The sequence below is a fragment of the Lissotriton helveticus genome, chromosome 1_1, assembly GCF_964261635.1.
Source record: "Lissotriton helveticus chromosome 1_1, aLisHel1.1, whole genome shotgun sequence".
NCBI lineage: Eukaryota > Metazoa > Chordata > Amphibia > Caudata > Salamandridae > Lissotriton > Lissotriton helveticus.
This window is the reverse complement of record NC_136057.1, coordinates 202089868-202161956: the sequence shown is the minus strand read 5'-3', so window position 1 is coordinate 202161956 and position 72089 is coordinate 202089868.

Genomic DNA, 72089 nt, shown 5'->3' with positions numbered 1-72089 from the left:
CAGCAGTATCGACCACGAGCACAGCCCGATAGGACACAGCCGCGCTCTGACAACTTTGATTACAGATCTTCACTTGGGTATAATCAGTGCGCATATTGTAGGAAAGAGGGACACCTAAAATATGATTGTCTTGCCTTACGGGACCGTCTGAATGGTGTGTCGACACGTGGAAACCGTGGTGGTGGTCCTCAACAGGCACCACGTGGTAGAGGTCGTGGTTCATTCCACAATCAGATTGATCGTCATCAAAATCAATCGGATGCAAATAATTATTTTGACCAGCGAAATGCGGGGTCAGTTCGATCTGCACAGTATAATGTGGATGATTATTACATAGAGCATGAGACTGTTGTAAATGACAATTACTAGGACAGCCAACGACAAAGAGAGGGAGTAGTGTCAGTTCCGGTCGATCAGAGTGGGCCTTACGTTGCAGTGGCTACATCGGGTGTAGTTGAGCCTTTTCTGTTAGACACTGGTGCGACAAAAAGTTCCATCATGCATTCAAAACTCCCTGGCGCACCTTTGTCTGGCTTAACGAACGTTTCCGTTGGATTCTCTGGCGCCCCTGTTAGTAACCCAGTCTCTAATCCTTTGCCTCTTATGATTGGACCTCGTGAGCTAACGGCTCCACTGATTCTATCTACAGGTTGTGGTGAAAATCTTTTGGGTCTGGATTTGTTGAAACGATTATATGCAACATTGTATTGTTCCCCCGAAGGAGTGGAGCTTACATTAGGACGGAGAGTGATCTCTCCCATGTATTTGTCGGTTGATAAATTCCCACCGGAATTGAGTTCCCTCCCTGCGTCCTTATGGGCCACAGGTCCTAATGATGTAGGCCTGTTAGACATTCCACCCTATGTGATTCAATTGAAACCAAATGCGCGATTACCGCGTTTACCACAATATCGTATTTCTCTTGAGGGCGAACGAGCGCTGTTAGCAATCGTTCATGATCTCATTGGAAAGGGTGTTGTTGAAGAAACTCGTGGAAATGTGTGTAATAGCCCTGTATTGCCAATTCTGAAACGAACTGACCCAACTAAACCTCCTGTATATCGTTTCGTTATAGATTTAAGAGAGGTGAACAAAATAGTGGTTCCACAATTTCCCGTGGTCCCTGACATTACGGCTTTACTAACAATGATTCCGGCATCTGCCTCCTGGTTCACAGTAATCGATCTAAAGAATGCTTTCTTTAGCATCCCGATTGCCGAGGAAAGCAGAGACCTATTCGGATTCTCATTAGGTGGTCGCAGTTTCAGGCTAAAACGCGCTCCACAGGGCTACTGTGAGAGTCCATCAATCTACAGCCAAGCACTTAAAGGTCAGCTTGATGCCTTTGTTTTACCTAAAGGTGCAGCTTTGATTCAATACGTGGACGATCTTTTAGTGGCAGCTGATACGGAAGCTATTTGCAAAACGGCTACAGTATCATTGTTACACTATCTACATAACTTACACCACAAGGTATCGCCTTCAAAGCTACAGTATTGTTGTCAAGAAGTTACCTATCTAGGTCACTTATTGTCAAGAGAAGGGAGAAGGTTGACCCCAGAGAGAATTGCAGCGATTTCCCGAATGACTGTGCCAAAAACCCAGAGAGATGTTCGCGCCTTTTTAGGTATTACGTCCTATTGCAGACAATGGATTCCAAATTTTTCATTGTTGGCGAAACCATTGATAGCCCTTACGTGCAAGGATGTTTCATCCCCAGTACCTTGGTCTGAAGAATGTCAGAAAAGTTTTTCGGAATTGCGTAATGCGTTGTGTTCGGCTCCTGTGTTGGGTACTCCTGACTACAGTAAGCCGTTTACACTACACGTTCACGAGAGGGATGGTTGTGCGTTGAGTGTTCTGACACAACCTTTTGGTGGTAAGCAACGCCCATGTGCCTATTTTTCTTCGACTTTAGACCCAGTAGCTAGAGCCTTGCTGAGTTGTTTAAGGGCAACAGCGGCAGCTGCGGCGTCCATTCGACAGTCCGCAGGTTTAGTTATGGATAATATGCTCACGGTAATGGTTCCGCATGCAGTTGACACTCTATTAAATCGAACGAAAACTCAACACCTGACGAGCGCAAGATTGTCTGGATATGAGTTGACGTTGCTGGCCAGTCACATACGGATAAAACGATGTAATGTGTTGAATCCAGCAACATTGCTGCCAATCGACACAGAATCAAGTGGTGAAGCAGTACATGACTGCTATCTCAGAACTGAAGAGGAAACTAAGGGTCGTATTGACCTAAAAGATACTCCATTGACAGATCCCGATGGTACTTTGTATGTGGATGGTTCCTGTTTTAAGTTACCGAACGGTGATGTGACGACTGCGTATGCTGTAGTTACATTGAGAACGATTGTGGAAAGCGCAAGATTAAGTCAGAATTCGGCTCAGGCTGCCGAGTTAATCGCTTTGACGAGAGCGTGTGTGTTGTCTAAAGATAAACGGGTGAATGTGTTTACAGATAGTCAGTATGCGTTTGGTGTGGCACATAGTTTTGGACGACTGTGGAGAGAGAGAGGATTCCTTACGTCACATGGCACGAAGATTCAACATGGACAGCTTGTAAATGATCTTTTAGATGCACTCACATTGCCTAAACAGGTGGCCATAGTCAAATGTAGTGCACATCAGAAAGTAACAGATGATGTGGGTCGTGGAAATGCGTTTGCGGATGAAACGGCTAAAGAGACGGCTAAAGATTTGACAAACAGAATGTATGTTACGAGCTCAGTAAGATGGCCAACAGAGACTGGTATGTGTGAAGACACATTTGAAAGTGTGAAAGGAATACAGAATGAAGCCACTGAGACGGAAAGGACAAAATGGAGAGAGAGTACGGGAAGATTGGATGAGAATGGATGTTGGGTTGATCTATCAGAGAAGCAAAGATGGATGCTACCGGATGCGTATGTGCTCGCTGTTGTTACAATAGCTCATGGTATGGCGCACATCAACACGAAAGGCATATGCAAGTTGTTGTCTCATGTATGGAAGAATGATGGGATTACTAAGTGCGCCGAGAGAGTGGTTAAGAATTGTATGGTGTGTTTGATGCACAATCCTGGTAAGGGCACCCCCACTCCACCTGGCCATTTTGCCCCTCCTACGTACCCTTTCGAAGTTATCCAGTTGGACTTTATCCACATGGAGAGATGTAATAACTTGAAGTATGTGTTGGTTGTGGTGTGTGCATTTTCTAGGTGGATTGAGGCCTACCCCCTTAAGGATAATACGGCTTTATCCACGGCAAAAATTTTGCTCAAAGAGTATTTTTCCCGCTACGGAATGCCTCGGGTTGTATGGTCGGACAACGGAAGTGAGTTTGTTGGGAGTGTGATGAAGAGTGTGTGTCGCGGTTTAGGGATTGTACAAAAATTTCATAGTGCAAACCATCCACAATCAGCAGGATTGGTGGAAGGATATAATGGCACTTTAAAACTGAAATTGGCTAAAATTCAGGCAACAACTGGTTTATCATGGCCCGACGCTTTGCCTCTGGCTCTCCTGTCGACCAGGGCAACTGTACACTCTCGAGTAGGGCTCAGCCCATATGAGATTGTGTTCGGCCGTCCTGCTAATGTATGGGGAGTTCCAAGACCAAAGGAATTTGACAGAATTGAATACCCTATGTTGATTGATTATCTCTATGATCTGACTGCTAAATTGAGTTTGATTCACCAACAGGTCTTTGAGTCTCTGCCATCACAAACAGAGGGTCCTGGTCATCGACTTCAACCAGGGGACTGGGTCCTTGTTAGAAACTACGGACGAAAACGAAACCTAGAACCAAGATTTGTGGGCCCGTTTCAAGTACAGCTGGCTACGAGGACGGCGGTTCGATTACACGGACGTCGGAACTGGGTACATGCTACCCACACGAAGCGAGTCCCGCTTCCTCTGCCGTCGGACATCTGGATGAGAAGAGGTCTTTCTTCTTCTGAGACCGACACTCCACCACATTTCGTTCCATTCAGCGAAGCTCGGCTTGTATCTGACACTGTTGCTAACTCCTCCCAAACAATTTCCTCCACGTCAACCTTGGAAAACTTGACTGTTGAACAATCGCCTGAACAATTGAACACTCCTTTGCCGTCCAATCCGTTATTTGAAGATCAGACTCGCTCTGGAAGTAGCCGATATTTTCTTCGTCCACGAACAAGCCATAAATAAAAAGATTTTTTTTGTTTCTAGGTTCTACATTGCTCTGAAAACAGTGGACATTATATATTGTGTATCTTTTTCTTTTCCTTACAGCCAAGAACATTATTTAGTTAGAACCTACCATCCAGGTTGACCGTAAGGCCGTGCGGGTGCTTCCTTCTGTTTAGCAGCTATCGACACAAGGTTGGTTTCTATTATCAATTTCTGGGAACTCCTGGGAATTGATAACCGCTACTCAGAACGAAGTACGTCAAGAACGTCGCGGACGGTCGTTAGGGGATGGAATCATCATTGTCTGAGCTGTCGAAAAGAGAGAAAATGTTGGCGCAAAGATCTGCATTGCATAAGATGTTTCGTACAAAATGGTTTTTTCTACAGGTTTTCATATTGTTTCTGACTGTATCTATGTTACTGGTGGGGGGAGTATATTATGGGTCCCAATTCTTATTGCCTTCCACTACACCTACTCTTCCATCTCATGATCTAAATTTCGTTTCAACTGTTTCTCCACATTCCTTTTATCCTCTGCCTCAACACGAACAAGTCAGACGTGCGGAATTCAGAAACAACTCTTTTATCCAACTCCTGCATCAGCATCAGTTAGTGGTAAACACTACCAACTGTTGGGTGTGTGGATTAATGCCACATACCATGGATAAGGGTATTCCGTACTTAGTTCTGCCTTATAGTGCACAAGGGTCAGCTCGAGCATTACAAACTATGTTTCGTAGCGCACTAGATTCCTACCCCCATCGAGAACCGCGCTCAGCAAACTCTGGTCCTGGCCCGTACCACAAGACTCTGGCGAGAGCTATTGCAGACTTAGATAGAGATATTTTTGACGCATCGCTCATCCCAGAGGAAGAGGTGCGAGCATATAAGGAACTAAGTGAAGCTGAGTACAGCTTATCAGTGGGTGAGAGACAGCTTAAAAGCTCGCCACCAATATGGATTGTACCTCACCTTGGTAATTTCTGCTTGAAAGGTCTTGGTCGAAATCCGAGAGCTCAGTTTGGGGAGAGTGCTTGTACTGAGACGTATGTCTTACCGACGCTCTCTTCCCCTGTCTTCCTGCCTGCCAAGGGTACCTACTTTGTATGTTATGATCGAGCCTATACGTGGTTACCTCATGACTTCTCGGGTACCTGCTATATTGCAAATCTTTTGCCTCCGACTTTCACTGTGGCCTCTGATTATCACAGAAATAGAATTGTAAGAAGTGTGGTTAGCAAAGAAGATACTTCCGGACAAGAAGCGGGAGACTTCTTTAAGGGTTTCCTACCGTTCTGGGGACCGATGGTTAATAGCAGGAACCTGAGGCAGTTAACTCGTGTAGTAGAATCAACTGCCAACATAACTGCAAATGCCCTTGGTAATTTGACAACCGAGCTCCAAGCGGATAGACTGATGACGTTGCAGAACCGTATGGTTCTAGATATCATTCTAGCAGATAGAGGTGGGGTTTGTACTGTCATCCATTCGAGCTGCTGCATATTCATACCTGATAACGCTCCAACAGTTTATCAAGCCATCTCTAAGTTGCACAAAATTTCGGAGTCCATACACGTGGACGAAGGAAATTGGACGCTTCTGGGATGGTTTTGGGGTCTGATATCGACTTGGGGTTGGAAGATTCTGATGATCATAGGGGTTGTTGTGACATTTCTGTTCTCATGTTGTCTTTGTGTGCAATGTGGTCCTGCCTTATGTGGCCTTTGTGCTACGACGTGTATAAGACAGCCTGTTGTCACCAAAGAGGCATTGAAGGATAGAATAATGTATCAACAACATCTGAGTGATCTGATGAGTATCGAAATCGATTATGATTCCGACTAGTGCTTGCCTACATGAGGGCAAAAGGACCGTCTGAGGTTCCGTAAAAATTATTACGATGTTCTGGGCATTGCCGAATATAGACGAGTTTGGTATCTACGAACCGCAAATGACGAGTTCAGCAAGTGTGCGAATTTTCGCTACACTACCTGCCAGGGTTCGTCTAATATTACATGTTCTTCATCTGAACCCTTGGGTTCCATTTTAGATACGGCATCCATTTTGTTTCTTGCCCTCACGTAGTCAGCGAGCAGGTAACTGTTCGCCCCTTGACCCTCTAGTTCCCAAGCCTTGCGGAAGACGCATCTTCCTTTCATGCGTCTTTATGGCCGGAGGAATGGCACAGCAAAGGCAGATGGCACAGCTTGAGGGTAATCTGGTTGTACCGGTCTATTGTGACAGCCTTGCAGGCGATGGATCCAATTCTTTTGATCCTACGATCATGCTTCCGATATTACCCCCACACTCTTTTCTCAACACGTGTCTGACTTCCTTGCAGCTGCTCTTGACTCTTCTTCTTTGTCATTTACAACTCTAATGGGTGTGCTTAATGGTGGGAAGATGTACTTTTACAGTTGGGAACCGGCATGGCTATTGTAATTATGTTCCGGGATTCTGAACACATGAAAGCGACCTTTTTGAAGTTTACTGTGGGAACCGGATTGTAATCTTTTGTCCACATGTTATGCAATGGCAACATTCTGTATAAAAGAGAGCAACCTACAGATACAATTTGAAGCAGACTCTCAGAACCTACACACTGTTGTACTTCTTGTGACTTTTGCCTCCCTGCAGTAATAAACGCTGATCTTTGACGCCGAAGGAAGTGTCCCGTGTCTCTGTAGTTTGTGCGCCGAAACAGGTATCCCATGAAGGTTATAGGTGTTGTTCCCTGGCACCGCTGGTACTGATAAAAGTCCAGTCCTTCAAGTTCCTTAACGATGATGAAAAGTTCCATGATGTTGTTGGCGCTGGTTTTAGTGCGGCTAAGGCTGTCTTCTTTGTTGCCCTCAGCAGGTGGTGGTAGAGGTTGAAGGCAGGCCTTGAAAGGTGCCCTGTTGGAGATGTCCTTGCTGACGTGCCAGATCCTCACTACCTGTTCACTGTCTTGTTTCACTGTTCTGAGCTCTTGGGTGTACTAGCTGGCCTTTATTGAGGATTTTCTCTGGATGTTGCTCTTGATGGGGACGATGCTATCGGCACAATTGATGATACAGACATTGAAGTTCTTCACTCCCTTTTCAAAGTTGGTGGCGTTAGAAAGGTTGGAATTGTTCAGGCCTCCGTCCAGCTGGTCTCTGGGATTTTGTTGGGGGGGTGGTCGTCTTGGGGTGGCGGTGCAGGAGCTGAGGATACTAAAGTGGAAAATGAAGGGAATGTGTCCTTGTGTGTTCTGTGACGTGGCTGTATTTGATGCGGTTGCTGGAGGTGAAAATGGAGTCCAGCATATGCCCTGCAGTGTATATAGGGTCGTGGATGATCTGGGCCGTTCCAAAGCCGATCATACTGTCGAAGAGGTGTGCAGTGTTGTTGTCGGTGGGGTCGTAAATGTGGAAACTTAGGTCGCCGAGGAAGATGTAGTTATTGGAATCTAAGGCTAGGGGGGGCGATGAAGTCTGCAATACTCTTATAGAAGCCGAGTGCGGGCCCTGGGGGTCGGTATGCGAGGGTGCCTCTCATGGTTGTCTTATCCTCTGTGTGGAGCTTGAAGTTGAGATGCTCCATGGTGGTGGTGTTGTCAGGGGTGGTGCTATACACTATGGTCTCTTTGTGGATGATGGCTGTTCCTCTTCCTGGATTGCCGGTGCAGTCTAGGAGGGTGATTTTATATCCATCTGGGATTGCTGTGGCAATGTCTGGGGCAGATGTGGGGTTGAGCCCCAGGCTCCCCCTTTGGGTCCTCAGGTTTCATTGTCGCTGTCTTCATCCGGTCCGTCGCGCAGGAGACTGTGGATCATTATTCGGCATGCCATGGTCAATGCCTCCTTCTTCCCTACTACAAGGCCATTTCTGGAAAACAGAAGAACATCTTTAAAGCAGCACAGGAGCCTCCAGCAGTCTTGGAGGTTCCCAAGTTCATATGGGTCCCTGGGACATCACCAAGTGTGCAGTGATGCATGCTGTTGGTATCCATGTACCACGTCGCTTAAGAAGTCTCCCAGCCCCAGTGCTCTTAGTGTCCGGTCCATGAACTCATGGGAAACTCGGTCAAACCCCATTTCCTGATACAGGCTGAGCTAGTGTATCAAACAACAAAAGAGTGTCGTCAGGAGCAAATATCGTTAAGCACAGTATTTGAGACAGTTGGTAATCAACCTAAAGGTTCACATTGGGAGTCGTTTAGGCATTTTTCAGGAAGCCCTCACTCACCACCCTGGGTGGTTACATGCTTCATCATCGGGCCCACCAGGAGAAGCCGAATGCCTCCCTGGTGTGCTACAACGCCAGGTTACTGCGGAGCAGGTTTTTTGTGAGAGTGATGTGAAAAATACGTGAATTAAAAAATGCTACAAAGCTGAACCAGAAAAAAAACTTTATTCTGTGGTCAGCCAGGCATTGATTAAAAGTATGTGTTGGGAAATCTACCAACTAATGTGTTTTTGGTATTTCCACTTAGGGTGGGGTCGACATGTTTCTGCCCATTTAAGTGTAGATTTTACAGGGCTTTCATCAGGACCATGTTATAGTGTACCTCGGTGGTGTGGGCACGCTAAGGCCCACCCGTGCCAGAGGACGTGAAAGTTAAAATTCGGTGTAAAATTTGTGCAAAAAGAAACAAACCAGAAAAAAGTGTGTTCCTTCAGAGTTTGAGGAACCTGTGGTCTGAAAAGGAATGACAAACACACATTGAAGACAAAAAACAAGACATTAATATGGTAGGATTGGAGCATCTTTTGAAATGACTGATCTCAGTACACTGAGCTTGGGCTAGTCAATATGCGTGCCCCTGGTGATAAATAATATTATATTAGTGCCTATAGCATTACTCTGGGATGCAGGCAGTCTAAGGGCATGCATTCAGACAGGGGGAGTGATCGTTGCTTGTTCAGGAAAGGTGAATTTATATCACTCGTGGTTCAACGATCAATGTGCCCAAATGCGGGGCTGGTGATCGTGGCAATACAGTATAACATCAATTGAACGTTTAAAATAAGTTGAGGAGTTCTCACTTGTTAATTAAAAGATCCACACCCCATGGGTCTCAGGAGGGGGGTGGAGGCGACAATGGCACACCCTAGTAAAGGATACAAGAGGTATGATGCACAATAAGAACGAGGAACAAAGGTTACAGGTTACTTAGCTGAGCGCTGCTCTAGTGGATGATCTTACGCCCGCAAAGCCAAACACCCGCTCGGCACCTAGCGATTCCTTCAACTGGACCCCGTGGATGGGGATCCGGAAGCCGATCGGTGGTTATGAGGCGTGTTCGTGGTGCTATGGGCGTGGTTTGGGCCCGTGAATGCGAGGCAAGGCCAGCGTCAGATGACGCTTGTGTGTAGGCCTCCAATCGTCTGTTGAATCGGAAGGGAGGCTTGGTTCCGTTAGTGCGAGGAGAGTCACGCGTCAGATGACGTTAGTGTTTAAACGTCCAAGCAAAACAAGGGGTCAAAGCGAGGCTTGGGAAGCAAGCTCTTGCAGGGTTGTTAAGGTGACTGCTGTGTTTAGACGTGGGTAGGGCCGGTTACCCAGATATAGCGCATCGGCCATATGTGAGGTAGGGGCCTATTGTTGAATTTAGACGGTACTCAGATATCTCCCAGATGCTAGGGGGGTGGGAGGGAGAAAGGGGACATTTTATAGGATTAATATGTGTCCCTTATTGGTTTGTTGATCAGTACACTGAATGAAGGGAAATTGCTGCTGAATGGATGAAGGAAAATTACTGCGGAATACCCAGGGTCCAGAAAAACCATCTGGATGAAGGTTTTTGATCTCCTTACAGTCTTAGAACCTGGTTAGGGGGTCAAATGGTTAGGGGGTCAAATGCAGAGCTGTTAACGTTTTAGCACTGAAGACCAAGGAATTTGGTCGTTCAGGCCGTTGGTGTGCGTTCCCAATCTATACACCCAGCGCTGTTCTTTTTCGAAAAGAATACTAGCCGTATTCCTTTCTGTGGTAATTTGTTCAATTATAGTCCAGCGAAGATCATTCGGTGTATGATTTTCTTGAAGGAAATGTTCGCTCAATTTTGTGGTTATCTTGTGGCACCTGATGTTACTACGGTGCTCGCAAATTCGCTGTTTCACCTTGCGTGTTGTCATTCCTACGTATCTCTTAAGGCATGGACATGTTATAAGATAAACTACATTCATGGAATTGCAGTTGGTGTGTGTCCTTTGTGTCCATATTTTGCCTGGTTTTAGTGAGAGTTGTTTGATGTGTGTTTTCAGGTGACACACACTGCAATTAGAGCAAGGAAAATGACCAGTTACTGGGGCAAGGCCCCAGGCCTCGGTGACAGACCGCACATTGAACGTGTTTTGTACATTTAGTTTTGGACGTGTATGTACCAAGGAGTCTTTTAGGCTTGTTCCTTTTTTAAAAGAGAAGAGTGGTTTCTCCCAGGTCTTTCTATTGCTTGTTATAATCTGCCAATGTTTGTTCACAGATTTTTTCATGGCATCTGAGATGGAACTGTATGTAGTCACACACGTAAGGGGTATGCCAGACACTTCTTTGGCAGTGTCCTCCAGAAGTGCTTCCCGGGGTGGTTTCTTGCGCGTTTATTTCCTTTATCCAAGATCTTGTTTGGGTAACCGCGTGATTTGAGTCTCTCAGTAAGGTCTGCAGCTTGAGTTTTATAGTCCTTGATATCACTGCAGTTTCTCCTTATTCTAAGGTACTGGCCGTAGGGCAGATTCTCCCTCAGAGGCCTGGGGTGAAAGCTGGAGAATTCCAACAGATTGTTTTTGGCTGTAGGTTTGTAGTGTGTTTTTGTAGTGAAACCAGTTCCGTTTACTGTGATGATCACATCTAAGAACACTACAGTCTCTTTACTGAAATGGTTGGTAAATTTCAAGTAAGGGTCTTGAGTTTTGATCCAGGTCAAGAATTGTTTAAGTTTGGACTCATCATCCTTCCAAATAAGAAGGATATCGTCAATGTACCTCTTCCATAATCCTATGGAGGATTGGTAGGGATTGTTGCTGGGCAGAACATACTTCATTTCGAAGTCGTGGACATAAAGTCCAGCGACACTAGGAGCAAAAGTACTGCCCATAGACGTACCTGTACTTTGTAGGTAGAGTTGCCCTTGGTATTCAAAATAATTTTCCTTCAGTGCCATTGTTGCACATTGGACTATAAATTCTTTGGGTGTTTTATAGTTCCACTCGATTGAATCTAGCGCTCTTTCCATAACTCTGAGAGTGTCGTCCTGGGGAATGCTCGTATAGAGACTCTCGATGTCAAGTGTGACCAGGATGATTGAGTCTTCTGTAAAGGTGACTTGTCCAAGTAATTGAAGTAGGTTTTTTGTGTCCTTAAGATACGTGGATGTGCTCTGTACCAAGGGTTTTAGGTAATGATCGCAGAAGGTGGAGAGAGGTTCTAGAACTGAACCGATGCCCGAGACTATCGGTCGCCCTGGAGGTGGATTGACATTTTTATGTATCTTGGGCAGGGTATAGAAATATGGAATTGTTTTTCCACCTGCCCTAAGGAAGTCCGCCTCATGTTTAGAGATCTGATCATTGTCTTCTGCATCCTTGACTAGGTTATGGATGCGAGCTTTTAATTCTGGTGTCGGGTCTGTAGTCAGAGGGGTATAGTTAGTTCTGTTATCCAGTAATGCACGACATGCATGGTCATAGTCTAAGGTGTTTTGGATTACTATGCCACCCCCCTTGTCTGCTGGCTTAATTGTTATTTCTTTGTCATTTTTTAATTTTTCTAATGCTTGAAATTCTTGGGCAGAGAAATTCTTGAAAGGAGTCGGTGAAGGCAGACATTCCATGTCATTATAAACCGCCTGTTCAAAGGCAGTTATTTCCGCCGGAATAGTATGTGGGGGTGGGACAAAAGTAGATTTTAATCTTAGATTGGTGTCACACTCAGAAGACTCAGTGGTAGAGTCTGTTCTGGCCTCAAAGAAAGCCTTCAACTTCCGTTTTCTGAAAAATTCAGACAACTCACCTCACAGTAGAGCTTAAATTTGTCTGGTCTGGCAGTGGGGACAAAGCCCAGACCTTTCTCTAGGACCTTCTCTTCCACTGCACTCAGGGTTTTACTCGAGAGGTTTGTTATTAGGCTTAGTGGCCGCTCGTGCCCGGCGTCGCTGTTTTGCTGCGAGTGTGGTCGCCCACTCGATCCTCCATTTGCCAGGTGACTTGGGTGTTTTGGTTGTTCCCTCTTCTCCTTCCCCTTCCTCGCCCGCCCCTTTCTAAAAAAGGCTGGTGTTGGTTTTGGGGGAGTTTGGTTGCATATAGGGATTCCATCCCATTAGAGGAAAAGGTGGTTGTGGGAACATAAAGGGAGATGGGCCATTACCTGGTGCGTCATATGGTGGCCAACCAGTTTGTTGGGTGTGATAGTAGGGTCAGCCCCTTCCACCTCTTCGCCCTCTCTGTTTGTTGCCATTGTTACTGGAATTGCTACTGTTTGAAGAATTACTATCAGTGTCATCCGACTTGTTTGAATCCCGCCGAGATGGGGTGTAATCAGGTTCTGAATATGGATAAACAGTTTTGAACTCAAATTTCTTGAGGTCTTTCTGGGATTTTGTAATTTTGGACTGCATGAGAGAGTCTTTATATTCAGCCAGATCCTTATTGATTTCTTCCAGTTTTTTCTTATAGCCAGTGATCGTTGTTTTGAAATGCGTTTCGGTCTGTTGGATTTCAACCATTATTGCTTCGGATAGACGTAGGGCTGTTTTGATAATTAACACAAGCCAGTCGCGAGTGCAATGCCAGGCTATCATTGCCCATTCCTTGCGGAAGGTGGCATCATTTAGAAATATGCGTGGAGCATTAGTTACAAGAAGTCCCTTTGGTGCAGTGTTGGTAGATAAGTATTGTTTCAGAATTGTGCCATGTAGAATGGTTCGTATTCGATCCCGTTTTTGTTCCGTTAATTTTTCCCATTCAGCAGTGTGGGAGATTGCTTGTGATATTCCTGGGTCCGCAAAGAGATTTGTATCAACTAGTAGTGCATCCACCACTTCTGGAGGACACTGCCAAAGAAGTGTCTGGCATACCCCTTACGTGTGTGACTACATACAGTTCCATCTCAGATGCCATGAAAAAATCTGTGAACAAACATTGGCATATTATAACAAGCAATAGAAAGACCTGGGAGAAACCACTCTTCTCTTTTAAAAAAGGAACAAGCCTAAAAGACTCCTTGGTACATACACGTCCAAAACTAAATGTACAAAACACGTTCAATGTGCGGTCTGTCACCGAGGCCTGGGGCCTTGCCCCAGTAACTGGTCATTTTCCTTGCTCTAATTGCAGTGTGTGTCACCTGACAACACACACCAAACAACTCTCACTAGAACCAGGCAAAATATGGACACAAAGGACACACACCAACTGCAATTCCATGAATGTAGTTTATCTTATAACATGTCCATGCCTTAAGAGATACGTAGGAATGACAACACGCAAGGTGAAACAGCGAATTTGCGAGCACCGTAGTAACATCAGGTGCTGCAAGATAACAACAAAATTGAGCGAACATTTCCTTCAAGAAAATCATACACCGAATGATCTTCGCTGGACTATAATTGAACAAATTACCACAGAAAGGAATACGGCTAGTATTCTTTTCGAAAAAAAACAGCGCTGGGTGTATAGATTGGGAACGCACACCAACGGCCTGAACGGCCAAATACCTTGGTCTTCAGTGCTAAAACGTCAACAGCTCTGCATTTGACCCCCTAACCATTTGACCCCCTAACCAGGTTCTAAGACTGTAACGAGATCAAAAACCTTCATCCAGATGGTTTTTCTGGACCCTGGGTATTCCGCAGTAATTTTCCTTCATCCATTCAGCAGCAATTTCCCTTCATTCAGTGTACTGATCAACAAACCAATAAGGGACACATATTAATCCTATAAAATGTCCCCTTTCTCCCGCCCACCCCCCTAGCATCTGGGAGATATCTGAGTACCGTCTAAATTCAACAATAGGCCCCTACCTCACATATGGCCGATGCGCTATATCTGGGTAACCGGCCCTACCCACGTCTAAACACAGCAGTCACCTTAACAACCCTGCAAGAGCTTGCTTCCCAAGCCTCGCTTTGCCCCCTTGTTTTGCTTGGACGTTGAGACACTAACGTCATCTGACGCGTGACTCTCCTCGCACTAACGGAACCAAGCCTCCCTTCCGATTCAACAGACGATTGGAGGCCTGCACGCAAGCGTCATCTGACGCTTGCCTTGCCTCACACTCACGGGCCCAAACCATGCCCATAGCACCACGAACACGCCTCATAACCACCGATCGGCTTCCGGATCCCCATCCACGGGGTCCAGTTGAAGGAATCGCTAGGTGCCGAGCGGGTGTTTGGCTTTGCGGGCGTAAGATCATCCACTAGAGCAGCGCTCAGCTAAGTAACCTGTAACCTTTGTTCCTCGTTCTTATTGTGCATCATACCTCTTGTATCCTTTACTAGGGTGTGCCATTGTCGCCTCCACCCCCCTCCTGAGACCCATGGGGTGTGGATCTTTTAATTAACAAGTGAGAACTCCTCAACTTATTTTAAACGTTCAATTGATGTTATACTGTATTGCCACGATCACCAGCCCCGCATTTGGGCACATTGATCGTTGAACCACGAGTGATATAAATTCACCTTTCCTGAACAAGCAACGATCACTCCCCCTGTCTGAATACATGCCCTTAGACTGCCTGCATCCCAGAGTAATGCTATAGGCACTAATATAATATTATTTATCACCAGGGGCACGCATATTGACTAGCCCAAGCACAGTAAATGTAAATGTAAATGTATTGGACTTGTAAAGCGCACGGCTGCCCGTAGTGGAGATTAAGCAAGCTATTGCCTAGAGTCGCAGAGTTTGACCCCATGAGTTGAGTAGGCACCAGAGCGAGAATTGTCGAGTCCGTGGAATTTTTGAGCCGTAGACCCGCCGAGGCGGGGAATCGAACTCTGGTCCACGGTCGATCTCAGCTTCCGGGTCTGCCGCCTCTAACCACTGAGCCACGCTTCTCCACTGTACTGAGATCAGTCATTGCAAAAAATGCTCCAGTCCTACCATATTAATGTCTTGTTTTTTTGTCTTCAATGTGTGTTTGTCATTCCTTTTCAGACCACAGGTTCCTCAAACTCTGAAGGAACACACTTTTTTCTGGTTTGTTTCTTTTTGCACAAATTTTACACCGAATTTTAACTTTCACGCCCTCTGGCACGGGTGGGCCTTAGCGCGCCCACACCACCGAGGTACACGATAACATGGTCCTGATGAAAGCCCTGTAAAATCTACACTTAAATGGGCAGAAACATGTCGACCCCACCCTAAGTGGAAATACCCAACACATTAGTTGGTAGATTTCCCAACACATACTTTTAATGAATGCCTGGCTGACCACAGAATAAAGTTTTTTTCTGGTACAGCTTTGTAGCATTTTTTAATTCACGTATTTTTCACATCACTCTCACAAAAAACCTGCTCCGCAGTAACCTGGCATTGTAGCACACCAGGGAGGCATTCGGCTTCTCCTGGTGGGCCCGATGATGAAGCATGTCACCACCCAGGGTGATGAGTGAGGGCTTCCTGAAAAATCCCTAAACGACTCCCAATGTGAACCTTTAGGTTGATTACCAACTGTCTCAAATACTGTGCTTAACGATATTTGCTCCTGACGTCACTATTTTGTTGTTTGATACAATTATTTGGGGGATTGAGAGTGTCCTGTCTCTTCCCTCTCTCTCAAGTTGTTCTACTCACAGGCTGAGCAAGGCCATCAGAACCTTATGGCTCTTGACGTACTTGATCGGGACCTGGACCAGGCCCAGACAGTCTACGATTTGCTGACCCAGTATCCCACAAGACTGGTCATGGCAAACAATTTTTGCTATCACTTTCTTAAAGTGGTTGGCCGTCACCTTCGCGAGAATCTTGTAGTCCACATTGAGGAGAGGCCTCCTCATTGAGGGCCTCCAGATCGTGAGGTCTTTTTACTTTCCCTTCTCTTTGTACAAGAGTGTTATCTTACCCTCTTGCAGGGATTGTGGCATACTGCCCTTGCCCACCATTTCCTCGTAGAGGTCCTCAAAGTCCAGCCTGATCAGGTCCCACAGCTCTTCATAAGCTGTCATGTCCAGGCCTCTTGCCCCTCTTAGAGGTCGCGGCGGCCAGGTGTAGCTCTTCCAGGGTGAAGGGCGCGTTCAGGCCCTCTCTCTCTTCCGAACCCAGTATCTTTGAGATGCCCCCCATGCTCGCTGTGACAACTCTCATGACTTGCTCTTTCTCACTTTGGAGGTGCAGGTGGCCATAATGTCAGGAGGAAAAGTGAAGCAGGTTGAACAGAATTCAGGTTGAAGAGGACTCCCAAGTGGTTCACTTCCTACTGACAGGCAAGCCCAAAAAGGAGTCATGTTGCCGTGGTAGCCCAAAAACCACACTGAGAGGTAGCCCCAAAAAACGAAATTGGTGAAAACAGACAATAACCCAACCTTGGGCAACACTGGCAAGGGGAGATCAACTCCAACAGCACCAGACCAGCACCCAGCAGAGCGCTCCCTGATCCAAGGCATGCATTTAGGGACTGCTCGGGCCTAACATGCAGCCGCCATCTTCTCAGTGGGATACAAGCACAAAGGGGATCTATGCGCAAAGACCCGCAGGTAGGCTGCTCCCACCTTGCTGAGAGGAGTCCTCCCCCAGAGCATTTGCTCAGACCCAGCCCTGGGATCGTAAGGTTGCAGGCAGCCTGGGGTTCCATCGTAGCCTGGTAAATTACCTTGTTGGGTTCAGCAAAGAATCTGCCGCTACTCTTTGTGCATGCACGGGCCTCAATGCACTCCTGAGGACAGTTGCCAGTTGGAAGGTGCCCCTCCCTGCACAAAAATATTCTCCCCACGACCAGGTATCCTTGCACCATGGTGCAAGGGTGCCTGCGCCAGAGCATGGCTGCAGTTGTGCGGCAGCAGCACGGGGGAGCACAGAGATGCGACATATTCTTGTAAATATGTTGCATCCCTGTGCTTCTGAAGTACCGCAGCGTAGCACAGCTAAACGGCTTGCGGTGCCACGCTGCGGCACTTCCTTGTATATCTGCCCCCTAGTATTGTACACCAACATCATTATTTTTGCATGTTTAATGCGTTTCTAATATTGTTTAATTTGCTTAAAATACCTTTCAGGTATCTGTGGCACACTCTGCCTCCCTCACCCTAACATTGATCCCTTGTTGTATTCTCAGTGATGATCTATCGTTGACGGTATCTTTTCTCTACAAAACGATTCTGTTTGCCTACAACGATGGTTCCCTGTGCAGACAATGGGGCAGATTTATGTTGGGAATGCGCCACGTTTGCGTCATGCAACTGCGGCGTAAACGTGGCGCATCCCTATGACCCATTTACAACGTGACGCATCTAGGCAGAGGTGTCACGTTGTAAAGCCCAGCGCCACTTGTGGGCGTTCCGGCGCAGGGTGGGCGTTCTGGGGCAGGTGCGCCTCGCAAAAGTGGCTAAGTGAAATCTATAAGATTATACTCAGTCACTTTCAGGCCAATGCTGCGTCAAACCCCTGCGCCTGCTTGAAGCAGGCGTAGGTCTTGACGCAGCATTGTAAATATGGGGCACCCCCGAGCCTTGCTGGAGCTGCTTCGCGCTTGCGACGCAACTCCAGCAATGCGCCACTTTTACGGCACAGATGCGTCACGCATCTGTGCCGTTTTTTGCCCCATGGTGCGCCGCATTGTAAATGCGGCGCACCATGGGTGGCGGAGCAGCGGCGCAAAATAACTGGCGCATCCCTGGGGATGCGCCAGTTATCATAAATCTGCCCTAAGGTGTTTACACATCAATGCTGTTATTATTTATTGCTTCCTCACTGTCTTCTGCCTACCCTAAGATAATATCTGGTTTGGCTGCTTGAATTTATGTACGCAAAAACCTGGCATCTTACGCTGACATCACTATTTTGCGCGTTTAAAGTATTCTTCAGCTCTTATTGTTTAATTTTCTGATAAGATTTTGCAGGCATCACTATTTTTCGCGTTTAAAGTGTTCCTCTGCACTTACTGTTAGAGATGTTTTAAGGCATGGGAAAAGTGGGCTGTGGGCCAGGGCCCCAGCATTTCAGAAGCCCCCTGATAGAGCCAACTCTGTTCTGCAAAGAGTCTTGCCCCGATATCCTTGAATATTTCTGAGATGGGGTTTTAAATACTGTTTTCCATTGCTTTATTTTTCATGTGGGTGATGTGTGAGAGTCTGTTGCAGACACGTTGGGGCATATTACCAACAACTAGCAATATTTATCGCTAAATGGGCTTTGCGAGTTTTTTTTTATCGTCAAACATCGCCAGATAATATCGCAGAGATAACGTGCTATTAGCAACGTTTATCTCTAAAGCGATAAAATATCTGGCGATAGCGGCGAAATGCGTGAATATCGCTGAGAATACAGCGATATTCACGCATTAACGCCAATAGGGTCTTAGCCATGTTATCCACCTCCCATTGGATATAATGGCTAAGAACTGGTCTGAGCAGGCGTTAGCTTTTGGAGATATTCACGCTTAGCGCGAATATTTCCATCGCCACGCCTGCGTTGATAATAGGCGATAGTGATGTTAGCGACTGTTTTTAGTCGCTAACTGGTTGGGGACGCCCACTTTGCATGTCATTAGCGATTAATATCGCTGACATGCAAAGCGGGCCCCAAACCGCTCGCTATCACCTAAAAGCTGTCGCTGAATGATGTTAGCGACAGCTTGCTAATAGGGCGATGAAATTATTTCCACTTAGCGGACGAAAACGGCTGCTAAAGCGGCGATAATTTCATTTTGCCCGCCTTGATAATATGGCCAGTTATTTTTATGTTTCATGCAAAAGCCATTAAAGATAGTTCCTTTTAAATCAAAACAGGACCTCACTAGTGAAAAATGGGAGGGTGTCAGAGAGATTATTTACAGAAATATTAGTGAGCTGCTGCTGTGTTACAATATTGAAACCTTCTACCTTCAAAAAGGAAAGATTTATGGCTCAATCCTTCTCTGGTAATGCTGCCAGAATCTGGAACTCACTTTATCCATCCCTTCGAACCACCAAGGGGCATATTAACAGGGGCTTTATCTCCGCTTTTTTGGCTTAAAAAGCCAAAAGGCAGAGATAAAACTATTGCCCGATTTATAAGAGGGGGCTAACATGCAAAATCACATGTTAGCACCCTTTTTCCCGATGCCTCCCTTTGCATCTCTAATGAGATGCAAAGTGGGCGTCACTGGGCGTACCACGGATGGACTACCTTGTAAAATATCGCTGATGTTCATATTGCGATATTTACAAAGCAGCCCACAGGATTTTAGCACACGTTAGATTTTGGCGAAAATAGTGGTTTTCACAAAAACTAACATCTGCTAAAATCCTGACTTACCTATGCTTAACATAGGGGGTAGATTATGCTGATACGACCACAGGGTTTTATCAGCAAGATTATTGCCGTTTTGCACGGAACATCGCTGGAAAACCAGCGATGTTCCCTGAAAATCAGTGATTTCCCCGCTATCACTGGATTTCTTATCGCCATTGTGAGAAGCGTTGTTGATACAGCGCTATCACGGCAATGAAATCCAGCGATAGGATAAACATCGCTAAACGTGCTTAGCGATGTTTGTCTCTAATCGTTGATATGCCCCCACCTCTTTCCGGACCTTCAAAACAGATCTTAAATCTCCCCTCCTCCAAAGCCTACTTCCTGGAATAATTCAACCCATTTCTTGACCATTGCGACCATCTAGCATTCACATGAGGTCAACTTTTTAAATATGTATTTTACTCTTGTTTCAACCTAACACTGACACCTTTCATGTTTTTTACAATATAAATATGCAACGTGTTAGCATTGTTACTGCAAATATGTAACTTTTTAGCATGATCATCCTGTCTTGTATACCTGTAACTGTATATATGTAACTTGTTAGCGCGTTTAGTCTATCTTGTGTACCTTTTGTATCTTACATGGGGCATATTACCAAGGGTGGCGATAGGCAATTATCGCCGGTTTAGTGGCCGGTTTCGGCCTCTAAGCGGTGATATACCTATCGCTCTATTAGCAAGTTGTCGCTAACTGATGTTAGCGACAGCTTTTAGGCGATAGCGAGCGGTTTGGGGCCCGCTTTTCATGTCAGCGATATTTATCGCTAATGACATGCAAAGTGGGCGTACCCAACCTGTTAGCGACTGAAAGCAGTCACTAACGTCGCTATCGCCTATTAGCAGGGCAGGCGTAGCGATGGAAATATTCCCGCTATCGCCAAAAACTAACGCCTGCTCAGACCAGTTCTTAGCCATGTTATCCAATGGGAGGTGGATAACATGGCTAACAGCATTTCGTCGCTAATGCGTGAATATCGCTGTATTCTCAGCGATATTCACGCATTTCGCTGCTATCGCTGGATATTTTAGCAAATGGAGAAAAATGTTGCTAATAGCATGTTTTCTCCGCTAACATATCCAGCGATAGGCAGCGATAAAAAATGTGTCGCTAAGCCTATTTAGCGATACATCTGGTAACACAGTGGAATACTACACCCTTGTGGTGTGTGCTCTACAGGGATATCTTGTGACCGAGGGCCCTATTCACAGAATGAACTTAAGACTCAATCCTAAACTTACTACTATTTTGGTATTCACAAAATGCACTTACTACTTTTGGCATTCACAGAATGAACTTACTACTTTTGGTATTCACAGAAGTTAGGATTTTGTCTTAAGTCAGTCTTAAGTTTGTCTTAAGACAAACTTAAGACAAAATCCTAACTTCTGTGAATACCAAAAGTAGTAAGTTCATTCTGTGAATGCCAAAAGTAGTAAGTGCATTCTGTGAATACCAAAATAGTAGTAAGTTTAGGATTGAGTCTTACGTTCATTCTGTGAATCGGGCCCCGAGTGCGGTACGGCATCCTTGTGCTTCTTTCTCTACAGGGACATCTAGTGACAGCGTGCAGTACTGCGCTCTTATGGTGTGTTTCCTACAGGGTCATCTAGTGAGAGAGTGAGGTACTGCGCCTTTGTTGTGTGTTCTCTATACTGACCTCTTGTGACAGTGTGCGGTACTGCACCCTTGTGTGCGTGCACTACAGGGCCTTCTAGTGACTTCAAGTGGTTCTGCACCATCTTGTTTCTTTCACTACAAGCACTTCTAGTGACGGGATGCAGTATTGCACCCTTGTGCTTCTCTCGCTCTGTCTCTCTCTCTCTCTCTCTCTCTCTCTCTCTCTCTAGCTCTCTCTCTCTCTGCAGGGACATCCAGTGACGAAGCGGGTATTGCACCCTGAGGTGTGTGCTCTACAGGACATCTAGTGACAGAGTGCGATACAGCACCCTTGTGTGTCGGGGCTACAGGGACATCTAGTGACCGAGTGCGATATTGCAATATGGTGCAAAGGAGTGCGGGTGCCTGTTTGTGCACCGGTACTAGGGTGAGAACAGTAGTGTGTCATATCTCTGTAAATATAGTGCTCTCATGCTCTCTCCTCGCTCAGCATTCAGCACAGTGTTTTTGGCTGCTGTGCTGTGTTGCATAAGAATGTAGTCATTCTGGGCCTAAGAGATCTTGAAGATGGCACCTGTCATTAAAATCGAGTAAATGGTGAAGCATAAGCATTGCTGGAGATGTTTTAAAACTGTTTGAGGAACGTGAGGTCCAGATAATATCTACCAAGATTCATACAATGCAAGAGCTAATGTCATTGGATACATCTGTTTTTCATAAGTACACATGTCCATTCTGATGAAGCAAAGCTTCGCATATTTTGCGACTTGCCGTATTCATGAACATCGTTTATGTGTAACATAGTAATAATTTGTACGTCTTACTAACGTTTATTTTATGTTTAAACAAGGTCTATGAAGCTTGCCTATGTGTATTTCTAATGCATTTAATCCGTGTCCTTAAAATATGGCCGCCGCTTGTATTTAGTTACTGCGCATGCGTCAGCCACACTCACGTGTCCTGACGTGTCTGCAGGTTTGGAGGGAAATTTATGCGCATGCGTAATACATAGCTTTGCCTGTAACGTGGTACTGCTCGTGCCACTGCTCATGTGTTCGTATATATGTAGCTAACATTTAGACTGCATAAGTATAATTCTTAGTGATAAGTTGAAAGTACAAAACCAATGATGTTTTTTTCATAATGTTATTTCTATGTATTAATTTGTTCTCGCTTACTTTTCATGTATTGCGGGGAATGGGGCGCGAACCGGTTGGGAGCCATGTTGAAGGTCTCTTCTGCGCATGATCGTGGAGCACAGAAAGGTGGCAACTTTGGACAGTGGAACTCAGCCAGCTGGCAGCCACAGTCAAGATGCGCCTGGGAAAGCCACCTCTGCGCTACGAGAACGGAGAATGTTGCTCCTCATATGATACATTGTGTGTTGCGCTACTGTTTGCCGTGCAGTTTCTCATGGGAACCCCAATCTTGCTAGGTGGTACCCAGAGATGTAAATTAGGCATCCAAATAGTGTGTTTTGATTGGTGTGTTACCCAAATCCTATCTTAGGACCAATCCAAATTGAGGGTTTCTGACACTTTGCAACATTGGGGGGTGGTACACTTGCCCCAAAACAGTATAACTACCCTGGGTTCACCTAGGGAATTGTCCGACTTGTCTGGTTTAGCTGACCTGTCACTGACCCAACGCACTCAATAGGTGACTGAGGATACAGAGAGCTGCGGAGCACTCTGTCCGAAATTGACCATAGACTAAGGTTTTACTGAACCTTAAAGTGCTGGCGAAGCACTTTGCTGGGAGTTCGCTGACCCAATCGGGGTCTTGATCGATAGCTGCAGAGAGGGTGGAGCGCAGGCGTTGCTTCCAAACTGCGGGTGCAGTCCTGTCCTGAGCGGTCCTGTCCTGAGGGTTTGCTGTCCTGTCCTGAGGGTCCTATTCCTGATTCCTAATCCGAGGGTATCCTGTCCTGTCCTGGGTGTCCATTCTGCACCTGCTGTCCTTTGAGGGGTATCCTTCCTTGAGGGTTTCTTGTCCTTAACTGACCCTTGGCCAGGGTTTGGTTTCCACACCAGTCTAGGTAAATATTGCTCTGAAATTTTTGAAACTTGCACCTTTCTATTTTTCTATCTTTTGCTTTAATAAAGAGACACCTTTGCACATGTTGATTTTTCCATGCTTTTGCCGCAACTATTGAAACGTAAAGTCAATTGCATATTTTCTTAAATGTTCCCATGTTACCCTACCTGTTAGAAATCATATTTTGCATTGCAGTTTGTCATTTTCTGATGTGGTCTAGAACGGCCTTACTTAAATTGTCTAAAGAACTTTTGCCCTAAATGCATAGCGTTTCCTGTTGCATCTCATATTAGCATTTCAATGATTACCCTGACTTTATTTCTCTATAGTTATGTACTTTTCATTATCCTGGTTATTGATTGCCTTATTCTTGTAAATCTCATGCTAGAAGCAAACGAACTTTAGATAAAGATTTTAAAACTTCCAGTTGTCCGTGGTCATTTACAAATAGTATTGAATGTAATTTGAGGTTGTATATTTGCTGCCTTTCCTTTACAGCTAGCTCCCTGGTCCGTTGTGGTCATAGGTACCCGTGTCGGTGGATGGTAAGTCGGGTACACTGAGTAATAACAGTAGGGAATTCACACAAATTGGTAGCAGCCCGTGAAGTCGCCCGGTCAATGTATATTGTGAATTGAAAATATATGGGCCCGAAGCCGGAAACGGCGAAATTATTGGCTGGGTGACCTCGCGCGCTCTATCAGTTTTTCTGGTAGCGCAGAGGATGGTTAGGGACTAGTTGAAGGTTAGGCAGGATTAGTTAGGCTAGTTAAGTCGGTAGCTGCTAGTACATTGATGCTGCTATAAGAGCGGCTGTTCCGAGGGATCTGATCATTCCCTTGTGAATACGCGGCTTTGGAATTCATGAATTGTTTTATCATTGTTATTCTTGTTCTTATATTATTATATGTACTAATCCATGCATTTGTAAACCGTCTCGTTTTATGTTGTCCGAACTCCCCGGGGAATTGAAAGGGCAAGTGGTGAATAGAATCCATTGTCCTGAGGTCGCAGGCTTAAGGAAAGTTAGGTGCAGGTTAGGATAACCGGGAAGCACTAACTAGGGTTTTTCTGAATACATGTATGAATAAATGTCAGTAACGAGGTTCATTGGCAAAATTCCCATAGTGGCGTAACCTAGTAAGGGTCACATCGGAAGAGTAGCAGGTTCATCGGAGCTTGGGTGAAAGCAGAGGGGTCCGCTGGGAAACCTTAGACTCAGATATATCCCGGAGAAGTGGATGAGTTTAGGGGAATAACAGGTTCACCGATGCTAGAGTGAAGGGTAGGCAGAAGAGATCTACCCGCAGCGCGTGAAAAGTAAATGGAAGTAGTTTACTTGCAGTAAAACAACGCTATCCTGTCTAGACACTTGAGCACTGTGGCGAATGTGTATTCTTTGTTAAATAACCAAGCACTGAGCACTTTAGAAAGAAAGAAAGTTTCCGTTACCTTGTGAAGGGAGGGAGTCAGCCGCGAAGCGTCTCTGACGTCACTCCGTGCCGCGCTGGGATTGGTAGAAGCAGCGGGCGGGTAGCGGGGCTGGAATTGTAAAGGAGGGGTGAAGCGCCGGAGCGTGAGGACAGTCTCACGAAGGGGCCGCGCACCCATTGGCCGAAATTATTTGAACGCGTGCACCTCATTGGTTGCACGGAATTGCAAGACGCGTTCTGATTGGAGGTGAATTTGTAAACAGAATTAAGCGTAGAAATTGTATGTGGCACTCGTATTGTCCAGAGACTAGACCCGATCCAAGAAACCAAGGGTTTGAAAGGGATCAGTGGAAAGCCAATAGATACGATATTATGTACGGAGCTAAGAGAAAGATGTCCCTTGTAAATAGGGTAAAGAATTATTTCAAAACAGACAAACCGATTAAATCTAGAGAGGGCGTTATTGTCCCACCACCGAATACTCCCGCCTCGTACATGATGTTTGATCGAGGGTACAATACCTGTGTGTGGTTGGAGAATTGGGTGAAGTACACAAAAGATGACGGAATATTGGCTTTTCCGTTAGACGGTACTTTCAATGGTAGGATTTTATTTAATTTAAGAACCCGAATGAATGAATTGCATCCCAGACCAAGACTGACGCAGTATGAGGCATTAGAGGAATGGGAGATTGAGGCTTTCGAAAGAGAGAAACCCCGAATGGACAAGGGTCTGACCAAGTGGTACCCAAGGCTGAAACAAGAGACTAGGGACAAAAAGATGAAACAGTGGAGGCAGAGCATGATTGTTGAGGGTCTGTTTCCCATGATGCCAGCAGGTAACCCTTCTGTGGGAGAGAAAAGGACAGAAAAGAGTAAGCATTGGGGAGCCCTTGGGGAGTCAGACGATGAATTGTTAGATGACATCTTTACGAGGAGTCCGCCCCCTTATAATGAGGGAGCCCGACCTTCCAGTGCAGGAGAAAATCCCCAGCGTCCATCTATTAAAGAGGAGGACAGATCCCTAAGTAGGGGGGGAGGTGGGCAGGTACTGCCCTATTTTGAGAATCCCGGACCCGCGGAGGTACGAGATATATATCCTAGAATGCCCGTGAGCCCGGAAGAAAAATATTCCCGTGAAAGAACGTTTTTCCCCAGACCTCTTTATGAGAACGAAGAGAAACAATCAAGTTCAGGAATGCCTTTTTTACAGCCTCCATATGGGGAAAAGCGCAGGTCATTTGGCACAGGAACTTTGTTCCCAAAACCAAATTATGGTGGAGGACCAAGTGAAACGCATCCTACTGCCCCAAGTTTTACCCCTCACCTAACCCCACAGATAATACCTGACCAAACATTAGGAAGAGCATTAGATGAAAGGGAGCAAGAGGCCATAGCTAGACAGAGGACAGAAATAATTCAGAAGATCTCCCAGTTAAATGCCAGTCCTGAAGCTTTGACTATTCCGGTAACAATCGGACCAGTAGTTCCATTGTACGGGAATAATCAAGGAAGTCTAAACCCTCCAGTTATGAACCCAGTAATGGCCCCGCCGAGGCAAGAGCCCCTACTGATAGACGATCAGTCCAGTGAGTGCGAGTCCGAAGTTGTGTTCCTGGACCTGCCAAATAAACAGACCGGGAAGGGAGTGCCGAAGCGGCAAAATCCTTTTAATACGAAAGAAATTAAGTTAGAATCAACGTCAGGTACTAGGAGCGTCTCTCTGGTAACTCCGGAAGAAATTGAAAACTGGAGTCGTGAATTAGAAAAACAGACCCCGCAAACGAAACATTTAGACCTCTACAAACTGAGAGTAGAAATAGAGGAATTAATGGCAGGAAATGTGGGATTAGACAGATTAAATACTTACTCGGAAGAAGAGTTGCTGTTTATGTGTAAAAGCCTTACCAGAAGTACAAGAGTGCTCCATGAGAAACTGACAGACACCGCAGCTAGTATGGGGGTAGATATTTCAAGATCCAAGCCCTTGCAGAAACCATACCGAGCAGAATTCTCAGACAAGGATATAGAGAACTTGAATGTATCAGGGAAAAAGTTGCAGATTAAAGAGTTGCTCGCAATTTTGCAAAAATGGGGAGACGTAGACAGGTGGAAAACAAGGTGGGCACGAAAGAAAGATGAGGCCCGATCCAGACAAGCCACCCCTGAGTTCCCTTTGAGAGAAGTAGACAAGCCCGAACGGTTATGCCCCATGCGCGAAGTACCAGGTGGGAGGTATGTGCACGTTCCATGGTCCAGACAGGATATTGTGTCCTTTACTAACGATTTCCCGAAATTCCGCGAAAAGCCCGTGGACTGGTACCGGCAGGTGGAAAGGTTCGTAAAGGTGCAAAAATGCCTGTGGAAAGACCTGGATGGGTTTTTCGATATTGTGGTCCCGGTAGATCTATGGACCGAGTGTAAAATAGCCATAGCCTGGCCTAGTGAGGAGTACCCGAGGGACTCTAACACAGGGGAACCGTCTATTGAAGTAATGAAAACATATGATCAAGTAATTCAGCATTTGAAAAATAAGGTGCCAGCAAAGGAAACTGATTGGACCAGGATAGATAGAACAACGCAGGAGAGAGACGAGACAGTGCACTCCTATTATGAAAGGCTGTTGCAGGTGTTTAAAACATACAGTGGTATAGATAACATCGAGATGAAGGACATGACGCATTTCATTTACAGGTTTGTAAACGGTTTAAGGCCTGAAATTTGTCAGTGGATAAAAGATAACAAATCTGTTGGCAGTCCAAAAAGATAGACGAGGTCCTGCGGTACGCAAAGTACTGCGAGGACGAGATGGCAGAAAAGAAAAAGGCTCTCAAGGAAAAGGTCATGTGGGCTCAGGTGAAGCTCGCAGAACAGCAGGAAAAACAGTTGAGTAACATGGTCAAAACAACTCAGAACCAAGGTCCTGGGGGTGGGGGAGGAGGTAAGCCCCGGCCCAAAATGAGCAGGGAAGAGGCTATGAAGAAATTTCCCTGTCACCAGTGCGGAGAAATTGGACACTGGCGTAACGAGTGTCCTTATTTGCCTGACGATAACCCCAAAACGCCTGATTTAACTCCACAGACGCAGAAAGAAAGACCAAGAAAGACTCAACCACAGGTAAAACGGTTCAGGTGCCCCGAGCTCCAAAGCAAGTACATAGGGGGAAAGCGACAGAGGGTGATGAGATAGAAGTTTGGGAAAGCGGTGAGAACAGAAATGCAGCAACTTCGCAGTATTTACTAAACGATACCTTCCTTTGTGATGACCAGTACTGACGGGGCCTGAGAGGGGAGGACGAGGAGTGCGTACTTGGCGCCTCCTTGCCGGTAGACCAGTCCGGACCATACATTGAAGGAAAGGTTGACGGAAATGATGTCACTTTTCTGTTGGACACTGGCGCTACCCGTTCTACTGTGAGAACAGTGGACGTTCCAAACCTACCCCTCTCGGGAGAAGCCATCCAAGTAGTGGGTGTATCTAATCAATTGATTAGTACTCCTGTTACCAAGCCCATGGAGATCTCAATTGGAAACTTTAAGGAAATGCATAGATTTGTCGTTTGCGACACCAGTCCAGTAAACTTACTGGGACATGATTTGCTGTGCAAAATGAACTGTACCATCTTTTGCACACCAAAGGGTGTTGAAATTCAGACCCCAGATGAAGACGGCATTTATAAATTAATGTTACTCAGACCTGACTCAGAAATTAAACGAATGACCATGCAGGATTTGCCCAAAGAACTCCAAGAAGCAGTGAAGCCAGAGGTGTGGGACTTTACTGGGAAAGATGTAGGGTTAATGAAAAATGTGGACCCCATACAATGCAGTATACCCCAATACTAAACCCTACAGAATGAATGCAGAAGTGAGAGCTGGTGTTACCCTGGAAATACAGAAATTGCTAGAAGGAAACATCATACAGGAAGTAATGAGTAGCCCATGTAACTCACTGATTATGGGCATCAAGAAGCCTAGTGGCAAGTACAGAGTAGTGCAGGACCTACGAAAAGTCAACAAGATAGTAGTCCCCTGCTGCCCTATTGTCCCGAACCCAGCAGTGATTCTGTATCAGATTCCCTGGGATGCTGAGTGGTTCACTGTGATAGACCTATGTCATGCATTCTTTTCCATTCCCTTGCATCCAGACAGCAAATTTCTTTTCTCATTTGCCTTCAATGGTCACGTGTATGTCTGGAACCGGGTCCCTCAAGGGTACACAGAGAGCCCCTCTATCTTTAATCAGATCTTGAAAAAATGTTTGGAAACTTTGGTCTTACCTGGGAACTCTGTCTTAGTCCAATACATTGACGACCTCTTGGTGGCGTCTAAGAGTCATAGGGATTGTGTGATTGACACCATTGCCCTACTGAATCACCTGAGTGATAAGGGACATAAAGTGGCCCCTGAAAAATTACAGTTCTGTACAAAATCGGTGAAATACCTGGGTCACCAGATAGAGAAAGGTGTCAGGAAAGTGACATCCGAAAGAGTGAGAATAATTCAAAAAATGCAGTTACCTCGTACTCAGAAAGAGATCAGAATGTTCCTGGGAGTGATAGGATACTGCAGGCAGTGGATTCTGGGATTTGCAGTCCTAGCTAGGCCTTTGATAAAAATGACCAAGAGAGGAACACCAGATATTGTAGAATGGGATGATGAAAGCTTAACAGCCTTCACCAAACTGCGAGATTGTCTGTGTACAGCCCCTGCATTGGGAATGCCAGACTATTCCAAGGAATTTGCCCTATTCTGTGACACTCGCGATAATTGCGCGTTGTCAGTCCTGACACAAAATCATGGCACAACGAGGAGGCCTGTAGCTTATTTCTCTGCCACCCTGGATCCAGTGGCTTCTGGATTACCAGGTTGTCTGAAAGCAGTAGCTGCTACCTGCGCAAGTTTAGAGCAGAGTGAGTCAATTGTCATGGGACATCCTGTAACTGTGTATGTTCCACATGGAGTGGTAATTTTGTTGACCAGAACCAAAACTCAGTATCTCACCCCTAGTCGGCTGACTAAATACGAGAGGATTCTTGTGGGTGCTGCAAATGTAAACATTGTTAGGTGCAGTATTCTGAACCCAGCCACCTTGCTCCCCAACCCAATGGATATGGAAGGGGGGGTGGATGATGAGCATGATTGCATTGATTTAACAGAATTCAACACCAAGCCACGCCCAGACATAAAAGAAACACCATTGCCTGTGCATGACAAAGAATTATTTGTAGACGGTTCATGTCTAATGCATGAACAAGGAGGCCTGAGTGCTGCCTATGCGGTAGTCTCCTTAGACAAAATTGAAGAGGCAGGTTATCTATATAACATAAAGTCTGCACAAGTAGCCGAGTTGATCGCTATGATAAAAGCTTGCCAAATTGGGAAAAACATACGCATAACAGTGTATACTGACAGTCAGTACTGTTATGGGGTTGTGCATGACTTTGGCCAATTATGGCTACAGAGGGAGTTCCTGACTTCATCAGGTACCCCTATTCGAAATGGAAAAGTTGTTCAGGACCTTTTAGAGGCAATCCAGTTACCAAAGGAACTGGCAGTGGTAAAATGCGTTGCTCATCAGAAGGGCATTGACAGTGTATCACTGGGAAATGATTTTGCTGATCAAGTGGCCCAATGGTGCGCCAGAGATCGGTATATCATAAATCCAAAGCGAGGGGGGGCCGGAATCAGCTGCCAACTTCAAGTGTTTGAAGAAGTGCCCACATGGGATGAAGTGAAAGAGTGGCAGCAGGCGGCACCTTGGCAAGAAAGAGAGAAATGGAAGGAAGATGGGTGTCGACCAAGACGTGTGGATGGTGTCATCTTGGGCCCAACTGGTATGCCTGTGTTACCTAGACACTTACTTAGCACAATGGCGAGATTGATACATGAAGGATCACACATTGGTAGGGACGCCATGATTTTAGTGTTCCAACAGACTTGGTACAGTAAAAAGTTCAGGAAAGTAGCAGAGTCCCTCTGCCAGAGGTGCCTGTCATGTCAAAGGATGAACCCAGGAAAGAAAACTGTGGTCGAACTGGGAAAAATTGGGAGGTCAGGGGGTCCCTTTGTGAGAATACAGATTGATTTCATCACCATGCCCCGTTGTGAAGGGAAGCGATATGTCCTTGTCATGGTCTGTTTATTTTTGAAGTGGGTGGAAGCTTTCCCTACTCCCCAAAATGACGCAAAAACAGTAGCTAAGTGTTTACTGAAAGAACTGATACCTAGGTTCGGGGTTCCAGTCACTCTTGAATCAGATCAAGGCTCACATTTTCAGAATGAGGTAATCGCCGAACTCTGTAAAGCCTTTGGAATTTCACAAATTCTTCACTGTGCATACCGTCCAGAAGCTTCTGGAATAGTGGAACAAATAAATGGAACTATCAAAAACAGACTAGCAAAACTGTGTGATGCATCTGGCATGACCTGGGTGAAGGCCCTGCCCCTGGTCCTGATGGGACTCAGAAGTGTTCCTGACCGCAAGACAGGCCTAAGTCCCCATGAAATCATTATGGGAAGAGTGATGAGACAAGCATGGGTGCCAGGAAGCAAACTGTTGAGTATTACTGATGATTTGGTACTTGAATACTGCAAGAGATTGGGTGACCAAGTGCGTTCTATCTCTCGCCAGATCGGAGAAGACGCCATCCTCAATCCAACGACTCCTCTCCACAAACTGGTCCCTGGAGACTGGGTCAAGATAAAGAAGCATACTCGGAAGAGCTGCCTGGAGCCCAGGTGGGGAGAGAAACGTCAAGTGATCCTGGTAACTACCACAGCAGTAAAGTGTGCAGGGGTTCCACGTTGGATACACGCCAGCCACACCCAGAAGGTATTACCAGACAAAGAGCCTGAAGAAGAAGGGCGTCCAGAAGAGGACTCTGCAGGAGCCAGACCGGAAGTAGCTGACGACGTACAGCCCAGTACCAGTCGAGCTGCAGAATCAGCAGACGTTGGCCCAAGAATAGTTGATAACGAACTACCAAGAGCCCAGCCTGCTGAAAGGGTCCAAGAAGCTGAGCCAGAAGTAGCTGAAGACGAGCTGCCGAGCATATGGACAGAGGAGTGGATTCCATTGATTGATCTCACTGAAGACCCCATTCGAACAAGTGAGAGACTTTGGGAAGGTAGAGAGTGGACTAGAGAGGAAAAGAAAGGCACAGGCGAAGAACCTCAGGATCTTGAGATTCACATCAAAACTGAGGAAGGAGAAGGTCAGACAGGAACAGAACAAGTGAATGATACAGAACAAGTGAAGAATACAGAGCAAGTGTTTGATACTCCTCCACTGACTCCTGATATCGAAAAGGGACAGACTAGACATAGCGTAATAGTTCGAACGGAAGAAAATCAAGAGATCGAAGTGCTTGAACAGGATCAGATAGGATTAGAAGAACGTGTTCAAGAAACAGAATCAGAGACATTTGAAAAGCAAACAAAAAATTCACCTGAACAAGGCCAGATTAGTACCCAGGCAGAAGAAATAAATGCTAGCCCTGGAATTAGTCAGATAGAAGAAGAAGAAACTGAAGCAGAATTGCCACAAACTAATGAAAATAAGAGGGCAAGAGAAGAAAACGAAGTCCAAGTGCCAACTAAAAGACTGAAGAAAAGAAAGCACGTAGAACCTGGCTTCGTAAAGAAATTAAGACTAAGGATAAAGACAGTGGAAGAAAAACGTGCTGAAGAAAGAAGAAGTGCTCGCATAGCTGAGCAACAAGAGGGTACCTCCAAAAGAAGGAGTGATCGAATAAAAAGACAAAACAAAAAGTACAAGTCTCCTGAATGGACGCTCGTTTTGGAAGAACTTGAAGATCTTGATATAACTGACGTAAGCGACGGAGAGCCCGTCCCTGAGTACTCTGACGAAAAAGAAGACGAGCCACCGTGAATTTGCACAAAGTAAGATACTCGTGTAAAGTCACAAAGAGGGGTCGAGAAACTTCTTCTAAAGCCAAAATGTCTGATTCAAGCGTGAGTGGTAGACCTAGTCGCAGCTGTTGTAAAACTTGCTGCAAGGTATGTGTATGTAGTATAGTTGTCCTGATATTAGTTTGGATAGGACTAACAATTTTTATTCCCTTTGCTGTAAGCAAAAATACTAATATTGTCCCTACTGAAATTGTAAATACTGACAGTGAGGAGCTGACAACACAGAGTGTAGCAAGACATGAGAGAGCACTGAGACAAACAAATCAAGACTTAGAAGCATCAGATGAGGGAGGACTACATTATCACGGAGTTAAGAACAAGACACACTTAAATGTTTTCGCAAACTTGTTAATACACTATGTAGAGACTATGGAAATTGAAGATTGCTATGTCTGCATGAAGCTACCTACCTCTGTAGCTGAAGGCGTGACATACCATCACTTGCCGTTGACATATGGAATCTCCTGTAGCATTTTAGCTAGTTTATTTTACAAAAGAGGACCATTACAGTACTATTACTCTAACAATGACGTGATCTTTTCTGAACTTCCTATACGTGGGAACTTGAATCCTGTACATACCAAAAGTGACGTTACTCGCTATATGGGCGAATACTTTCTGACTATAGGTAATATCGACATAGGTGACACACACAGAGATAACTTGACTTGTTCTTTGCGTGAGCAGGAAAAGATGTTCCTGAACATGGCAGAGAAAAGGAGAATTAAAATACAAAGAAAGGCAAATGACGAAAGTCAGAAAAGGCCAAGATGGGCAGAGAACGTGGAAGGCACCTCAACTGGTGGGGCGGGTCCTGCTCTGTTGCTGGATTTTGAAAAGAAAGGCAAGCTATGTCTTCACCGCGAGAAGACTAGCTATTATAATAACATTTTCATTGGTTCCAGTGAATGCGAACATAATTACAAGGTAATTGGAGGTTGGGGTTTCAAAAATGGGTCAGAGCCTGTGTTTCCTGGAATTTATTATATTTGTGGGGACAAGGCTTATTTCAAATTGCCGGATCACTGGTATGGAAGCTGCTATTTTGGCATTGTCTTCCCGAAAATATACCATGTGAATGGAGTTGCTGGAAGCAATGAAAATACTAATGGCTTAGTGCGTAGTAAAAGAGAAAGTGTAGGTGAAATTATGGGTAGTATTTTCAGTGCACTGATACCTGGAGTGGGAGTGGTTCTGAACACTCACAGAATTTGCAAATTGTCTACTATAGTGGATGTGTTGTCTACTGACACAGCTCATGGATTTCTGCTGGTCAATACCGAAATGGTTGCGATTAGATCAATGGTTTTGCAGAACAGACTTGCTCTTGACACCTTATTAGCAAAAGAGGGCGGAGTCTGCCGGATGTTGAAGTCGCAACATTGTTGCACTTATATTCCGGACAAAAGTGTGCAGCTTAAAAGATATGTGAAAAACATTACTAATTTGGAAAAGGAACTTAAACCACTCGAGGTTGATAGTGCCTGGAAGAGACTGGTAGATGGTCTCTCAAATGTAGGTCATTGGCTTGCTAGCGTAGGTAAAGGCTTATTGTTCAAGGTACTGATGCCAATTGGAATTATAGGTCTCATCCTATTCTTCATATTTGTCTGTTGCAAATGTCGTAAGCACACCAGAAAGCATCAAGTGAATGCAAGAGGAGTGAAACGAAGTGTGGATGAGCTTGAATTAGAAGAGATGAATAATCAGATCTATAAAAGGGTGAAGAATTCTCACCCTACCAAAACTGAAAGAGAGAAGCTGGAGCGATTGCTGGAAGAGATAGAGTTGTATAAAGTGTGAAAGAAAGTTGGCATCTGGTTCCATTAAATTTTGTGATGATAGTAAATATCATCAAAGAGGGATTGATGAAGCAAAGCTTCGCATATTTTGCGACTTGCCGTATTCATGAACCTCGTTTATGTGTAACAAAGTAATAATTTGTACGTCTTACTAACGTTTATTTTATGTTTAAACAAGGTCTATGAAGCTTGCCTATGTGTATTTCTAATGCATTTAATCCGTGTCCTTAAAATATGGCCGCCGCTTGTATTTAGTTACTGCGCATGCGTCAGCCACACTCACGTGTCCTGACGTGTCTGCAGGTTTGGAGGGAAATTTATGCGCATGCGTAATACATAGCTTTGCCTGTAACGTGGTACTGCTCGTGCCACTGCTCATGTGTTCGTATATATGTAGCTAACATTTAGACTGCATAAGTATAATTCTTAGTGATAAGTTGAAAGTACAAAACCAATGATGTTTTTTTCATAATGTTATTTCTATGTATTAATTTGTTCTCGCTTACTTTTCATGTACTGCGGGGAATGGGGGCGCGAACCGGTTGGGAGCCATGTTGAAGGTCTCTTCTGCGCATGATCGTGGAGCACTGAAAGGTGGCAACTTTGGACAGTGGAACTCAGCCAGCTGGCAGCCACAGTCAAGATGCGCCTGGGAAAGCCACCTCTGCGCTACGAGAACGGAGAATGTTGCTCCTCATATGACACATTGTGTGTTGCGCTACTGTTTGCCGTGCAGTTTCTCATGGGAACCCCAATCTTGCTAGGCGGTACCCAGAGATGTAAATTAGGCATCCAAATAGTGTGTTTTGATTGGTGTGTTACCCAAATCCTATCTTAGGACCAATCCAAATTGGGGGTTTCTGACACTTTGCAACATTGGGGGGTGGTACACTTGCCCCAAAACAGTATAACTACCCTGGATTCACCTAGGGAATTGTCCGACTTGTCTGGTTTAGCTGACCTGTCACTGACCCAACGCACTCAATAGGTGACTGAGGATACAGAGAGCTGCGGAGCACTCTGTCCGAAATTGACCATAGACTAAGGTTTTACTAAACCTTAAAGTGCTGGCGAAGCACTTTTCTGGGAGTTCGCTGACCCAATCGGGGTCTTGATCGATAGCTGCAGAGAGGGTGGAGCGCAGGCGTTGCTTCCAAACTGCGGGTGCGGTCCTGTCCTGAGCGGTCCTGTCCTGAGGGTTTGCTGTCCTGTCCTGAGGGTCCTATTCCTGATTCCTAATCCGAGGGTATCCTGTCCTGTCCTGGGTGTCCATTCTGCACCTGCTGTCCTTTGAGGGGTATCCTTCCTTGAGGGTTTCCTGTCCTTAACTGACCCTTGGCCAGGGTTTGGTTTCCACACCAGTCTAGGTAAATATTGCTCTGAAATTCTTGAAACTTGCACCTTTCTATTTTTCTATCTTTTGCTTTATTAAAGAGACACCTTTGCACATGTTGATTTTTCCATGCTTTTGCCGCAACTATTGAAACGTAAAGTCAATTGCATATTTTCTTAAATGTTCCCATGTTACCCTACCTGTTAGAAATCATATTTTGCATTGCAGTTTGTCATTTTCTGATGTGGTCTAGAACGGCCTTACTTAAATTGTCTAAAGAACTTTTGCCCTAAATGCATAGCGTTTCCTGTTGCATCTCATATTAGCATTTCAATGATTACCCTGACTTTATTTCTCTATAGTTATGTACTTTTCATTATCTTGGTTATTGATTGTCTTATTCTTGTAAATCTCATGCTAGAAGCAAACGAACTTTAGATAAAGATTTTAAAACTTCCAGTTGTCCGTGGTCATTTACAAACAGTATTGAATGTAATTTGAGGTTGTATATTTGCTGCCTTTCCTTTACAGCTAGCTCCCTGGTCCGTTGTGGTCATAGGTACCCGTGTCGGTGGATGGTAAGTCGGGTACACTGAGTAATAACAGTAGGGAATTCACACAAATTGGTAGCAGCCCGTGAAGTCGCCCGGTCAATGTATATTGTGAATTGAAAGTATATGGGCCCGAAGCCGGAAACGGCGAAATTATTGGCTGAGTGACCTCGCGCGCTCTATCAATTCTATTGTGCCCACAGTCAAGCAGCAACTGCCTGCAAGTAGGATCTTCTTATCTCACAACACTCAGAATTCCAGGTTCTGTATGTTGGCGCCACAGGAGCGTCACTTTTTGTGATGCTCCGGCAGCGCAAATCACAAAATCATATCTATGAGGCCAGGCAAAGCCTCTTTGCATGGCTTTGAATGTACTCATAGATGAAGTAAGGCAAGGCAGCGCAAATCACTTTGTTGCAATACTGTATGCTCGGGAGTCATTCCATGGGCATTGCAGTGGGTTTTCCCATGCAACACTCATAGGTTTGGACACTTACTCAGAAGGAGCATGTAAACCTGGGGAAGCGCCGAAACCTTACGCCTCCTTAGGTGAGGCGTAACAAGGAAAAATACATCAAATTCTCCTAGTTTTGTTTCTCTTTCTATATTTGCTGCGCAGCACACATAGAAAGAGGGAAAACCCTCTTAGGATTGTTTATTTGCAGGAAGGTGCCCTTCCTGCACAAAAAACATCCTTCATGCAAATCAGAAACCCTTGCACATGGTACTAGTTTGGCGCTTGGCTGCCAAAACAGTGCCAGTGCTGGGGGAAAGGTCAGGAATGCCCTGTATTGAATCAGTGCTGGGGGAAAGGTCAGGAATGCCCTGTATTGAATAAATAAGGTGCATTCCTGCCCTTTCACTTTGGCATAGGGTTAGCGCACCACAGTGACTTTCTCTGTTGCCCTATGCCAAATCCCCATAAATGAGGGCCCTAAGACCTCCCATACCTGCAAAAACCCAGCTTGTTTTCAGCCCTAATAACAATCTTATTTTCTGAACGAAGTTGAGTTTTGAACCAGCAGTCATTTTATTCAAACCCGCCCTTCTAATGCATCAAGTAAGAAAAGGGAAGAAAGTTGCATCTGTTTAGTCCATAAGTTAAGACCTTTAATGGCCTTTAATTTCCTTGAATTTAATTACATTTAAATCGTCCATGAAATTCATGAAAAATATATAGTGCAGTTCTGCTCTCTCCCTTTCATGCAACACAACAAGTTCACCTGCTGGCCTTTGTCATCTGAAATATTTATTAATATATACAAGACGGATACACATCACATTGCTTCCTTGATGTTTTTGAAAGACAGGATTTCAGTTACTCTGCACTAACTAAGCCTTGGGTGTAGTTGGCAAGTACTTGCAGTTATGTTATGTTATGTTATGTTATAACATAACAGGTGTCTAGGCGCTCACGGTCTACCATACTGTGTCATGCAATGCAAATTTCTAAAAAGCCTTGTCTTGAGCAGTTTCCTGAACTCAAGAAGGGAGAAAGTCTTCCTAAGGGAAAGTGGAAGGGAGTTCCATTACTTTATTGTATTGCGGCATACTGCCCTTGCCCACCATTTCCTCGTAGAGGTCCAGCAAGTCCGGCCTGATCAGGTCGCACAGTTCCTCATAAACTGTCATTTCCAGGCATCTTGCCCTTCTTAGAGGTCGTGGTGGCTAGGTGCAGCTCTTCCAGAGTGAATGGCGCGTTCAGGCCCTCTCTCTCTCCCGAACCCAGGGGCATATTACCAAGGGACTTATCGCCGATTTAGAGGGAATTTTTCGCGCTAAAGCGGCGATAATGTTATCGCCCTATTACCTAGCTGTCGCTAACACCAGTTAACGACAGCTAGTAGGAGATAGCGATCATCTGGGGGCCAACTTTGCATATCATTGATATTTATCGCTAATGACATGCAAAGTGGGCGTGCCAAGATGTTAGCGATTGTAAACAGTCGCTAACATCGCTATCTCCTATTACCTACAAAGGCGTACTTTTGGAAATATTCGCGCTAAGCGCGAATATCTCCAAAAGCTAACGCCTGCCCTGACCAGTTCTTAGCCATGTTATCCAATGGGAGGTGGATAACATGGCTAAGAGCATTAGCTCGGTAATGCATGCGCTTAATCTTGGTAATATGCCCCTCAGTACCTTTGATATGCCCTCCAGGAAACTATTGCTCACTGTGACAACTCTCGTGACTTGCTCTTTCTCACTTTGGAGGTTGCCCTCCGAATCCCGGAAGCTCTTCAAGTGGTGGGTGGGCCAGAAACGAGGTCCTGACAAAAGGAAAAAATATATATATATAGATATTCACATGAGACAAACGGAATATGACTAGAAGTATCGGAATCATAACAGGCTTTAAAGGTATTTTCTAGACTGTAACTCAACCAGTATAATGGCAACTGCTCTCAGTATGTAAATATTGTGCAAAGGATTGTGGGTAGATAGATTTTGTGAAAGGGATTGTGGGTAGGCTGATTCCAATTGTTTTCTTTCCTCAGTCGCTTCTCTTCAGACAGCACTGGGCTGCCCTTAATATTAATGCTTACAAGGTGTTAATTTGCTGTGTTGCATTGGGTGAAAATAGTAAATAAGGCCCCCAGGGCATTCGTTCTAGCAGGTAGTTTAGCATCAGCCACTACAAGGCCATGTAATAACGGTGCTTGGTACTGTACTGTACTATACGTGAGCTTGCTGGCAACTGCCTCCAGGAGCGGATTGAGGCCCCTGCACACACAAAGACTAGCGGCGGATTTTTTGCTGGGCGCGACAAGGTAATTTAACCCGCTGGCTGCTTCGAACGTTCTGCGCCAGTGCTGAACATTCGAAGAAATGGGTGGGGCCGCGTCGGCCAACGGACGTGTGCAGCACTACCGAGGTAGTGCACGCGACGACCGTTGGCCAACAGCAGCAGCCAACGGGTTAACAGGCTACGATGGAACCCCATGCTGCTTGCAACCTTACGAACCCAGGGCTGGGTCCGAGCAAATGCTCTGGGGCAGCACACCTCTCAGCAAGGTGGGAGCAGCCTACCTGCGGGTCTTTGCGCATAGATCCCCTCTGTGCTTGTAACCCACTGAGAAGATGGCGGCTGCATGTTAGGCCCTAGCAGTCCTTAAATGCCTGCCTTGGATCAGGGAGCGCTCTGCAGGGTGCTGGTCTGGTGTTGTTGGAGTTGATCTCCCCTTGCCAGTGTTGCCCAAGGTTGGGTTATTGTCTGTTTTCACCAATTTCGTTTTTTTGGGCTACCTCTCAGTGTGGTTTTTGGGCTACCACGCCAACATGACTCCTTTTGGGGCTTGCCTATCAGTAGGAAGTGAACCACTTTGGGGTCCTCTTCAACCTGAATTCTGTTTAACCTTATTCACTTTTCCTCCTGGCATTATGGCCACCTGCACAACTTGCGTATCTACTGAGTTTCTCTGCACATACTGCTACATATGTCTATTTGTTGATTTTAGCTATCTTACTTACACCTGTGTTGGTTCCATGTGCAGGCTCTGGGTTTCTATGTTGATGCTTTATTACCTGTTTTGCGGCTTCTGCCTATCCTAAGCTAATTCTGGTTTGGTGCCTTATCATATTTACGCTAAAACCTAGGGGCAGATTTACAAGCCCCCTGCGCCACCAGTACATCACTTTTTCTGACATACTGACTGCACAAGGGGCTCCACCATATTTACAAGGTCAGGAAAAGCCACCCTGCGTAACTTTTCCTCTCCTTGTAAATATGGCCCCTTTGCACCTAGCAAGCTGCGTTGAAGGGGCGTTCCATGGGTGTTGCTGTGGGTGTTCCCACGCAACTCCCATGGAACAAGGCACATCTCCAGATTTATGAGAAATCGTAAATCTGGAGATGCGTCTAAATGCTATGCCTTTTAATGCGTGCTGCATTCTACAGCACGCATTGAAAGAGGGAAATGCCTGTAGTGATTGTTTTTGTGCAGGAAGGTACCCCTTCCTGCACAAAAATAATCTCCCCACGACCAGGTATCCTTGCACCGTGGTGCAAGGGTGCCTGCGCCAGAGCATGGCTGCAGGTTGTGCGGCAGCAGCACGGGGAGCACAGAGATGCGACTTACTCTTGTAAAGATGTTGCATCCCTGTGCTTTGGAAGTACCGCAGCGTGGTAATCAGACATAATATCGAAATTATTATATCGAAGTGACATAATATCGAACATTAAATATCGTAGGTCAAAAATATCGAACTAAAAAATATCGTATACAAAAATATCGTAAATAGTATGTTTAGAATAATATCGAAAGTAATTATATCGGAAGACAAAATATCGAATCAAAAAAATATCGTATATTAGTAAATAATTGTAAAAAATATGCATATAAAGTTAAGATTTTATTGAAATCAGTTAATGTTATTTAACAAGAAATATTTAAAAAAAAATTATCTTATAATAATTATAAATACATATATATTTTTAGGAGCGGGTTATTGGGTTTATAGGGGATAAGGGTGGGGAGTGTTTTAAAAATATATGTTTAAAAATAATTATATTTCTAAAATATAATATATTATTTTAAATATTTATATAATGATTATAAAAATAAAATAAAATTTTTAAAATGTTTAAAAAAAAAAATCGAAATTCGAAATTTAAATTACATATTTAATAAATTTGGAAAAGTATATGTATTAAACAAATTTGCGAAATATCGATTATATAATTTAAATATTTATATAATTAATAAAAAATATTAATAATTTAAAAATTAAAAAAATCGAATTTATAATTTCGAAATTTAAATAAAATATTTAAACAATTTGGAACATATATGTATTAAAACATTTTGCGAAATATAGATTATATAATTTAAAATTTTATATAATTAATATAAAAAATTATACATTTTAAAATAGAAGAAAAAATAATAGAAATTAGAAATTTGAAATTTAAATAAAATATTTTAAAATTTGGACAAATGTATGTATGAAACAATTGTGAGAAATATAGATTATATAAATTAAATATTTATATAATTAATATAAAAAATTATAATTTTTAAATTAAAAAAAATTTCGATTTTAGAAAATTGGAATTTAATTAAAATATTTAAAAAATTTAGAAAAATATATGTTTTACAATAATTTGCGAAATATAGAGTATATACTTTTAATATTTATATAATTAATATAAAATTATAACAATTTAAAAATAATAAAAAATTATTTGAAATTAGAAAATCGAAATTTTAATAAAATATGTAACAATTTTGAAAAATATAAGTATTCTTACATTTTGCACAATATAGATTATATCTTTATTAATAAATATATAATGATTAGAAATATAATAAAATATATAACAATTTAAAATAACGTAAATAAATGTATACATATATTTTTATTAAAAAAATATAACAATTTTTCAAATATATGTATTAATATTAATAAATAATGTTAAAATTAATTATTAAAATTTTACAATTCACATTTTGATTTTTGAGTTCTAAATTTTATAAATCTAAAATAATTATTTAGATTAGTATAAAATAGATAAAATCTAGATATATATTTTATATAATATTTTTAAAAATTATTTTTGTATTAAAGTCTTTTAGTTTTAAATTAAAACAGTTATAATATTAGAAAATGTTTCATATATAACTATTAAACTTTTGCTATCTTTATGTCCAGCACCTAGTTCAATTTTATGTAGACTAGAGTGGGAATAGTAAATTATATTTAATTAGTGTCCAGCACCTACTTCAATTTTATGTAGACTGGAGTGGGAATAGTAAATTATATGAAATTAGTGTCCAGCACCTACTTCAATTTTATGTAGACTGGAGTGGGAATAGTAAATTATATTTAATTAGTGTCCAGCACCTATTTCAATTTTATGTACACTGGAGTGGGAATAGTAAATTATATTTAATTAGTGTCCAGCACCTACTTCAATTTAATGTAGCTTGGAGTGGGAATAGTAAATTATATGTTTTTTTTATTTTATGGGGTCTTTTTAGGGTTCAGGGTCAGTTTTCAGTTTTGGGGTAAAAGGGTATTTTTAGTGTTCAGGGTCAGTTTTCTGTTTTTGGGTAAAAGGGTATTTTTAGGGTTCAGGGACAGTTTTCAGTTTTTGGCTAAAGGGGTATTTTTAGTGTTCAGGGTCAGTTTTCAGTTTTTGGGTAAAGGGCTATTTTTAGGGTTCAGGGTCAGTTTTCAGTTTTTGGGTAAAAGGGTATTCTTAGGGTTCAGGGACAGTTTTCAGTTTTTGGCTAAAGGGGTATTTTTAGTGTTCAGGGTCAGTTTTCAGTTTTTGGGTAAAGGGCTATTTTTAGGGTTCAGGGTCAGTTTTCAGTTTTTGGGTAAAAGGGTATTCTTAGGGTTCAGGGTTAGTTTTCTGTTTTTGGGTAAAGGGGTATTTTTAGGGTTCAGGGTCAGTTTTCTGTTTTTGGGTAAAGGGGTATTTTTAGGGTTCAGGGTCAGTTTTCAGTTTTTGGGTAAAGGTGTATTTTTAGTGTCCAGGGTTAGTTTTCAGATTTTGGGTAAAGGGCTATTTTTAGGGTTCAGGGTCAGTTTTCAGTTTTTGGGTAAACGGGTATTTTTAGGGTTCAGGGTCAGTTTTCTGTTTTTGGGTAAAGGGGTATTTTTAGTGTTCAGGGTCAGTTTTCAGTTTTTGGGTAAAGGGGTATTTTTAGGGTTCTGGGTTAGTTTTTAGTTTTTGGGTAAAGGGGTATTTTTAGGGTTCAGGGTCAGTTTTCAGTTTTTGGGTAAAGGGGTATTTTTAATGTTCAGGGTCAGTTTTCTGTTTTTGGGTAAAGGGGTATTTTTAGGGTTCAGGGTCAGTTTTCAGTTTTTGGGTAAAGGGGTCTTTTTAGTGTGCAGGGTCAGTTTTCAGTTTTTGGGTAAAGGGGTATTTTTAGGGTTCTGGGTCAGTTTTCAGTTTTTGGGTAAAGGGGTATTTTTAGGGTTCAGGGTCAGTTTTCAGTTTTTGGGTAAAGGGGTATTTTTAGGGTTCAGGGTCAGTTTTAAGTGGGAATAGTAAATTATATTTAGTTAGTGTCCAGCACATACTTCAATTTAATGTAGACTTGAGTGGGAATAGTAAATTATATTTAATTAGTGTCCAGCACCTACTTCAATTTAATGTAGACTGGATTGGGAATAGTAAATTATATTTAATTAGTGTCCAGCACCTACTTCAATTTAATGTAGACTGGAGTGGAAATAGTAAATTATATTTATTTAGTGTCCAGTAACTAATTGATATATATGTGGATTAGTTTGGGAAGAGTTGTTGATTTATGTATAATAAAATTATATATATTATTTTTGTGTATGGGAAAATGGGAAAAAACATTTTTATGATATTAATAGTAAAACACACACTTAATAAAAATTCTCGAACAACATAAATTTATTAGGTATTGTATAACTTGCAGAGTAAATTATTTTCAACATATTTTATTGACATTTGTGAAAAATGTATATTTTTAAAACCAAAACATTATATACATGTGGAAAAAAATTTTAAATGAGAAAAATAATACATACTATTGTTTAATGTCATATCACTTTTTTATAGTGTTACATATGTTGTTTGTAAATACAAGACTAGTGTGGTGATATTTATTGTTGTTAGATTTAAGTGAGTGGTATTACAGGATTTATTATTGTTTATTTACGTGTGGTAGGTACACGTAGTTTTACCGTGTTTTACGCTTGTTTGGAGAGTTACTATATAGATGTTTAAAGTATAAGTATTAGGAATAGAGTGGTAATACTAATGTTAGTAGTTGTTTATGTGTACTTTTATGTGGGTGGGAATGTATGTTTTATATGTTTCTGTTCTAGGTGTTTGCCATTTCGGAAGGAGCGTTTTTTTTTTAAGGAAGTGTTTGTTCGTTTTATTAACTACTGCATTTCTAACACTTCTTCAAACTTTTCAGTTTTCCTGGAGCGTTTATTTTATTTTTGAACTATTTTCGGGATTTTTATGGTTTTCCTAAGGATTTTCGTTGGATGGATTATCGATTTGTGGTACATTTGCATTTTTGCATTTTTTATGGGGAACATTTTACACTACCTGGATTATTTTGGGGGAGAAGGATTTCCTGGATTATCGACATGCATGGTGAGTTATTTATTTTTTTATATTTTGTGGGTGGGTAATGTATTTATAATTTTTGTTCTGTGTTATAGTAATGCATTGTAAGTAATGTGTGCATATTTATGTCAAAAAATATGAAATATATTGCTTAGATTTAAGAGTTTTGAAAATAAAGATTTTGATGTGGTTTTAATTGCTTAAGTTAAATTTTTATGTACTTGTTTGGTGGTATTATTTATTTAGAGTAGTGTTTTGGCAATTAAGTTTAGGTATTCAATTCCTTTAGTACTAGGGTATAACTTTACTTGTTGTTCTAGGTATTTGTGCATTTGTTTGGTTTGTTTATATGTTTTAGGGACTAGTTCAGTAATGGATTGTTCCATTCTAAACTCCTGGTAGCTTTGTTCTTTTTGAAGGCATTTAATGAATGTTTCTAAACTTGGTTTAGTTCTGCCAGTTGACTGTATAAAGGCATTGTGCCAACCTTCCACTGCGTTATTTGTTTTAGATTCTCTGTTTAAGGTACTTTTGTAAACGTTCCACCAGGGTATTAGGAATTTAGGATTTCTTCTGTGGCCAGATCTATGGAGTCTGCCTACCCAGGTGTCTTCAAAGTAGTCCAAAAATGGACTCAGTTTGGATTCATTTTGTTTATAAAAGGGGCTATCTATTAGAATGTTGTAGTGTTCTTCTACGTCTGTTTCTGGGACATAAGCTAGTGCAATGAGTTTTTTTATTTGATATGCAAAAGATGAGTTTGTTGCATATTCTATACTTAAGGTTGTCTTTTGTAGATGCCTCCATAGACACTGGTTTAAATGGTAGTAGCAGCCTTGAATGCAGGTATGGGGGTGTAATTTCAATATGCTTGAAAGCATTGCTTGTTCAAAATCTAGGATTATATTTTCTGGGGAATAGTCATTAGTTTTTTGTTTGATTATATTTAATAATTCCATATATGTGGAATTAGTTTTATTTGGTAGTAGTGCATAAAGAAGAGGTATGTTGCAGTTATTATATAGGCCATGTATGGTGTATAATTGGAAAAATGGTTTGGGACAAATGTTAAAAGTCCCGTCCATCATCCAATATTGAGTTTGCTGAAGTTTTATTAAGTTAAGATTTGTTCCAAAAATTATAAGTCTTTTATCGTTGCTTTCATTGTCGTAAATGATAAATGGTTGTTTGTTTAGAGTTATGGTTTGGTTGGCATTTAAACTTATATCACTATATGTTTTTGGAGGTGTTGTGGTAGTAGTAGTACTTTTTTTTGTTCGTGCTATAGTTCTTTTTAGTGCACGAACATTTGGCATCTGTGTTGTTGCTGTTTTAGGAATTTTGGGAATTTCTTCTTTTAATATGACACTGGTTGGTTTTTGGGAACCTGTGCTTGCTTCTTTTATGTTTTCTATTGCTGTTCTAACTTCTATTTCTGTTATGTTTGGTGGGTGGTTGTGTTCCCTTGTATAAAGTACAGTTGCTTCTCTAGTTGTTGCCCTTCCATAACACTTGTTAGAATAATATTTGCAACATTTCAAATTTACTTTCAACCCATATTGTTTCTCCTGGGTATAAGTGTAACCCATGTAGCAGAGTAATAGCTTTCCTTTCTGGCTGGTCACAAATTCTGCTCCCTCAGTCATTTTGTTGTTTGTAAATCTACAAGAGATATATTTATTAGTTATGTAAATGGTAATGTTTGTGTATAAAAATAATTAATTAAACAATACATTAGTATATACTTACAATTTGTTCAAATCTGTGAAATATTTTGATATGCTTTATTCTTCGGTTGTTGACTGTGTTTTCTGTTTCTCTCTGATCTGTAAGGTAAAAATAAGAGTAATTTTAATGATTTGCTTTTGTCGATATTTAGAGTTTCAGGGCCAATTTTTCTATAAAATTGACTGCTAATAGCTTTAGGATATTATAAAAATTTGTCAATATACTTACTTTGTTACTTTTAGATAGGACGTTGGAGTAGAGTTGTCTGTTATTTCTTAGTAGAGTATTCTGTAGTAGTATCTGGGGGAAAAATAGATTTATTAGAAATGTTAGCATGTCTTTAGGTTTTTTACATTTTATCAGTTACTTTTGTTATTATATATACTTACTTATTTTGTTATATCTTTGTGAATCGGTAATTTATTTTCTTGTTTTTGACAGTAGAGTTTTCTGTAGTTTTAGGAGAGAAAAAAAGTAGACATTTGTTATTAATTAGAACATGTGCTGTTTTTGGCGTTTTAACTCTTAGTTTTGAATTTGGAGGTACTTACTTTGTAAGTGTTCTTTTTTGATAGTATAATGTTGGTGTTTGTTCTTTTGTAGTATAGTCTTATGTAGTCATTTCTGAAATACAAATTTTACTATGTTTTAGAAATGTAAACCAGTGTTTCATTTTAAACATGTTACTAGTTAATGAAGATGTTGAATATACTTACTTAGCTTTGTGTATCTTTCGTTCTCTGAGTATTTTTCTCTGTTTGTTGTCTGTCGAATTGTCTGTAGTGGTAGTAAAACATAGAAAGGAGATATGTATAATTAGTTACAAAATTTCCTCATTTATTAGGATTTTAGCTTTTAATTTAGTGAGTCATTATACTTACTTTCTTAGTTGTATCTTTATGTTTGAGTTCTGTATTCTTGTATTTGTTAGGATAGTTATCTGCAGCGTTAGAAGAGAAATAAAAAAGTATAGGATTTTAATAATATGGTTTGTATTTTATTAAAAAGATTTAAACGTGTTTTAAATATAGACAATATATTTACACATTTTAGCGTTTTATTTAATTAGAAATCAGTTGTGTGGTATATTTTAGTATACTAATCTGTAGTTAATTGAGAAATGGAAAAGTGCATATTTAGTAAATAATTTACATTTTAGTAGTAAAATATATTTATATTATTTGATTTACTTACTTGAAAGTCATGAATCAATTCTGCTAATTTTGATGTTCTTGTCGTTGTAGTGCAATTCATCCATAGATGTGTCTCCTTTCGTTTTTTTTGCATGTGGTTTGTGTTTAATGGATAATTGTTTATATAGAGTATTGTAATTAGCAATTAGTTTGCTATTGGTTAATTTAGTATTTCTGTGTGTTTATTGGTTAGTTAGTATATTTGAATTTCGGTTAGGATTTTCATGTTGTTAGATAAGGTTAATCTAATTTATTTATGATTAAAAGTAAATAAAATAAATATTGTTACATATTTTGGAAATATAAATAATTATTATTATATGTTGTTGAATTTCAAAAATTATTTAAAATGTATAAATAAAGGAGAGGTGTTTATTTTATAGAAAATAATAATTTTTGGCGATAGCAATTATGTTTATATACATATTTAATATTATCGATATATTTAAAATTACGATATTATTGTGGACGATATTAGTGAAATCGATATTTTAGTACTTGTGTATACATTTTAATGTGATCGATATTTATGGTCTTCGATATGTATGTAGTCGATAATTTTGACATCGGTGTTAATGTATATCGATATTATGTTTCCGATATTTTGGTATATTTATAGTTAAGTATAGGATGTCGATATTAATGCTTCCGATATATTTGTGTCGATATTTTAGTATCTCGATAATGTGTCTTTCGATAATATGTCAGTGATTCACGCAGCGTAGCACAGCCAAACGGCTTGCGGTGCCACGCTGCGGCACTTCCTTGTATATCTGCCCCCTAGTATTGTACACCAACATCATTACTTTTGCATGTTTAATGTGTTTCTAATATTGTTTAATTTGCTTAAAATACCTTTCAGGTATCTGTGGCACACTTTGCCTCCCTCCCCCTAACATTAATCCCCTGTTGTATTCTCTGTGATGATGCGGGAGGGAGGGCTGCCCTGGTGCTGCTGGACCTCTCCGCGGCCTTCGATACGGTCCACCATGGGATCTTACTTGACCGTCTGAAGGCCTGCGGAGTACAAGGGAAGGCGTTCAGTCCAGAGCGTGGCCTTAGGAGATTATGAGTCAAAACCTTTCATTCTGCCCTGTGGAGTTCCTCAGGGTTCGTCCCTGAGCCCCACGTTATTTAATGTTTATGTCAGCTCATTGGCACCAGTAATCCGGGCATTTGGCTTTGATCTTACATCATATGCTGACGACACCCAGATTGTGGTGTCTTCACAACCAGGGATGGAAGAAGGAGTAGCAAGGAATTTCCAGGACTGTATGCTGTCGGTTGGAAAATGGATGGCAGTTAACTGCCTCAAATTAAATTCAGCTAAAACTGAAGTTATAGTGTTTGGGTCAAACACTAACTTCTGGTGGCCAAACTGGTGGCCAGAGCAGATGGGCAAGGTCCCCACCCCAGTGGCTAAGGTGAAAAACCTGGGGGTGTTGATCGATGATCAACTCACTTTTCTTCCCCAGGTCAATGCACTATCTTCCTCTGTGGCCTACTTGCTCAAATCCATCCGTAAGATCCTTCCATTTATTCCAGGCAGTGACAGAAAAACAGTGGTCACGACGCTGGTCATGGCAAGGCTGGATTACTGCAATAGTCTATTTCTTGGTGCCCAACAGGGGGTACTTAATAAATTGAAGGTATTACAAAATGCGGCTGCCAGGCTCATAGCGGGGATCCCAAAATTTGTCCCTGTGTCCCAGGAGCTGCCTCAACTCCATTGGCTCCCAATGCGAAAGAGGATTCTATTCAAAGCATTATGCCTAGTATGTAAGACCTTACAAGGCAAGGGACCCCTATTCTTTCGGCAGTACTTTCATTGGTATCGTCCGACTAGAAATCTTAGATCAGCTGACCTGGGGTTGATCACTGTGCCTCGTATTAGGAGAGCGCGGTGGGGAGGCAGAAGCTTTGTGCTGGGTGCAGCCAAAGCTTGGAATGCCTTGCCTCATGCCCTCAGAAAAATTACGGACCTTATGGCCTTTAGAAGAGCACTAACGACATGGCTGTTCACCTACAGATTCCCGATCTGCCTCTACTTCAGGAGTAACACTTAGCGCCAGGACACCTAGGGGTAACAGAGCGCTGTACAAATGCCAAAAATAAATAAATAAAAATAAATGATCTATCGTTGCCGGTATCTTTTCTCTACAAAACGATTCTGCCTGCCTACCACGATGGTTCCCTGTGCAGACAATGTGTTTACACATCAATGCTGTTATTATTTATTGCTTCCTCGGTGTCTTCTGCCTACACTAAGATAATTCTGGTTTGGCTGCTTGAATTTATGTATGCAAAAACCTGGTATTGTACGCTGACATCACTATTTTTCACGTTTAAAGTGTTCCTCTGCTCTTACTGTCAGAGATGTTTTAAGGCATGGGAAAAGTGGGATGTGGCCCAGGGCCCAGCCTTTCAGGGGCCCCCTGATGGGGTAAACTCTGTTATGCAAAGAGTCTTGCCCTGACGTCCTTGAATATTTCTGAGATGGGGTTGTTTTAAATACTGTTTTCCATTGCTTTATTTTTCATGTGGGTGATGTGTGAGAGTCTGTTGCAGACACTTTGGGCCTCATTTGTGAAAAGTGACACATCGCTGCGTGAAAACAGCGATGCATCACTTTTCACTGCGTCCTCCTTGCGACACCAATGATGCGTCATATTAACAGCATGAGGCATCATGGCGCAAGGAGATACAGATACGTCAGTATTTCTGACGTATCTGTATTGCGCAAAAGTGACGCATTGCTGGAGTGGGTCACAAAAGTGACGCAACTCCAGCAATGTATCCTTTCACATGGGGCAGGCCCCATATGAAAGATCCTGCGTCAGTCTTATGCCTGCTGTGAGGCAGGCGTAAGATATTGACGCAGTTGTGTCCTAGATGTGGCGCAGTGAAATCTTATAGATTTCACTGCGTTACTTCCATGACCCTTTCTTGCGTCAGAACGCCCCCCTGAATACATTATTCCTGGTGCAGGTATAATGTAGCGCTGGTGTTTACAAAGTGACGCATCTAGGTAGATGCGTCACTTTGTTAAATATGGTGCAACAAGGCACATTTTTTACGCTGCTGGTGGGTCAACGCGGCGACCCAAGCTGCGGCGGTGTGTTGTTGTGGACTGTTTTTAAAATTGTATATTGCTGCTGATTCACTAGCACGTCTTGAAACATTTTAAAATTGTAATTTGCTGATTTTACTAGCACGCCCTGAAAGCATTTTAAAAACTGCAATTTGCACTTCTTGCACTTACCTGTATTTCCTTGCCCTCGTGACCCCGTTCCGCCCCGGCTTTGTGCCGTTTGTGCGGAGGGTCAGCTCGAGGAGCGGCACTTCCTGCCTCGTGGCACCACTTCCGCCCTGCACCAAACTTTCGCAGGTTAGTGCTCTAGTGCTGCCGAGCCGGCAGACTATATAGACCTCGCTTTCAGCTCCCAGCCTCATTGATAAACGCGGCGACCCAAGCTGCGGCGGTGTGTTGTTGTGGACTGTTTTTAAAATTGTATATTGCTGCTGATTCACTAGCACGTCTTGAAACATTTTAAAATTGTAATTTGCTGATTTTACTAGCACGCCCTGAAAGCATTTTAAAAAACTGCAATTTGCACTTCTTGCACTTACCTGTATTTCTTTGCCCTCGTGACCCCGTTCCGCCCCGGCTTTGTGCCGTTTGTGCGGAGGGTCAGCTCGAGGAGCGGCACTTCCTGCCTCGTGGCACCACTTCCGCCCTGCACCAAACTTTCGCAGGTTAGCGCTCTAGTGCTGCCGAGCCGGCAGACTATATAGACCTCGCTTTCAGCTCCCAGCCTCATTGATAAACGCGGCGACCCAAGCTGCGGCGGTGTGTTATTGTAGACTGTTTTTAAAATTGTATATTGCTGCTGATTCACTAGCACGTCTTGAAACATTTTAAAATTGTAATTTGCTGATTTTACTAGCACGCCCTGAAAGCATTTTAAAAACTGCAATTTGCACTTCTTGCACTTACCTGTATTTCTTTGCCCTCGTGACCCCGTTCCGCCCCGGCTTTGTGCCGTTTGTGCGGAGGGTCAGCTCGAGGAGCGGCACTTCCTGCCTCGTGGCACCACTTCCGCCCTGCACCAAACTTTCGCAGGTTAGCGCTCTAGTGCTCCCTCACCCCTACTATTTAATGGCAGTATGGAGGAAGTGCAGCGGACGAGCACAGCGGGAGCGCCGACTTCGCGCCGAAGTCGCGCACAAGTCAAGCCCGTCTGCGCCCGTCCGCGGCCGACCAGGCCCAGGGCCCTGTCGTAATGCCCAATTCTATTCTTATTCCTCCACCGATCTCCTGAGCCTTAATTTACCAGGCCCTATTCCCGCCCGTGCCGTTAAAGCGGCCCAGACAAGTGGCATTTTCGTTCCATCCGACTTCTCGGCACTGGCCCCTCTTCATGACCCTTCCCCCTCAGCTCCACAATTCTCCACCTCCTTATCGATTTATTATCTAAATACTCGTTCCCTTATACGCCATCAGCTTGAGGTGTTCCAATTACTGATTCAAAGCTCCATCGACATTCTTCTCCTAGCAGAAACCTGGATCACTGAAGATTCAGCCCCTGACATCCTCGCTGCCATCCCTTCGGGATATTACATCTTGCATACTAACCGACCTGCTGGGAAGATGGGTGGCGGAGTGGCGGCCATCATCCGCTCTGAACATGTCTTTTCTGAGATCACGGTTATTTCCATCCCTAAAACTGAATACCTGGCACTAAAATTCACCTCTCCTAAATCGTCCTTTGTCTGTGTCCTTGTATATAGACCCCCTGATTCTATGCCTCATTTTCCTCAACTCTTCAGTGATGCAATCGCTCAACTTGCTATTAACTACGCCAATATCATGGTAATTCGTGACTTCAATTATTGGCCATCTGATGTTCATGAAAGACAAGCGTCGGTAGAATTCACAGACCTTCTAAAAGGCATGAATCTCATTCAACACATTCACACCCCCACCCACCTGAAAGGTCATATTCTTGACCAAGTCTGGACTTCAAATCTCGATATTTCACCTCCTTCAGTTGTCTCTTGCTCCTGGTCTGACCATTATTTAATTTCCTTTCACTTACATCTGCACACTTTGTGTCCTCCCCCCCGTATCACAAATATCATGGCTCGAAACTGGAAAAGGGCCAACCTTCCTGACTTTCATGACTCACTGGCCTCTACTGCACCTTCGTCGTCGACCTTATTAGAGAATCAGGCTGACAATCTTGATGAATGGCTGCGTCAGGCTAGTGATAAAGCTGCCCCTCTTAAGAAAATTAAAACTAAGCGCCCCCACGACGCACAACGTTGGTTTACTGACCAACTTAAAGCGGAAAAACTGGCACTGCGGCAGGCTGAACGTCGCTGGCGCCGCCACTATGACCCTCAGCTTAAACTCGCCTACATCGAGACCTTGAAATTTTATAAACGTTCAATCTTGGCAGCCAAGACGGCATATTTTTCACAAAAAATTTTGAACTCTAACAACAAAACTAAAGATATTTTGTCAATTGTAAATGAGCTCTCCCTGCTAGATAGAGTCACCCCTCAACCCCAGCCGACCCAAACCCTCTCTGACTCACTTAACTCTTACTTTACAGAAAAAATAACTACAATAAAAAATAATATTCCATCCCCGGCATCTCCCAATTCTCCTCTTCTTCCCCCTACTAATACTACTATCCTGACAGAGTTCCCACCTATATCTTCAGAAGAGTTCACCACTCTCCTTCATAAAGTTAGTTCGGGATCCCCCAATGACTGCTGCCCTCCGCAGGTTCTGAAAGAAGCCTTTCTTGCTTGCCCTGGCCCCCCTTTAGCACTACTTAACAACTCCCTTGCTATCGGGGAGGTCCCATCTTCTTTCAAGCAAGCTGCAGTTCTACCTATATTAAAGAAACCCAATGCAGACCCTACAATACTCAGTAACTACAGACCCATCTCCCTCTTACCCTACCTAGGAAAGATCTTGGAGACCTACGTCACCCGCTGTCTGAGCTCTTTTATAGAGAAATCATCCTTCTTAGACCCCCAACAAGCGGGATTCAGACCCCTCCACTCCACCGAGGCGGTCATAGTAGCTGTCATGGACACCCTTAGGAAAGGTGCAGATAAAAACACTTCTCAAGCCCTTGTCCTATTAGATCTCTCGGCGGCATTCGACACGGTCGATCATACCATCTTGATCGACCGTGTCCAAAATGCCGGCATTCAGGGAGTGGCCCTTGACTGGCTCAGATCCTTCCTTTATCAGCGTTCGCAGTCCGTTCACCTTTCCACTTTTTCCGCCCCTTACACTTCCCTTCCCTGCGGTGTTCCACAGGGCTCAGCACTATCTCCTCTCCTTTTTAATTTGTACCTCCAACCACTTTTAGCTTCCCTCCGCAACTCCCCTGTCACAATTTTTAATTACGCGGACGACCTCCAGTTAATCTTTCCCATAGATTCCCTCCCTTCCTCCCGGACCAATTTCCAGACCATCATGCTGACCATTGCGGAGTGGATGTGATAGAGCGCGCGAGGCCACCCGACCAATAGTTTTCGCCGTTTCCGGCTTCAGGGCCCATATACTTTCAAATCACCATATACATCGATCAGGTGACTTCACGAGCTCTACCAATTTGTGTGTGTGTGTTCCCTGCTAATATTTCTCAGTGCACCCGACTTACCATCCACCGATGCGGGTACCTAATGACCACAATGAATCAGGGAGCTAGCTGTAAAGGAAAAGCAGCAAAATACAAACCCAAACAATAACATTCAAATACTGTTTAAATGACCACGGACAACTGGAAGTTTTAAAATGTTTATCTAAAGTTCGTTTTCTTCATGCATCAAGTATACAAGAATAAGACAATCAATGACCAAGATAATGTAAATTATGTAGCTATATAAAAATAATGATAGGGTAATCATTGAAATACTGATATAAAATGCAAGAGAAAAATACTATGCAATTCAGTAATATCTAAACATGGGCAGACTAAGTATGGGTAACTATAGGAGGGCCTATAATGAGTAACACGCTTCACTTAAAGTAAAGGGGCCTTTGAACAGTCTAGGCAATGAAGTTCTAGACCATATCAGAAAATTACAAACTGCAATGCAAAATATAATTTCTAACCAGTGAGAAGACATAGGAACAAACTTATGAAATTATGTAGTTGACTTTCAATAGTTGCGGAAAGGCATGGAAAATATAACATATGCAATGATGAACTTTATTAAAGCAAAAGTTAGAAATTCAGAAGGTGCAAGATTTTAAGAGTTTCAGAGCAATATTTACCTAGAATGGTGTGGAAACCAAACCCTGGCCACGGGTCAGTTAAGGACAGGAAACCCTCAAGGAAGGATAACCCTCAAAGGACAGCAGTTGCAGAATGGACACCCAAGACAGAACAGGATACCCTCGGAATAGGAATCAGGACAGGACCCTCAGGATAGGACAGCAAACCCTCAGGACAGGACCTCTTCAGGACAGGACCGGAACCCACAGTTCGGAAGCAACGCCTGCGCTCCACCCGCTCTGCAGCTATCGATCAAGACCCCGATTGGGTCAGCGAACTCCCAGCTAAGTGCTTCGCCAGCACTTTAAGGTTCAGTAGAACCTTAGTCTATGGTCAAATTCGGACAGAGTGCTTCGCAGCGCTCTGTATCTTCAGTCACCTATTGAGTGCGTTGGGTCAGTGACAGGTCAGCTAAACCAGACAAGTCGGACGACTCCCCAGGGGAACCCAGGGTAGATATACAGTTTGGGGACAGTGTACCACCCCCCAATGTTGCAAAGTGTCAGAATCCCTCAATTTGGATTGGTCCTAAGGTAGGATTTGGGTAACACACCAATCACAACATAGCGTTTCAAGCCCACATTTGCATAGTAGGGTACCGCCTAACTAGATTGGGGTTCTCATGAGAAATAGTGCAGAAATACAATGGCAATTTTAACAATGTTGCACTGTGAGAACATGTGATTGGTTCAGCCGAGTTTTCAGGTCGTTTCTCAGGAGCATCTTGCTCATCACTGCCAACTGGCTGTGTTCCATCAGTCAAGGTCTGCTGTGCCTCGGCAAGTCGCGCAGGCGCAGAAAGGACCTCCAAGATGGTTCTCGGTACAGACAAAACCCCATTCCCCGCGGTACATGAAAAGTAAGCGAAAAACAAATTAATACATAGTAATGTCATTATGAAAACACATCACAGGGTTTGTACTTTTAACTCATCATCAAGAAATAAACTTATGCGTTTACATGTTAGCCACATTGATACAGGCACAAGAGCAGTGGCACGAGCAGTACCACATGATAAGCACAGCTATGAATTACGCATGCGCATAACTTTCCCTCCACTTCTGCAGACGCGTCAGGACACGTGAGTGTGGCTGACGCATGCGCAGTAACTAAATACAAGCGGCGGCCATTTTATAAACACGGATTAAAATAGTTAGGAATACACATAGGCAAGCGTCATAAACTTTTACTCAAACTTAATAAAAATGTTAGTAAGACGTACATTGATTACCTTGTTATACATAAACGAGGTTCTTGACTTCGGCAAGCCGCAAAATATGCGAAACTTTGCTTCATCAATCCCCTCTTTGATGATATTTACTATCATCACAAAATATAATGGAACCAGATGCCAACTTTCTTTCACACTTTATAAAGTTCTATCTCTTCCAGCAATCGTTCTAACTTTTCTCTTTCAGTTCTAGTCGGGTGAGAAGTCTTCACCTTTTTGTATATCTGGTCATTCACTTCTTCTAATTCGATCTCATCCACACTTCGTTTCACTCCTCTTGCATTTACCTCGTGCTTTTTGGTGCGCTTGCGGTATTTACAGCACATAAAAATGAAAAATGTAATAAGACCTATAATACCAATTGGCATCAGTATTTTGAACAATAAGCTTTTACCTACGCTAGCAAGCCAATGACCTACATTTGAGAGACCATCTACCAGTCTCTTCCAGGCACTATCAACCTCGAGTGGTTTGAGTTCCTTTGTCAAATTAGTAATATTTTTCACATATCTTTTGATCTGTACACTTTTATCCGGAATATAAGTGCAACAATGTTGCGCCCTCAACATCCGGCAGACTCCGCCCTCTTTTGCTAATAAGGTGTCAAGAGCAAGTCGATTCTGTAAAACCATTGATCTGATCGCAACCATTTCAGTATTGACCAGCAGAAATCCATGAGCTGTTTCAGTAGACAGCACATCCACTATAGTAGACAATTTGCAAATTCTGTGAGTGTTCAGAACCACTCCCACTCCAGGTATCAGTGCACTGAAAATACTACCCATAATTTCACCTATACTTTCTCTTTTACTACGCACTAAGCCATTAGTATCTTCATTGCTTCCAGCTTTTCCATTCACATGGTATATTTTCGGGAAGACAATGCCAAAATAGCAGCTTCCATACCAGTGATCCGGCAATTTGAAATAAGCCTTGTCCCCGCAAATATAATAAATTCCAGGAAACACAGGCTCTGACCCATTTTTGAAACCCCAACCTCCAATTACCTTGTAATTATGTTCGCATTCACTGGAACCAATGAAAACATTATTATAATAGCTAGTCTTCTCGCGGTGAAGACATAGCTTGCCTTTCTTTTCAAAATCCAGCAACAGAGCAGGACCCGCTCCACCAGATGAGGTGCCTTCCATGTTCTCTGCCCATCTTGGCTTTTTCTGACTTTCGTCATTAGCCTTCTTTTGAATTTTAATTCTTCTTTTCTCTGCCATGTTCAGGAACATCTTTTCCTGCTCACGCAAAGAACAAGTCAAGTTATCTCTGTGTGCGTCTGCTATGTCAATGTTACCTATAGTCAGAAAGTAGTCTCCCATATATCTTATGGTGTCACTTTTGGTATGTACAGGATTCAAGTTCCCACGTATAGGAAGCTCAGAAAAAATCACGTCATTATTAGAATAATAATACTGTAACGGTCCTCTTTTGTAAAATAAACTAGCTAAAATGCTACAGGAGATTCCATATGTCAACGGCAAGTGATGGTATGTCACGCCTTCAGCTACAGAAGTAGGTAGCTTCATGCAGACATAGCAATCTTCAATTTCCATAGTCTCTACATAGTGTATTAACAAGTTTGCGAAAACATTTAAGTGTGTCTTGTTCTTAACTCCATGATAATGTAGTCCTCCCTCATCTGATGCTTCTAAGTTTTGTTTTGTTTGTCTCAGTGCTCTTTCATGTCTTGCTACACTCTGTGTTGTCAGCTCCTCACTGTCAGTATTTACAACTTCAGTAGGGACAATGTTAGTATCTTTACTTACAGCAAAGGGAATGAAAATTGTTAGTCCTATCCAGATGACTATCAGTACTACTACACTACATATACACACCTTGCAACACGTCTTGAAACGGCTGCAACTAGGTCTACCATTCACTGTTGAATCAGACATTTTGGCTCAGAAGGAGTTTCTCGACCCCTCTTTGTGGCTTTACACAACTAGCTTACTTTGTGCAAATTCACGGTGGTTCGTCTTCTTCTTCAGCAGAGTACTCAGGGACGGGCTCTCCGTCGCTCACATCAGTTATATCAAGATCTTCAAGTTCTTCCAAAACCAGTGTCCATTCAGGAGACTTGTACTTTTTGTTTTGTCTTTTTATTCGTTCACTCCTTCTTTTGGAAGAGTTTTCTTCTTGCTCTGCTATCCGAGCACTTCTTCTTGCTTCTGCACGTTTTTCTTCCACTGTCTTTATCCTTAGCCTCAATCTTTTTACAAACCTAGGCTCAAGGTTGTTTCTTTTCTTTAGTCTCTTAGTCGGTACTTGGACTTCACTTTCTTCTCTTATTCTCTTGTTCTCTTTTGCTTGTGGCAATTCTTCTCCACTTTCTTCTTCTACTTCCCCTATCTGGCTAGTTCCAGGGCTAGTATCAAATTCTTCTGCCTGGTTGCTAATCTGGCCTTGTTCAGGAATATTTTGTTTTTGGCTTTCGATTGTCTCTGTTTCTTTTTCTGTTTCCTGAACCCGTTCTTCTAACCCTATCTGATCCTGTTCAAGCACTTCGATCTCTTGATTTTCTTCTGCTCGAACTATCACTCTATTTCTAATCTTTCCCTTATCCGCATCAGGTGTTAGCGGTGGTGTATCGAACACCTGTTCTGTCCCTGTCTGACCTTCTCCTTCCTCAGTTTTGATGTGAATCTCAAGCGGCTGAGGTTCTTCGCCTGTGCCTTGCTTTTCCTGACTAATCCACTCCCTACCTTCACAAAGTCGTTCTCTTGTTCTGATGGGATCTTCGGTCAGATCAATCATCGGTATCCATTCTTCTGGCCATATGCTTGGCAGCTCGTCTTCAGCTACTCCTGGCTCAGTTTCCTGGACCTCTTCAGCAGGCTGGATTCTTGGCAGTTCGTAGTCAACTACTCCTGGGCCAACGTCTGCTGTTCCTGCAACCTGACTGGTGCTGTGCTGCTCGTTGTCAGCTGCTTCTGGTCTGGCTCCTGCAGGGTCCTCTGCTGGTTGCCCTTCTTCTGCAAATTCTTTGTCTGGTAATACCTTCTGGGTGTGTCCAGCGTGGATCCACTGGGGAACACCTGCGACCTTCACTGCAGTGGTTGTTACCAGGATTACTTGGCGTTTCTTTCCCCACCTTGGTGCCAGACAATTTGATCGAGTGTGCTTCTTTATTTTGACCCAGTCTCCTGGAACCAAGCTGTGGAGAGGAGTCGTTGGATTGAGGATGCCGTCGTCTCCAATCTGGCGAGAGATAGAACGCACTTGGTCACCCAATCTTCTGCAGTATTCAAGCACCAAATCATCAGTAATACTCAACAGTTTGCTTCCTGGCACCCATGCTTGTCTCATCACTCTTCCCATAATGATTTCATGGGGACTTAGGCCTGTCTTGCGGTCAGGAACACTTCTCAGTCCCATCAGGACCAGAGGCAGGGCCTTCACCCAGGTCATGCCAGTAGCATCTGTCAGCTTTGCTAGTCTGTTTTTGATAGTTCCATTTACTTGTTCCACTATTCCAGAAGCCTCTGGGTGGTATGCACAATGTAGTTTTTGCCTTATTCCAAAGGCCTTACAGAGTTCAGCCAGTATTTCATTCTGGAAATGTCCACCCTTATCTGATTCAATAATGTATGGTATCCCGAATCTAGGTATCAGTTCTTTTAGTAAACACTTCGCTACTGTCAGTGCGTCACTTTGGGGAGTAGGGTAAGCTTCTACCCATTTTGAAAATACGCACACAATGACAAGGACATATCGCTTTCCTTCACAACGGGGCATGGTGATGAAATCAATCTGTATTCTTACAAAGGGACCCCCTGATCTCCCAATTTTGCTCAGTTCAACCATTGTCCTCTTGCCTGGGTTCATCTGTTGACATGACAGGCACCTCTGGCAGAGGGACTCTGCTACCTTCCTGAACTTCTTACTGTACCAAGTCTGTTGAAATACCAGAATCATGGCATCCCTACCAATGTGTGATCCTTCGTGTATTAATCTTGCCATTGTGCCAAGCAAGTGTCGGGGTAACACAGGCATACCAGTTGGGCCCAGAATCACACCATCCACACGTCTCGGTCTACACCCATCCTCCTTCCATTTCTCTCTTTCTTGCCAAGGAGCCGATTCCTGCCACTCTCTCACTTCATCCCATGTAGGCACTTCTTCAAACACCTGAAGTTGGCAGCTGGTTCCTGGCCCCCCTCGTTTTGGATTTACAATATACCGATCTCTGGCGCACCATTGGGCCACTCGATCAGCATAATCGTTTCCCAGTGATACTTTGTCCATGCTCCTCTTATGAGCACCGCATTTTACCACTGCCAGTTCCTTGGGTAACTGGATGGCCTCTAAAAGGTCATGAACAACCTTTGCATTCCGAATGGGAGTACCTGAGGAAGTCATGAATTCCCTCTGCAGCCACAATTGGCCAAAGTCATGCACAACTCCATAACAGTACTGACTGTCAGTATACACCGTTAGGCGTAAGTTCTTCCCAATTTTGCAAGCTTTTATCATAGCAATCAATTCGGCTACTTGTGCAGACTTGATGTTATATAGGTAACCTGCTTCTTCAATTTTTGTTAAAGAGACTACTGCATAAGCAGCACTCAGGCCCCCTAGTTCATGTCTTAGACAGGAACCATCCACAAATAGTTCTTTATCATGTTCAGGCAATGGCGCTTCTTTTATGTCTGGGCGTGGTTTAGTACTGAACTCTGTCAGATCAATGCAATCATGTTCATCATCATCCCCACCTTCCATTTCCAAGGGGTCGGGGAGCAAAGTGGCAGGGTTCAGAATACCGCACCTAACAATGCTTACATTTGCTGCACCCACAAGAATCCTCTCGTATTTAGTCAGCCGACTAGGGGTGAGATACTGCGTTTTAGTTCTGGTCAATAGAATTACTACTCCGTGTGAAACATACACAGTCACAGGATGTCCCATGACAATGGACTCACTTTGTTCTAAACTTGCACAGGTAGCAGCTACCGCTTTCAGACATCCTGGTAACCCAGCAGCTACTGGGTCCAAAGTGGCAGAGAAATAGGCCACAGGCCTTCTGGTCGTGCCATGTTCTTGAGTCAGGACTGACAATGCGCAATTATCGCGAGTGTCACAGAATAAGGCAAATTCTTTGGAATAATCAGGCATTCCCAGCGCAGGGGCTGTACACAGACAGTTTTTCAGTCTTGTGAAAGCCATTAGGCTTTCATCGTCCCACTCTACAATATCTGGCATTCCTCTCGTGGTCATTTTTATTAAAGGCCTGGCTAAGGCTGCAAATCCCAGAATCCACTGCCTGCAGTACCCCAGTACACCCAAGAACATTCTGACGTCCTTTTGAGTACGGGGCAACTGCATCTTTTGAATTATTCTCACTCTTTCTGATGTGACTTTTCTGACACCCTTTTCTATCTGGTGTCCTAGATATTTCACTGATTTTGCACAGAACTGTAGTTTGTCAGGGGCCACTTTATGCCCTTTCTCACACAGATGATTCAGGAGGGCAATGGTGTCAACTACACAGTCCCTATGACTTTTTGACGCCAGTAGAAGGTCGTCTATGTACTGCACTAAGACCGAATTCCCAGGTAAGATCAAAGTCTCTAGACATTTTTTCAAGATCTGATTAAAGATAGAAGGGCTCTCTGTATACCCTTGAGGGACCCGGTTCCAACAATACACGTGACCCTCGAAGGCAAACGAGAAAAGAAATTTGCTGTTGGGGTGCAGGGGTATCGAAAAGAATGCATGACATAAATCAATCACAGTGAACCACTCAGCATCCCAGGGAATCTGGTACAATATCACTGCTGGGTTCGGGACAATAGGGCAGCAAGGAACTACAATTTTGTTTACCTTTCTTAGGTCTTGCACTACCCTATACTTGCCACTAGGCTTCTTGATACCCATAATCGGTGAGTTGCATGGGCTGCTCATTACTTCCTATATGATGTCTCCTTCTAATAATTTTTGAATTTCCAGAGTGACACCTGCTTTCACTTCAGCATTCATTCGGTAGGGCTTAGTGTTAGGATATACTGCATTATCCTTGATGGCTATTTGTATGGGGTCCACATCTTTCATTAACCCCACATCCTTTCCAGTGAAATCCCACACCTCTGGCTTTACTGCTTCCTGGAGTTCTTGGGGCAAGTCCTGCAGGGTCAATCTTTGAATTTCTGAGTCAGGTCTAAGTAACAATAGTTTATAAATGCCATCTTCATCCGGGGTCTGTATTTCAACACCCTTTGGTGTGCAAAAGATGGTACAGTTCATTTTGCACAGCAAATCACGACCCAGTAGATTCACTGGACTGGTGTCACAGACGACAAATCTATGCATCTGTTTAAAATTTCCAATTGAAATCTCCATTGGTTCCGTAACAGGAGTACTAATCAATTGATTAGATACACCCACTACTTGGATATTTTCTCCCGAGAGGGGTAGGTTTGGAACGTCCACTGTTCTTACAGTAGAACGGGTAGCGCCAGTGTCCAACAGAAAGGTGACATCATTTCCGTCAACCTTTCCTTCAATGTAAGGTCCAGACTGGTCTACCGGCAAGGAAGCGCCAAGTACGCACTCCTCGTCCTCCCCTCTCAGGCCCCGTCAGTCCTGATCATTACAAAGGAAGGTATCATTTAGCAGATACTGCGAAGTTGCTGTATTTCTGTTCTCCCCGCTTTCCCAAACTTCTATCTCCTCACCCTCTGCCTGTCTTCCCCTGTATACCTGCTTGGGTGCTCGAGGCACCTGGACTGTTTTTACCTGGGGTTGAGTCTTTCTTGGTCTTTCTTTCTGCGTCTGTGGAGTTAAATCAGGAGTTTTTGCATTATCATCTAATAATTGGGGACACTCGTTTCGCCAGTGTCCAATTTCGCCGCACTGATGGCAGGGAAATTTCTTCATAGCCTCTTCCCTGCTAAATTTGGGCCGGGGCTTTCCTCCACCCCCTCCCCCAGGACTTTTGTTCTCAGCATTTTTAACCATGTTACTCAATTGTTTTTCCTGCTGTTCTGCAAGCTTCACCTGAGCCCACATCACTTTTTCCTTAAGGGCCTTTTTCTTTTCTGCCATCTCGTCCTCGCAGTACTTAGCGTACCGCAGGACCTCATCCATCTTCTTTGTATGCCAACAGATTTTATTATCCTTTATCCACTGACAAATTTCAGGTCTTAAACCATTTACAAACCTGTAAATAAAGTGTGTCATGTCCTTCAAATCGATGTTATCAATACCACTGTATGTTTTAAATACCTGCAATAACCTCTCATAGAAGGAGTGCACTGTCTCGTCCCTTTCCTGTGTTGTTCTATCTATTTTTGTCCAATCAGTTTCCTTTGCGGGCACCTTTTCTTTCAAATGCTGAATTACCTGCTCATATTTTCGCATGACATCCTTTGATGGCTCCCCTGTTTCCTTATTTCTTGGGTACTCTTCAGTAGGCCAGTCTATGGCTATTTTACACTGGGTCCATAAATCTACCGGAACCACAATGTCGAAAAACCCATCCAGGTCTTTCCACAGACATTTCTGTACCTTCACGAACCTCTCCACCTGCCTGTACCAGTCTACTGGCTTCTCTCGTAATTTTGGAAAATCGTTCGTAAAGGACACAATATCCTGTCTAGACCAGGGGACATGCACATATTTCCCTCCTGGAACTTCGCGCATGGGGCATAACTGCTCAGGTTTTTCTACCTCCCTTAAAGCAAATTCAGGAGTCACTTGTCGGGAACGAGCCTCTTCCCTCTTTTTCGGCCACCTGCTTCTCCATCTTTCCACATCCCCCCATTTCTGCAGTATCCCCATTAATTCTTTAATCTGCAACTTTTTTCCCGCCACATTCAGGTGCTCTATATCTTTGTCTGAGAAGTCTGCTCTGTACGGTTTCTGTAAGGGCTTGGATTTTGAGATATCTACCCCCATACTAACTGCTGTTTCGGTCAGTTTTTCGTGGAGCACTCTGGTGTTCCTTGTAAAGCTTTTACATATGAACGACAATTCTTCTTCAGAGTAAGTATTCAATCGATCCAACCCCACATTTCCTGCCATTAATTCTTCTATTTCTACCCTCAGCTTGTAGAGGTCTAAAGGTTTCGTTTGCGGAGTTTGTTTCTCTAATTCACGACTCCAACTCTCAATTTCATCCGGAGTTACCAGAGAGACATTCCTAGTACCTGTTGCTGACTCTAATTTAATTTCTTTTGTATTAAAAGGGTTATGCCTCTGCTGCATTCCCTTTCCGGTCTGTTTGTTTGGCAAGTCCAAGAACGCAACTTCAGACTCGCACTCACTGGACTGATCATCTATGATTATCGGTTCCTGTCTCGGGGGTGCCATGACTGGGGTCATAACTGGAGTAATCGGATTTCCCTGACCATTTCCGTATAACGGGACCACCGGTCCAATAGTTACTGGAATAGTCAATGCCTCAGGACTGGTATTTAACTGGGAGATTTTCTGAATTATTTCTGTCCTTTGTCTAGCTAGAGCCTCTTGCTCCTTTTCCACTAGTATCCTTCTTAAAGTTGTGTCATGTAATATCTGTGGGGTCAGTGGAGGAGTAAAACTCGGGGCAGTGGGATGCGTTTCACTTGGTCCTCCACCATAATTTGGTTTCGGGAATAAAGTTCCAGTGTTAAAGGACCTGCGTTCTTCCTCATATGGAGGCTGAACAAAAGGCAGTCCTGAATTCAATGGTTTCTCTTCTTTTTCATACAGGGATCTGGGAAGGAACATTTTTGTGCGTGAATATTTTTCTTCCTGACTTGCGGGCACTTTGGGATATATATCCCTTGTTTCCGTTGGTTCGGGTTTCTCCAAATAGGGTAACCCTTGACCACCTCCTCCCAGTCCTAGGGACCTGTCTTCTTCCTTGAGGAAGTGGCGTCGGGGAGCATCTCCTACACTGGAAGGTCGGGTTCCCTCATTATAAGGTGGCGGACTCCTGGTACAGATGTCATCTATCAATTCATCATCTGATTCCCCCGGACCCCCCCAATGTTTACACTTTTCGGTGCTTTTCTCACCTGCTCCAACGTTATGACATGCCGGCATCATGGGAAACAGACCCTCAACAATCATGCTCTGCCTCCACTGTTTCATCCTTTTATCCCTGGACTCCTGTTTCTGCCTGGGGTACCACTTGGTCAAACCCTTGTCCATTCGGGGTCTTTCTCTTTCAAAAGCCTCAATCTCCCATTCCTCTAATGCCTCATACTGCGTTAGTCTTGGCCTGGGATGCAGTTCATTCCTTCGGGTTCTTAAATTAAATAAGATCCTACCATTGAAAGTACCATCTAACGGAAAAGCCAATACTCCGTCATCTTTTGTGTACTTCACCCAATTCTCCAACCACATACAGGTATTGTACCCTCGGTCAAACATCATGAATGAGGCGGGAGTATTGGGTGGTGGGACAAGAACACCTTCTCTAGATTTAATCGGTTTGTCCGTTTTAAAATAATTTTTCACCTTACTTATAAGGGACATTTTTCTCTTGGTTCCATACATAATATCGTATCTATTAGTCTTCCACTGATCCCTTTCAAACCCTAGGTGCCTTGGATCAGGTCGAGTTCCTGTAGTCTGTGAGTGCCACATACGACTTCTACGCTAAACTTTGTTTACAAACTACCTCCAATCAGAACGCGCTTCAGAAATTCGTGTAACCAATGGGTGTACGAGCTTAAACAACCTCGACCAATGGGTGCGCGACTCTAAATAATCTCGACCAATGGGTGCGCGACCCCTTCGTGAAACCGTTCCCACGCTCTGGCGCTGCCCCCTCCTTTACAATTCCAGCTCCGCTACCCGCCCGCTGCTTCTACCAATCCCAGCGCGGCACAGAGTGACGTCAGAGACGCTTCGCGGCTGACCCCCTCCCTTCACAAGGTAACGGAAACTTTCTTTCTTTTAAAGTGCTCAGTGCTTGGTTATTTTACAACAAATACACATTCGCCACAGTGCTCAAGTGTCTAGACAGAGAAAGATTGTTTTACTGCAAGTAAACTACTTAAATTTACTTTTCACTCGCTGCGGGCAGATCTCTTCCGCCTACCCTTCACTCTAGCATCGGTGAACCTGTTATTCCCCTAAACTCATTCACTTCTTTCCGGGATATATTCCGAGTTTAAGGTTTCCCAGCGGACCCCTCTGCTTTCACGCTAGCTCCAAGGAACCTGCTACTCTTCCGATGTGACCCTTACTAGGTTACGCCACTATGGGAATTTTGCCAATGAACCTCGTTACTGACATTTATTCACACATGTATTCAGAAAACCCTAGTTAGTGCTTCCCGGTTATCTTAACCTGCACTTAACTTTCCTCGAGCCTGTGACCTCAGGACAATGGATTCTATTCACCACTTGCCCTTTCAATTCCCCGGGGAGTTCGGACAACACGAAACAATACGGTTTACAAATGCATGGATTAGTACATATAACAATATAAGAACAAGAATAATAACAATGCAAAAATTCATGAGTTTCAGCAGCGTATTCACAAGAGAATGATCAGGTCTCTTAGAACAGCCGCTCTTCTAGCAGCATCAATATACTAGCAGCTTCCGACTCAACTAGTCCAACTAATCCCTGCCTTACTTTCAACTAGTCCCTAACCATCCTCTAGCTACCAGTAAAACTGATAGAGCGCGCGAGGCCACCCGACCAATAGTTTTCGCCGTTTCCGGCTTCAGGGCCCATATACTTTCAAATCACCATATACATCGATCAGGTGACTTCACGAGCTCTACCAATTTGTGTGTGTGTGTTCCCTGCTAATATTTCTCAGTGCACCCGACTTACCATCCACCGATGCGGGTACCTAATGACCACAATGAATCAGGGAGCTAGCTGTAAAGGAAAAGCAGCAAAATACAAACCCAAACAATAACATTCAAATACTGTTTAAATGACCACGGACAACTGGAAGTTTTAAAATGTTTATCTAAAGTTCGTTTTCTTCATGCATCAAGTATACAAGAATAAGACAATCAATGACCAAGATAATGTAAATTATGTAGCTATATAAAAATAATGATAGGGTAATCATTGAAATACTGATATAAAATGCAAGAGAAAAATACTATGCGATTCAGTAATATCTAAACATGGGCAGACTAAGTATGGGTAACTATAGGAGGGCCTATAATGAGTAACACGCTTCACTTAAAGTAAAGGGGCCTTTGAACAGTCTAGGCAATGAAGTTCTAGACCATATCAGAAAATTACAAACTGCAATGCAAAATATAATTTCTAACCAGTGAGAAGACATAGGAACAAACTTATGAAATTATGTAGTTGACTTTCAATAGTTGCGGAAAGGCATGGAAAATATAACATATGCAATGATGAACTTTATTAAAGCAAAAGTTAGAAATTCAGAAGGTGCAAGATTTTAAGAGTTTCAGAGCAATATTTACCTAGAATGGTGTGGAAACCAAACCCTGGCCACGGGTCAGTTAAGGACAGGAAGCCCTCAAGGAAGGATAACCCTCAAAGGACAGCAGTTGCAGAATGGACACCCAAGACAGAACAGGATACCCTCGGAATAGGAATCAGGACAGGATCCTCAGGATAGGACAGCAAACCCTCAGGACAGGACCTCTTCAGGACAGGACCGGAACCCACAGTTCGGAAGCAACGCCTGCGCTCCACCCGCTCTGCAGCTATCGATCAAGACCCCGATTGGGTCAGCGAACTCCCAGCTAAGTGCTTCGCCAGCACTTTAAGGTTCAGTAGAACCTTAGTCTATGGTCAAATTCGGACAGAGTGCTTCGCAGCGCTCTGTATCTTCAGTCACCTATTGAGTGCGTTGGGTCAGTGACAGGTCAGCTAAACCAGACAAGTCGGACGACTCCCCAGGGGAACCCAGGGTAGATATACAGTTTGGGGACAGTGTACCACCCCCCAATGTTGCAAAGTGTCAGAATCCCTCAATTTGGATTGGTCCTAAGGTAGGATTTGGGTAACACACCAATCACAACATAGCGTTTCAAGCCCACATTTGCATAGTAGGGTACCGCCTAACTAGATTGGGGTTCTCATGAGAAATAGTGCAGAAATACAATGGCAATTTTAACAATGTTGCACTGTGAGAACATGTGATTGGTTCAGCCGAGTTTTCAGGTCGTTTCTCAGGAGCATCTTGCTCATCACTGCCAACTGGCTGTGTTCCATCAGTCAAGGTCTGCTGTGCCTCGGCAAGTCGCGCAGGCGCAGAAAGGACCTCCAAGATGGTTCTCGGTACAGACAAAACCCCATTCCCCGCGGTACATGAAAAGTAAGCGAAAAACAAATTAATACATAGTAATGTCATTATGAAAACACATCACAGGGTTTGTACTTTTAACTCATCATCAAGAAATAAACTTATGCGTTTACATGTTAGCCACATTGATACAGGCACAAGAGCAGTGGCACGAGCAGTACCACATGATAAGCACAGCTATGAATTACGCATGCGCATAACTTTCCCTCCACTTCTGCAGACGCGTCAGGACACGTGAGTGTGGCTGACGCATGCGCAGTAACTAAATACAAGCGGCGGCCATTTTATAAACACAGATTAAAATAGTTAGGAATACACATAGGCAAGCGTCATAAACTTTTACTCAAACTTAATAAAAATGTTAGTAAGACGTACATTGATTACCTTGTTATACATAAACGAGGTTCTTGACTTCGGCAAGCCGCAAAATATGCGAAACTTTGCTTCATCAGATGCACCACAGCCATTTAAAGCTGAACCCTACCAAAACTGAGCTCATCTTGGTAGGAGGCCCCAATCACCCTTGGAATTCTACTTTTTGGCCAACATCCTTGGGGCTTGCACCCTCCCCCGTGAGTTCAGTCAAAAGCCTGGGAGTGATTATTTCTGAAGACCTATTAATGAGACCGCATATCAACGCGGTCACTTCTGCCTGTTTTTTCCACCTCAGGCGGATCCGTAAGATCAGCAGGTATCTTAGCAAAGAAGCCCTGACCCAAGTGGTTATTGCGCTCATCACCTCCAGGCTCGATTATGCGAACATTCTATATGCAGGTATTCCTGCATGTCATCTCCAACGACTGCAGCTGGTGCAGAATCAGGCTGCCCGCCTGATTTTCCACCAGCCCAAACATCAGCACGTCACCCCCCTCCTCCGTAGTCTGCACTGGCTTCCTGTTTCTAAACGCTGCACGTTTAAATTGGCCTGCACTACCTTCAAGGCCCTGTCGGACGCAGCCCCCGCCTTCATTACTGCGGCCTTGTCCCGTCATATCCCTACTAGAGCTCTTCGCTCAGCCTCATTAAACTTTCTCGAGGTCCCTAGATTCAAAAGGAAAAAGCACGGTGGCCTGAGCTTCTCCGTCCTGGCCCCCTCCACTTGGAACTCCCTTCCACTCTCTCTTCGTCTTTGTCCTAAGTATGACTGCTTCCGCAGACTTTTAAAAACCCTGCTCTTCCAAGCCGCATATGACTAACCTTCTGCCTCTGGTCCACGCTACCTGTCAATGAGCGCCAAGAAACCGATGGTGATAGTGCGCGTTATAAATATTTTTAATAATAATAATAATAATCACAAAAAGTGACGCACCGGCAGCGTAAAAGTGACGCATGGCCTCATAAATGGGGCCCGTTATTTTTATGTTTCATGCAAAAGCCATTAAAGATAGTTTCTTTTAAATCAAAACAGGACCTCACTTATGAAAAATGGGAGGGTGTCAGAGAGATTATTTACAGAAATATTAGTGACCTGCTGCTGTGTTTCAATATTGAAACCTTCTACCTTCAAAAGGGAAAGATTTATGGCTCAATCCTTCTCTGGTAATGCTGCCAGAATCTGGAACTCACTTCCTCCATCCCTCCGAACCACGGGGCATATTATCAACAACTAGCGATATTTATCGCTAAATAAGCTTAGCGACATTTATTCTATCGCCGTGCATCGCCGGATTTTATTGCAGAGATAACGTGTTATTAACAACGCTTATCTCAAATGCGATAAAATATCCGGCGATAGCGGCTTAATGCGTGAATATCACTGGAAATCCAGCGATATTCAGGCATTAAAGCCAATGGGGTCTTAACCTGAATATCCAACTCCCATTGGATATACAGGTTAAGAAGTGGCCTGAGCAGGCATTAGTTTTCAGCGATATTCGCGCTTAGCACAAATTTTTTAATCACTGGGCCTGCGTTGATAATAGACGATAGTGATGTTAGCGACTGCTTTCAGTCGCTAAAAGGTTGGGTACGCCCACTTTACATGTCATTAGCGATAAATATCGCTGACATGCAAAGCGGGCCCTAAACCGCTCGCTATCGCCTACAAACTGTCGCTAACTGCTGTTAGCGATAGCTTGCTAATAGGGCGATGAAATTATCGCTGCTTTAGCAGGAAAAAGTCCGGCTAAAGCGCCATAAGGCTCTTAATAATATGCCCCTACCACCTCTTTCTGGACCTTCAAAACAGATCTCAAAACTCTCCTCCTCCAAAGGCACTTCCTGGAATAATTCAACCCATTTCTTGACCATTACGACCATCTAGCACTCACATGAGTTTTACTGTGTGAATATGTGTTTTACTCCTGTTTCAACCTAATGCTGACACCTTTCATATTTTTTACAATATAAATATGCAACTTGTTAGCATTGTTACTGTATATATGTCACTTTTTAGCATGATCAGCGTATCTTGTGTACCTGTAACTGTATATGTGTAGCTTGTTAGCATGTTTAGTCTATCTTGTGTACCTTTTGGAACTTACCTGGTTCTTCTGTAAAGCGCTCTGATACCTTCGGGTAAAGTTTGCGCTATATAAAACTGCATTAAATAAATAAATAAATACGGTGGTGCTGCATGTTCCACAGATGAATGTAGCCACGTGAAGGATACCACACTGCTCTGAGGCTTGCCCTTCAGGGACCTCTAGTTACACCCTGCAGTACTGCACCCTTGCACTTCTCTCTCTACAGGAACATCTAGTAACAGATTGGAATACAGCACCCTTGTGGTGTGTGCTCTACAGGGACATCTAGTGACTGAGTGCGGTACGGCATCCTTGTGCTTCTTTCTCTACTGGGTCATCTAGTGACAGCGTGCAGTACTGCGCTCTTATGGTGTGTTCCCTATAGGGACATTTAGTGAGAGAGTGTGTTACTGCGTCTTTGTTGTGTGTGCCATACACGGACATCTTGAGACAGTGTGCGGTACTGCACCCTTGTGGTGTGCACTACAGGGACATCTAGTGACTACATGCGGTTCTTCACTATCTGATTTCTTTCACTACAAGGACATCTAGTGACAGGATACAGTATTGCACCTGTGTGCTTCTCTCTCTCTCTCGCTCTCTCTCTGCAGGGTAATCCAGTGACGAAGTGGGATATGGCACCCTTGTGGTGTGTGGGCTACAGGGACATCTAGTGACTGCGTGCTGTATTGCACCCTTGAACTTCTTTCTCTACAGGGAAATCTAGTGACAGAGGGCAGGGCCGGACTGGCAATGCCGGGCACCGGGCAATTCCCCGGTAGGCTGCCAGGGGTTGGGGGCCGGTTTTGCTGCTGGGTGAGGCGGGGGCCGATGTTTTTGTGATGCACTCAGTACAGTAGTCACTTACTTCTGTACTGCTGCGTCTGCTCAGACGTGGGCGCACCAAGCCTTCCTGTTCTCACAGGAAACTGTGTGGCTTTCCACTTAGGAGGAGCACGAGGATATTTAACTCTAATGTGGCTGATTTTAGGTGGTTGGTGTCATGCACACTTCCTACCAATCATTGGGCTGCAGAGTTGGTGCTGCCAGTTTGTATTTGTGCCGTCATGTTTGTAACAGGGTCTTCTGTCCAGACACAAACTGTCCGTTGGGCATTTCCCTGGTGGGCCAAACAATTTGGAGGCCGCACAACTGGGCTGTGAACTCAAACCAGCCCTGGCCCTTAAGTTGGCCAGGCGGCGGGAGGGAACACTGCTTTCTCTTTTGGGGAGCCGGTATTGCAGCACTGCTTCAAATACAGCCCCCAGTAACAAAATTATCCCCCACTGCTTCAAAACTGGACACCACACTTCTCGCCCACCGGAAAAATGGCCGGTGCCTGGGACATTACAGCGGGCATGGAGGTCTTCAAGAGAGATGAGAGCGAGGAGAAAGGGAGCAGGGTGGTTTGAACATTTTTGCCAGGTCTGCTTTTGGTTCCCATGCTGGTCCTGTCCGTCCGGGTTGGTAAACGGGAATGGACCCAGGAATTGAGTACGGAGAGATTTCCGGTGTATTGGCAGGATTCAGTGCTCCAACTCCTCGGTCCACGAGTGGCTGA